This window comes from Humulus lupulus, chromosome 2 (assembly GCF_963169125.1).
Source record: "Humulus lupulus chromosome 2, drHumLupu1.1, whole genome shotgun sequence".
In the NCBI taxonomy this organism is placed as follows: domain Eukaryota; kingdom Viridiplantae; phylum Streptophyta; class Magnoliopsida; order Rosales; family Cannabaceae; genus Humulus; species Humulus lupulus.
In genome coordinates, this window is record NC_084794.1 from 140,288,409 (window position 1) to 140,360,497 (window position 72,089).

At 40.6% G+C, this 72,089-nt stretch overlaps 2 protein-coding genes across 4 annotated transcripts; one reads left to right on the forward strand and one right to left on the reverse strand.

Moving 5' to 3' along the window:
• Positions 1-23,292: 23,292 nt before the first annotated feature.
• On the forward strand, positions 23,293-49,128 carry LOC133818575 (senescence-associated protein AAF, chloroplastic). 3 transcript variants are annotated; one of them, XM_062251527.1, is made up of 13 exons: positions 23,293-23,405; positions 24,611-25,008; positions 26,547-26,690; positions 26,944-27,017; positions 27,121-27,197; positions 27,281-27,352; positions 42,539-42,607; positions 42,722-42,768; positions 42,863-42,992; positions 43,076-43,144; positions 43,244-43,347; positions 48,518-48,593; positions 48,680-49,128. In XM_062251527.1, exons 2-13 carry the CDS (start codon positions 24,674-24,676, stop codon positions 48,848-48,850), a joined length of 1,368 nt encoding a protein of 455 aa, XP_062107511.1. In that variant the 5' UTR covers positions 23,293-23,405; positions 24,611-24,673; the 3' UTR covers positions 48,851-49,128. The 3 variants fall into 3 exon arrangements, with proteins under 3 accessions (XP_062107511.1, XP_062107512.1, XP_062107513.1); XM_062251528.1 differs by having other exon boundaries at positions 23,392-23,599; XM_062251529.1 differs by lacking the exon at positions 23,293-23,405 and adding an exon at positions 24,196-24,213.
• Positions 49,129-66,046: 16,918 nt separating this feature from the next.
• Positions 66,047-66,727, reverse strand: LOC133814792 (secreted RxLR effector protein 161-like). Its single transcript, XM_062247708.1, has one exon. The coding sequence runs from the start codon at positions 66,725-66,727 to the stop codon at positions 66,047-66,049; it is 681 nt and encodes a 226-aa protein (XP_062103692.1).
• Between the last annotated feature and the right edge of the window lie 5,362 nt (positions 66,728-72,089).

A 72,089-nucleotide genomic window follows, 5' to 3' on the forward strand; every position in this document is an offset into this window, starting at 1 on the left:
CTTCTCCCCGATCAATTGTCTTAGGGATTCTCATTTTGACCCATCTTTCTTTGGGGAAAGGCGCTAACTGCTTGGCCTGTTGTTTCAGATGTCCAAGGAGCTCCACCAACTACACACACAAGGGTTCTACGCCTTCGACGCTGAAATCTTACAGATCGCCCGAGAAGTTGGGCAACACCCCGAGAAGGGGAAACAAATGGCTAGTAGTAGTCAAGCCATCGTAGTACGAGAGGACCCTGCCCAATGGCGACAAGACCCCTCTGAGTTGGCATCTCGAAGGAAGAAGCCAATGCAGGTCCGATGCCGACGGACAAACCCTGCACCACTACAGGGTTCGAGGTGGAGGCAATCCCCAATGAGCTCCGAAAGCGAGGTTCCTTGGAGAAGATTCTCACCCACTACGGGGTGGATACCCATGAGATGTTGGTGCACCTATCTCGAGTGGACGAGAGGGCGCACGAAAGCATCCATGGGCTCGGGCCCTGGAGTACCTCTCATCTCCAGGCTAGTGCAACCCTACCATTACACCAGTACTATGTCGACTTCCTCAAGTTCATCAGCATAGCCTTTTTCTAGCTGTCCCCGAATGGATATCGGGTGATGGCCGGGCTTTATGTTCTGATAGGAGATAGAACTAGCCCACACCTTCCCCAGCTGAGATATTGTATATCTACAGCTTTTGGCAGTGCCCGAAGAAGGGGGACCATGATGGGTACTACACCCTGATGAAGCACACAATCCCTGGGAAAGGTTACAAGGCTCCGAGCGAAAATGAGAACCACGCTTGGGATTACAAGGATCACTTCTTCTGGGCGAGTGGTTTCCTAATGAGGACTTATCCCACCTTACTCCTAGACTTTGCTAGAGTTGGTAAGCATTTTTGTCCTCGCATAGTTTCATCTAATAGTTTCCCACTCGTAATTGATCCTTAATCTTAAAATGTCTCATTTCAGGTCCCTATCATCGTACACCTTTCATTGACTCCTTCGATGAAAGGCTTAAGGTGATGAACACTATCAGTAACGAGGAGTTGGATCTCACCTTCCTCATTACGGATGCCCACCTTTGGCAGTATGGGCTACTGCGGGAGGGGCAAAGTATAAGCTCGGTGGTCCTCACCAGATTCTGGAACTCGAAGTAATTACGCCACGAGGCGAGGCTCCACACAGACTATATGGCGGCTAAGGCGCAATTTATACACATGAAACGCCTTCGTGAGGAGCATGCAGAGAGCATCCTCGCCATCAAGGTCATCGCAGAGGCAAAGGAAGATGAAGAGCTCGAGGCAAGGATCAGGTCATCTTCCATGCCCTAAGGTAAATCCCCAATTGTTCTTCATTATACTAGGCACGTATGGGAGGGAACTAGTCCCAACCATTCTTTATTTTTGCCATCACTCCATGAATATGGACAAATCTTGGGACGTCGCTGGTCTGAGGAGGAGTACCAAGACTATCAGGACCTCATTGACGTATTCCTCTGCCATCCGAGGAGGAAGAAACACCCCTAATTTTCTGTGCCTCTTGGCAATATGACGACTATGTATGCCACTTGGTTTTTTTAATACAAGGCCAATCTAATGCAGAAGATGGGTCTGCTCATCCATGAATTCCCCCATTCTGTCCTCCACTCAAAGAAGTCTGATCGCGGTGGGACCCTCGAGGAGATTTATACTGAGTCTCGCATGCATTTTACTTATTTTTGTTGTTTTCCTTCCCTTCCGAAGGTCTAACCAGTTTGTCTCCTTTGTGCAGAAAGTGTGGGCCTGTTCGAATTGGTCAGGTCAAAGCATTAGAGGGTGTTGGGACCCTCTCAGATAGATCTCCCGGCAGCATCAACCACGACGTCCACGCCCCCGACTGCTACAACCTCAACCCCGATGGTCCCAGTAGCCCCTGCAGCTACTCCACCGGTCCTCACCCTGAGGATGGTGACTCTAGATGAGGTCATTGACCTTGAGGTTTCCTCCTCTCAAGATAGGGAATCCTCTAGGATCGGTAAGGAAATCCCTTCTAAGGTGCCTAACTCCCATCCGATCAGGGTACCTCGATTGATAGTCTTCCCAGAACACTATGATGGGGAAGACTTTGAGAAGCATAAGTGGGTTGTTGAGTACTACAATGCCCATATCAATGAGGGTGGTGAGGACTTCAAACTCCTTGCTGAGTTTTTGCACCAGGGCCGGCCGGAGGGTCTTGTCGCTCCTCTTAGCCATGAGGAGTTGAAGCCTCTCCTCGTAGGGAGAGTAGGAAAGAAGGTTTCTCCACTCGCCGTGGAGCTTCTCCATGGGATAGAGGGGTCCCTGTGTGAGTTACCTTTTCATAGCATCGCCCATTATCGCAACGACAATGAGGTTTCACTGGTAGCCACCATTCTCTTGTAAAGGTAAGTCTTCAAATGTTTTTCTCAATTCATTGTCTATTTCTTCATCTTTTTATTGATCTGATATTCTAATTCAGCACAGACTATGGCTCTCAATCAATGGCTCAGTGACATCATACTGATGTGGTCCTATGAGCTGTAAGAGGCTTGAGCAGAGCTGGTCAGACTCAGGAAGAGCTGGAACGGTTATGGGATACCGCAGTCCCTTTGGAGGAGCACTCGCAACTCCAGAAGGAAGTGGAGGACACGAGGGGCCGTGTCCGCGAAGTGGAGAGTCTACTGGCCACCGAGCGATCGAAACTATCCATCCTGGAGGACAATTCCTCCATGTTGTTAGAGGACATTGCGAGTCGCACCCGGGTCATGGAGGAGGAGCTAACTAAGGCTCGTGAGAAGCTCCGGCTAAGCCAGGTAGAGTCTTTGGCCCGCGCTGAGGAGCTGATCAAGGCCAGGGAGGATGTTGCATGGGCTACTACTCATGTTGAGCTTGCCGCCAAAGAGGCTGAAGACCTCTGTCACTGAGTAGAAGAACTAGAGAAGGATCTCAACATGATTGCGGACGATACACTCTTTGTTGCGTGGCAAAGCAACAGAGATATGGATCTCTCATTCACCAAGGAACCCAGCATGTGGAAAATTCTTAAGGCATGCCTTGAGGCGGAGGAGGACAGGGCAGCCCAGGAGAGGGAAGTTTCAACGATGGGTCACATCCTTGAAGATGACCCTGTGATTGAGCTAGTGGCAGAGGTGCCTTTAGGCCAAGGGCCTCTGTAATTCTGACTTGTATAATACATTTTTAGCTAAGTCTGTCGTAATGACCCAACTACTCTAGACTTTTGGACCATTAACGAAAACTATACATAAACACTAATTTCTTAATAACACTTACAAGTGATAAGATCATAACTTTATTAAAACTTGAAAAAACAAAGGTCAAACTTACATAAAATTTAAGTTAGGATATGGGATCCCATTGTTTTAAAATCAAAACATGACATAATGATAATTAAAAAGAGATTACATAATAAAATGCGGAAAAATACATATGAAAACCATAAGAAACAAAAACTACATCCTCAAATCGAAACTCTTGACTCTTTGAATCCATTCCGCCTCAATACACATTCCCCAAGCTTCCAAGAACCTTTCCCGCCACTAAAACTATTTTCCTGCACATATAAACAAAAAGGAGTGAGCCTAATGCCCAGCAAGGAAAATCTAACACATAGTCCATATACATAAATTTCATACGAAACATAAAACATATCATAACACCTATGCCACATACATACTATAATGGCCATTATTACTTGGGGTCCCATAAACTAAGCAAGTCATATGCCCATTAGATTAGTGGGGTCTTGCTAGCTAAGCAAGTCATATGCCCATAATCTATTTGGGGCTTGTTAGTCATATAGGTCATATGCCCAAGTCTACAATCATACTTAACATAACATATTACATAACATAAAATCATAAGATAACATATAAAAGCATATAACACATAAATCATATCCTATTTTCCTTACCAAAATAACCGGGATATGAGAACTGATTTGGGACCTTGGAACACTCCTAAAAACCATTTATAATAAGGTGAGTATATTGAAGAAAAGGGATGAAAGTGAAGAAGGAACTATGCTATCAAAATATACTTACCAAAAACCTTGTGCTTAAGAACTTGGATTTCCTAACCAAGAATAAGAATAAGGTTAGAATGAGTAGAAGACTATGAGAATTTTTAAAGAACATAATACAGAAATGGACTAGAGTTTGGAAATACCTTGAAGACTTATATGACCAATCTAAACCTTGAACCGAAATGTGAATAAACCTTACTTCCCCAAGTGTTTGATAAGCTTATAATGATCAAGCTTATAATTCCCAACCCAAGTGTTTACACTCTCACACTCACCTAGCAACTTGCAGCCTCTGAACTTAGAGTAATAGATGAATAAATGGTTGGGTACTAGGTCCTATTTATAGAGTTTAGGAATGAAAAGATCTTCATTTAACTTGAATAAAAATAATGGCTTTTTAAGTGAAAATAATTTGAATTATCGTTCAGCAGAGGCTGAAGACTCGTTCAAAAAGATGCTGGACTCATCAAGAGGTTGAAGGTTTGAATGGAGAACGTTTTTGAAAACTTTCAAAATATGCTGAGAGGGGCGATATATCGCCCCCTGTAGGCGATATATCGCCTGGGCCAATATGCCCGAGGCAATCGTGCAACGTTTCGTGTTTTTTGTATCTTCGTGTTGCGATATATCGCCCCCTATAGCTGCGATATATCGGCATACGCTGATTATTTAAACACGAAATTACACATTTTTAGCTTAATTTGAATTGAGTAAACAGCCTTGACTAAGCCCTCGAACATTTTCAAAGCTGCTGACTGACCTTAGGGTATTCAAATTTTAACCTTAATAAATTTAATCCTCAAAATACTTAATCATTAATAAACCTATGCATGACATGTGCTATTATCTTATTGGTTCTTATCTAAACCTTATAGTATATTAAATATTATCCTCAATATCAGTCATATTAATCAAACCTTAGGTTAAAATTAATATTCCTAAACTATAGGTTAAACTTAGAAAATCTACAAGTACTACTATGAGTGTCCAAATAAATCCCGGTCTGAACCAAAAATCCACAGTCATAAAGATAATACTATTATTACTATAATACTACTATCTAATTAGCTAAGTAAAGTTCTTGGACTCTACATCTGCATGCCATAGTTTATTAGGGAATAGACAATCGCTTGAGCCCTCGAACACTATTGTAACTTTTTTCTCATGTAAACCTAGGCAGCTTGCACTACTTTATTGCCATGATTTCTTTATTGTTATCAAACTGACATTTAATAAATAGGAAACATGGACTTTATTAATACAACTCAATGTAACGTAACTCACGAGAGTCCTAAGTCGTGGACTTAGGTCCTGTGCTTGAGTCTTGAAGACTCGAGTCTTTATCGAATTCTCTTAGTACTTAGACAATTTTTAGGCCTTTAGGCTCATGGTCCTCAAGAGTAACTTTAATGCAAAGTCAAGTGACACTTGACACGGCCCTATGTCCCTGAGTTTCAACTGCTCAGGATGGGGTCAGCCTGTGGTACTTAGAGCTTGAGGATCTTCCTATCAGTGTCTAGACGCTTATGCATTTAGTGTTTCTTCTTAGGCTCGCGGTCCTAAGAGTAAATTTGATGTGGGGTCAAGTGAGGGCACTTGACTATCCTACGCCTTTGAGTTTCAACGACTCGGGCTTTGAGGAGGTCTGTTTCCACTATAGGGTTTTGCCTTAGTGCTCAATGCTTATGACATTTAGTGTTGTCTTCTAGGCTCGATGTCCTTGAAAGCAACTTTAATGTCTTCTTGTGTTACCAAGTCCCAATGACTCGGTCCCTAGGAGGTCATTCGCACTAAGCCACCTACCCCCCGGATACGTGGCCACCGGTGGGTTAGCTTGGGCCTTTTGATTTGCCCCCCGAGTACACATCTCAGGACATAATCATGTGGAAGTCATGAACTCATCATCCTAGTTTCAGGCAATCAAGTTCCCCGCCCTTAGACTTGGAATTTCTCGACACTCAAGTTTTAGCACTCAAGTTTTAGCTCCGAGATCCAATTACTCGAGCTTTCGTTTGCATTTCAAGATCATAGGACTAGGTTATTGCTCCCTGGGCACAATGTCCATGGGAGGTGACCAAAGTTTGTTCTCGCGCTCCTTGGGTTTTTTACTCTTTGTCGATTCTTGACTCTGAGTGGTAGTGACTCAGGCCCCCATTCACATATCGAGATTGAGGGACTTGGTTGTCGCTTTTCAGGCACGGAGTCCATGGAAGGTAACCCTAAGTCCACTCTTACACTATTTTGGGGAAATTATTACAAGGCTCTACATAGTATTCTGTTTAAGTCTTAGGCGACTTAGGCTTGTGCCTGAGTACTGACGACTCGAGCTTCCGGTCACATCTCGAGGATTAGGATTTGGTTATTACTCCTCGAGCTCGCGCTGTCCTCGGGATAATATGCTAAATCCAATCTCGCGTTACTTGGATCTTCTTGGCATTGGGTATTTCTCAGGCCAGTTAGCTATGAGGTCTCATGACATTAGGGATGCTTCACTTGTTGACTAGCTTAGCTTCCCAAGCCATCGACTTCCTAATGCTATTTTTTCTTGCGGCCTATTGGACTTGGTCAATGCTCCTTGGGCCCAATGTCCATGGGTAGTAACCTAATTCCATGCCTCAAGACCGAGTACAAATGGCTTGGTCTTCTGTTTGATTCTCGAGATTAAGGGATTTGGTCAGTGCTCCTCGGACGCAATGTCCACAGGAGGTGACCTAAGTTTGTTCTTGTGCTACTAGGATTCTTAGTATCCCCCTAGACACTAAGCTTACCCCGCTCTGAACAAGCTTGTTTTCTTAGGTTGCGGACTCAAGACTTTAGTCTCCTAGGTTATTCTATTTTCGAGACACTAACATTAGGTTTACTTCGCTTTTGACAAGCTTAGCTTCCTACGTCTAACTCTACGAGGCTTCCCTAACTCCATGCCCTCCCCCCCCCCCCAAGTGATCAGAGACTAGTCTGTGTTCACTTGTCCAGGCCAACAAGCAGGTGCTCTACGAGTAGTACATACAGAATACAGGAAACTAAAAAATATAAGCAGAATCTCTTGAAAAAATTTACCCTTTTTTGTCTACACGATTTCCATTATTATGCTTGGAGGCTACAAGGAGATTACAAAAATTAATAAATTTACTGCTCTTATCACTGGTAATACCAGTGTAGATGCTTGGCATTCCAGGCGTGGGGTATTAATTCTCCACTCAGTCGGGGTAATTTGTATGTCCCCGAACATACAACACTTTTGACTTGGTATGGGCCCTCCCAATTGGGTCCCAGCACTTCCATGCGGGGGTCTTAGGTGGCTAAGAAGAATTTTCGCAACACTAGATCTTCGACCCCAAACTTTCCATCCTTCACTTTAGAGTTGAAATACCTGGCCACTTTCTACTGGTAGGACACTACTCAAAGTTTAGAAGCTTCATGGAACTCCTCCACAAGGTTCAGGGACTCTTGGAGTAAAGTGTGGTTTGTGGTCGAATCATACGTATCTCGTCGGTGCGTGGAGATTGCTGCCTCAATTTGGAGCATGGCCTCATACCCATATTCCATTGAGAATGGCGAGTGGCCAGTGGAGGTCCGAGCAGTAGTGCGGTAGCTCCACAATGCCCTAGACAGCTCCTCGGGCCAAGCACCTTTTGTTTATTCAAGCCTTTTCTTCAAGGTGGCTTTGAGCGTCTTGTTGATTGCTTCCACCTGACTGTTTGCCTGCAGGTGGGCCACAGAGTAAATGCTCTTCATAACCATGTGTCGCTGACAGAAGTCTGTGAACACTTCGCTATCAAATTGCAAGTCGTTGTCGAAGATTATTTTCCTCGAAAGCCAGTAGCGGCAAACGATGTTCTTGATTGTGAAATCTAGTGCCTTCTTAGAAGTGATTATAACGAGTGGCTCGGTCTCAACCCACTTCGTGAAGTATTTGGCCGCCACTATTGCATACTTCACCCCTCCTTTACCTAATGACCCGATAAGTTCAATCTCCCAGACAGCAAAGGGCTAAGGGTTGGTCATCAAGGTGGGCTTATTTGGAGGAGCTCGAGGTATATTGCCAAAGTGTTGGAACTTGTCACACTTCTTAACATAGTCCATCGCGTCTCCATTCATGGTAAGCCAAAAATATCCTTGTCTCAAGATTTTCTTGGCGAGGCTCTACCCCTCGCCGTGGTCCCCGCAAAAATCCTTATGCACTTCTCAGAGTATTAGATTTGCCTCTTTCCTGGACACACATCGGAGCAAGGGAAACGAATATCCTCACCTCTACATCTTGTTGTCCATGACAACATATCGTGGCGCCTGGTAAAGCAGCTTCTGGGCTGCTTTCATATCCTGTGGTAATTCCCCGAAGACAAAATATTTCACTATAGGCTCCATCCACACGTGTGGGAGATGGACTGCTTTCACTTCCTCGGGGGCTGAAATGCTCGGAGAAGCTAAGTGGTCAATGGGGACTACATTGATGAGTTTAGCATCCTTAGTGGTTGCCAACTTGGCCAGTGCGTCAGCTTAGAGTTTTGTTCTCGTGGCACTTGTCGGATGGTGAATGTTTTGAAGTTGTGTAGCATTTCTTGGGTTTTTGCCAAGTAAGCGGCCATTCTTGTCCCCCTGGCTTGGTATTCCCCGAGTACCTGATTAACTACAAGCTGCGAGTCACTGAAAATTTTGAGGCTCTCGGCTTTGAGCTCTAGTGGTACTCGGAGACCAGCAATGAACGCCTCATGCTCTGCTTCATTGTTTGAGGTGTCAAACCCAAACCTCAGGGTGTTGTGGACCTTGTGCCTCTCGGGGGATACCAAAATGATGCCTACCCCAGCACCATTTCATTCGACGATCCATCAACATATAGCTTCCACACGGGCCCAACCTATGGAGCGTCCCTAGGTCTCTCGTGGTTTCTCGTGCACTCGGCGATGAAATCTGCCAATGCACGTCCCTTTATGGCAATCCTTAGATGATAGGTGAAGTCAAACTGACTAATTTCGATATACCACTTTAGGAGTCTTCCAGATGACTCCGGCTTTTGGAGGATCTGTCACAAGGGATGGTTCATGAGGACCTTTATGGGATGCGCCTGGAATTAGGGCCTTAGCTTCCGAGAAGCTACCATTAGGCAAAAGGTCAACTTCTCCATGAGTGGGTACCTAGACTCCGCTCTGAGGAGTCTCTTGCTTACATAGTATACAGGATGTTTGACGTGACCTTCCTTGCATACTAAGGCAGCACTGATGGCACTCTCTGAGATAGCCATGTAAAGCAGGAGGGGCTCTCCGTCTACGATCTTCGACAAGAAAGGTGTAACGCCTTGTGTTTCGAGTACCTTTAAACGACTCGGGTCAGGATTGTTTTCCCTGAGTTAAGAATATTATCTTAAATAATATTATATTTGTTTGGAATTTATTTCCAAGAGTTATTGCTAGCCAAATTATGAATTGTGTGATTAAAAGTCAAGATAAGACTTTTGATCTTGGATCGACACAAAAACCCTAATCGGGTAAAAAAAATCTCGAAAAATAAAATGAAAAACTATGGAAAAAATATTTTGGGCATAAAATACATTCATAAAAAAGTTTGGTCAAAAATAATAAACCTAAGAGGAAATGGAAATTTTAGAACATTTTGTGTTAAATGCTTAATTTTTGCCGAATTATGGAATTTTATTCTATAAATGGACCTTAGGTTAAATTGTATTGTGTAATTAATTAAATTAAATGTGAGAGATATTTAACTTAATTATTATGTGTTAAGTTTTTTTAAAATACTTTATAAGAGTGAAAAAGGTTATAGAAAAGTGATTTTAGCTTTAATCACATTAAAGTAATGTTAATGACACAAAGTGACATAAAGTAAAATCACTCAAGTGTTTTAGATATTTTTAGAGTTGTCTAAGCTCTTCCAACCTCCCAAAACCGACCTCCATTCTCTCCTCTCACTCTCATCTTGTTCAAAAAATTCTCTCAAGTTTTCTCATCATTTTCAACTACCAAAAACCCTAAGAAACCTTGGAAGCTTAAGCCTTGATCTTGGAAGAGTTTCCCTAAGGTAAAAGTTTCAAAATTTGACTTTTGTATAGTTTTTAACCATAGATCTTTCAATAACTAACTATATATGTTGTTGGAGGAGTTGGTTTAAGGTTTTGAAAGGGTTTTTGAAGGTGATAAAGCTAGTAGAAACATCAAAAATCCAAGCAAGAACAACAAGAGGTAAAAAGTTTACTTTTTATGGTTGTTTTTGTATAGTTTTATTTTTAAGCATTATTTTGTGTATTTAATGTTTATTATTGGTGATTTAATAAGGCTATGGTAGTTGCTTGATAATTTTTATGATGCTTGTATGTTGATTTTTGAAAATAAAGACCCAAAATCCCTAAGGGTTTTGTTGAAAACCCTAAAACAAAAATACAAGTTTTGAGCTGTGACTTCCAAGGGGTTAAGCTTCTACTATATACTGATTTTGTAAAAATAAATTGTACTGTGATATTTTTGAGATGGATTATATGAATTGGAGCTTTTGAAACACTCAAAAACGTTTAGAAATGAGTGAGTTATGCTATTTCAAAGTTTAGGTAAAAAACTGTTTTTTCGTATTCTAAATTTTGGGACCAAGTTTGGACAGCCACTGTATAGGGAAAATGACCCAGTTTTTACTAAACTTTGGTGGAGATGTTCTTGGTCTAGCCTAGTATGCCTCTGTAAAATTTGGTAACAAAATACTGAACAGTTTCAGAGTTATTAAGTGCCAATGATTGGAAAAAATAAGGACTTGAAAATAAAGTCATTTTTACCTCAATGTTTGAAAAATATTTTCACCAATCAAAAATGATAATTTTGACCTAATACTTTACAAAGACCTAAATGGCATATCAAAGATAGAATTGGAAAATTTTGATAACAATTGGGTAAGTAAATTTCAAGTTATGATCTAACAAAGTATGTAGTTAAAAATGTGAAAAATGAGGTTTTCACACTTAGTGAGAATTATTTTTATTCTTTCTAAAAATAAAAGACTTAATTTATTAATAAATTAAAAGAGGGTTTAAAACTCTATATTTTTATAAAATAATTAAGTAAATTATTTTAGTAAGTAAACTTGATTAATTGACTTCGGAGAATTAACTAGTCAAGATAAGCAATTATTAACGGTTTTCCTAATTAAGTTAAAATTAGGCTATTTTATTAAAACGATTTTTAGAGATTAAAACCTTAAGAAAAATAAAAGGAAAATTAAGAGATTATTTTCTTGAAAAATAATTGAGGAATTTAATTTGTATTTTCTGGATATAATACCGCTGAAATCTTTTATATATTTAACTGACTTGTTGAAAGTACGGATTAATAGCAGAACTTTTAAAGAATAAGATTTTAGTGGATTATGGTAAATACTATTGTGATACTCGAGCCTAGGTATCGAGACCATAGGATAGGTCTCCCCGAGACTTAGGGTTTAGTCTCAAATTTTTGCGTATGAATTTCTTGAATGGGTTTAAAACCAAATAAGGATCTTTAATCCTTACATATGATTTTGAAAATGACCAAACTGCCCAAAATAATAATAATGAATTATGAGTGCCATAATTAATCCGAGTATATTGTATGGATAATTACAATATTGGCTAAGCATAACTGGATTGTACGTTGAAGGGTGAAATCCCACTAAGAGCTAAGGACTCCAAGTAAGTCAACTTCTATTGTTTGGCTATAACATGATTGCTCATTTTAATACTCCATCTAAATAGCTAGTGAGAGTTTGGAAGTCAATTACCCTCTCTAATTCTTTTTCTTTTTCTTTTGCAGATCTAAAGACTTTAGATCGATGTTATCAAATCAATGGTTGGAGGTATAATTTATCGATCTCCTTTATTTTTGTAACGATCCTATACAGTTTTATTCTGCATATTAGGATTGTTAATGCATCTAGATTATATTAATCTTACATTTGGTATCAAGAGCCAAATTTACCTCTGTCTTGATTTTATTATATGCATAAATAAATATATATATTTGCATAATATGTATATATGTATATATAATGGCTGTGTACTCAAAAAAATTTGTTTGGATTGTTTTACTGCATATTGTTGTTAGGATTGTTTTAGTTTATCAATTTCTAACATATTTTTGTGCATTAAAACTATAGAATAAATATGTGTTAAAAGCTTTGAGTTTGGCCAATGGTTCAAAATTTGGTTCTTAAATTCAAATTCATTTTTAATGCTATTAGAAATCCTCTAGCTTATGTTTTCTAATGATATATGTGTTGGTTTTTATTGATCAAATCAGAGATTATGCGCAGTTGAACAACAATCAAATTTTTAGATTAATCCCATAAGATTTCTAGATCTACTTCTTCACACTCATATATATATTGAATCAAGGACAAGAATAGAAAAATTACCTCAAGTCCTTCCTTGCTGCTATCTTTTTGTATGGTTGAATCCTTGAGATCTCACACCAAGATCTTCCAAAATGTTCTCAGGCACACAAAGAACGAGTGTGGGCTCGCTATACAAATAATAGGCAATAACTATTTATCAGATGTTCTCAGCACATGAGATCTGATAAAGTTTGGACCTAGGTTTTGTGAAGAACAATGATTTTAGTTTTTGTCACTGTTCTCTTTCTCTGTGAGAGATTCCTAGATATTTTTCTATCCCTGAAAAATTACGTTCTGTGAAAACTGATATCCAATATTTAATAATATCCAATATATTAAAATATTTGCTATTTTAAACAAATTCAAAATAACTGATCAGTTATCAGATTTTTGTTTAAATAATAATATTTTAATCATATTAAAATATCTCATTATTTATTTAATATTTAAATAACTAAAATTGTGGAATCAAGAGACTAAGTCCATCTCTTATGCGTGTAGCACAGTGCCTGTGCACTGTGCCAAACGTGTACCACATGCCTGTGCAGGCATGTGATTTTTCCCAATTTTTATTATTATTTAAATACCAAAAATCCCAAAAATAAATTAATTCAAAATTAATTATATTTTTGTTAAATCAAATAATTAATTAATTACACATAATTAAACAATAATTATGTTTGATACATAGAAAAATATTTTACTTATCACATAAGTCCTTTTTTTGCCCATTTTTTTGTATTTGTCTTTGACAGTGATTGTTTGAGCCATTTCGGGGACCATGGACCTATAACATTAAGCTCCAATAAATTGAAACTTAATAATTAAACTCTTTAATTATAATAGTTAATTTATTAATTCTGATATTACTCCACTATAAATTCAGAATTACACTATTTATGTTATAGATATACTTTTACATAAATCTTTTTCTTAAGTCGTCCATTGATATAACCATCTTACAATAGTTCAACCCTCTAATTAATTAGTTCATAAATTAGAATGGGAGAATTGCCATTTAACCTTTCTAATTTACTTCTTATTCCTTAAGTACCATTAATTCACTAGTGAATAATTAATCTATAATCCAATTATATATTTGCGCTCAAAATCATTCAGTTCCAGAATTAACCCTTAAGGGAACTAATATACGATCCGTTAGGAAAGATTAGATTCCGTATTGTAGATACATGTTCCCAGCCATCCATGATATTAAATCTCCAAAACAAAAGTCGCTAGCCTCATTCTTTGAAGAGACCTTAACGAATGAATCAAAAGATTTAATAAACATGAACAAGAGTTCATGAACACTCAGGATTTAGGTTGATCTATAAATGATCATCAGTTATGATATGAATTACAAGTCTTTATTGTTAAATGGTTTTTGGATAAAGACTTTAATTCATATCGGTCCATGTCATATATAATCATATTATACAAAGCACATTTACCGAGATGTCTTACCACATCAATAATCCGAATCTAGATTATTTGTATCATTATGATACTCAGTAAAACGTACTTACAACTCCAATTAAAGAATTCTATAACTTTAATTTGTTGTTGTTGACTATTTTTATTCATTCATGTGATCTTAATTTTCTCGTACTAATACAATATCACATCCTCAATAATGAATATGGAATTTTTCTAATATTTACAAAATTATTCAAACAATAATTTAACAATCTAAATATGACAATAATAATAAAACATTGTATTTATTTATTCACAGAAAAAACAAATGTTTTTACATGCTTTTAGGACACACTCCTAACAATATGCATAAAAAGCGAGTTTTTGAAACCCTTGGAAGCATTCGAATATTCATTGAAAATTTTGGTTTTTTATTCAAATATGTTTTTTGATCTATTTGAGTACTAGGAATACTTTGGTTTATATTTTCTAGTTATATTGTGCATAAAAATCGAGTTTCAAACTCATGACAGTCGTTTAAACCTTGAAGAACCCGGTTATGGCCAAAAATAATTTTTGATATTAATATTCATTTTTTAGTTGTTTTTTATGCAAACAAATGCCATGGATCTCTTTATACATGTATTTCGGTTTGATCTGGGCTGAAAATTAAAGAATTTGACGTCAAAAATGGCTATTTCCGACTGGGTTACCATTTCGAGTGTAGCAACCCGAGTAGAGAAGAATCGGGTCATTTGACCCAGCTGAAGGTTGAATATGGGGGGGGGGGGGGGGGAACAACATGTCGTTTCCCCCCTGAAGCGCGTAAAATGACCTGTCGACAAGACAAACGACAACAAACAAAGGGAAACGACATGTTGTTTCCACAAGGCAGAATTTAAAAAAAATTAAGAAAAATCTAAAAAATTAAAGTTTTGTAAAATATTTTGGAATATTATTCTTTCTTGATTTCTACATTATTTTAGGCAATAAATTTAATTTTAATTATGCATATAATTTTGGTAATTTATATGTTATTTAGAAATTAATTAAAATGTGCAAATTTTGATTTGGTATATTTATTGCATGATTTATTCAATTTTCATTGTGCATGTAATTAGAATAATTGTGTTATTTTGGGTATGTAATTACATTTAATGTTTTACAATTGAGTTTTAGTACAATTATTTATTAACTTACCAAATATTGTGTAATTGATTTATTGCCTTATTAAGTATTAATTTTTTAAATTAATTCTGCCATTTATTTATTGATCGAATTATTGCATTTATATTTTATCATATATATAAATGTATATTATTATACTAATTTGTATGTATATTTATGTTTTAATTCATGCAATATTTATTATTAGTGCAATTAATTTTAAGATATTATATGTATAATTTTATGGTTTTAATGTATGATATATTTCATATTTGTGCTAGATATATTAAGCTTATAGTTAATATATGGATTAGTTAAATAATATTTAGCATATTAAGATTCATAAAATTATATAATTAATTAGATTAATTACTCAGATAGAATAATTAAGTTATGAATAATACATAAACAATTTTTGTGGTTAACATGAGAAAGCATGAAACTGAGATAATGCTCAATCTAGAACGGTTTTTAATGATCTTCGGACGACCACACTAGGAGTACTCTTAGTGATTGTCTATTATGTTGCTGCATAATTGTTTTTGGGAATTAAATAGAGCCTAAAACATAATCTCTAGTGAATCATATAATTTTAAATAGTTAGGGAGTAGCCACAACATATTTAATTATATAAAATTATATATTAAGCTTATTAGGATCACATAATGGACATAAATTGCGACTGGTTATGTAGATATAATAATTTTACCTCATGGTGATTTTATTATGTTTATATAATTAATTAAGATATTATATTAAATTAATTTTTTTTAATCTACCCACATGAATTATGATAATTAATTTAATAGTTTAATCATAAAGTTTATTTAGATAGAAATATCAAACCTTAAGTTTTTCCATTGTTTGATAAATCTATCATAATGTCATTCAATCTTATTAAATTAAAATTTTAGCCCACATGAAATTTTTGTTTGATTAGATTTCATATTCAACATGTTTATATATTGGTAGCAACATGGTTTCATCAAGCCTTAATTCTTTAAATTCTTAAGTTTGTAATCTTATTCATGTAGTTTCTTAATCCGCCTCTAGTTTTGCTACTATCCTAACCAGAGTTCCTGAGCTTAGGGGTGACAATTTCAAAATATGGAAGGAGAGAGTTCTTTTTCATTTATGATGCACAAACATGGACTACGCAATCACGAATGATGAACCTGCTGCAATCAAGAAGAACAACACTGATGATGAGATCGCGTTGCGTAACAAATGGGAGCGATCCAATCGTCTGAGTATCATGTTCATCATGACGAAGATACTTGTAGGAATGCATGGATCAGTGGAGCATCATGAAAAAGTCAAAGACTTGATTAAGGTCGTCGACGATCAGTACAACACCTTTGACAAGCCCCTTTGCAACACTTTCATCATCAAGGGTCACTGGAGTTAAAGGCGTACATGAGCACATCACCAGGATGAGAGACATCACTATACAACTAAAGAAGTTCGATGTGATGATAGGTACTCACTCCTGGTTCTTTACATTCTTAACAATCTTCCCTCCCAATACATGCCTTTCAAAATTTCCTACAACACACATAAGGACAAATGGAGTATCAATGAACTGATAAACATGTGTGTACAAGAAGAAGGAAGGTTGCTGATGGAGCAAGGAGAAAGCGCTCACATGGCAACTCAAGGATAGCCTAAAGGTCCATCCAAGAAGGACAAGGGGAAAAAGAAAATACCTCCCCAAGTTGACATAAAAAATGATTCCAACAAGTGTTTTTTTTTTCTGTAAAAAGAAAGGACATGCGAAGAAGGAATGCGCCAAGTTTAAGTAGTGGATGGAGAAGAAATGGTTTGTAAAACCTAAGGAAGTTAGTGGGAAGTGAGCAAAGCATCTTATCTGGAAACAAGATGGGCTCGCATGTGGAGGTTGTAGGAACATGCAGTTTAGTTTTAAGTAGTGGTTTTATTTTAAAGTTAGAAAAGACCTTTTATGCTCCAATTTTTTCTAGAAACTTGATTTTAGTTTCAAGGCTTGTACCTTTTAGTTATTCATTTACATTTTCAAACAATTATTTTTAATTTATTATATAAATATGAATGTGTTGGAAATGGTATTTTGTCCGATGGTCTTTACTGCATTAGTTTACAAAATGACACCACTCGTAATATTATGCATGTTTACGCTGGCAATAAAAGATGTGTTATTAATGAGGATTTTTCTACATTATGGCACCGGAGATTGGGACATATCTCCATTGATAGGATTAAGAGGTTAGTAAAGGATGAGGTACTTAATACCTTAGATTTTACTGACTTTGATACTTGGGTGGATTGTATTAAGGGAAAACATACTGACTAGTCTAAGAAAAGTGGTGTCCATATGAGTTCTAAATTATTAAAAATCATACATAAAGATATATGTAGTCCAGATATGGACACATGTGGTAAAAAATACTTCATCTCCTTTATAGATGATTACTCACGTTACATGTATCTCTACTCACTTCATAACAAAAGTGAAGCATGGATGTCTTTAAGAAATTTAAAGCTGAAATGGAGAAACAATGTGTTATCCCCAAAATTTTAGTTCGATGATGTGGCAATCAGAAGTGACAAATGGCAATGCATGGTCATCAAGCGACACATTAATGGTCAATATATGTGTTGAACAAGGAAAGTGCAAAGGTTAGAAAATGACCTACGGAGTTGTGATATCACTAGTCGGAAGATAGTTTTACCTGGTCAGGAAATAATTCACCCGACCAGATAGGAATTTAACTGGTCAGGAGGGAGTCTTATTGACCAGACACATTGGAAGGGGTGTTTGTCCGACCAGGAAAGGGTTTAACTAGTCAAGAAACGATTTACCCGACCGAATAGGAATTTTGTCTGGTCAGGAGGGAGTTTTACCCGACCAGACACATCAGAAGGGCAATTTATCCGACCAGGTAAGGATTTAACTGGTCAGGGAGTGTTTCACCCGACCAATTACATCATAAAGGGGTTTCACCCGACCAGTTACCTCAGAATGGGGTTTCACCTGACCAGTTTCCTTAGAAATGGGTTTCACCCGACCAGTTACCTCATAAAGGGGTTTCACCTAACCAGTTTCCTCAGAAAAGGGGTTTCACCCGACCAGTTACATCAAAAAGGGGTTTCACCTGACCGGTTTGCATCAGAAAGGGGTTTCACCCGACCAGCTATGTCAGATTGAGGAGTGTAGCCGACCAGATGTGTCAGAATCTCAGGAGTTAACTGCCTAATGACTTCTTTACAGAATCTCAGTAACAACTTCAACCTGAATTGCTCATACCTACCACGCGAATCTCTCAGATATCTCAAGTAATAGCTATATTGTTGTAATTTGAATTTGTTTATTACTTTATTAATTAAAGTTGGTTGAAACAACCAAGGACCCCGTCAAAATGAGATATTTTTCAAGTACGATCCATGAGCCTATAAATAAAGGGCTCATGACATCATTTTAGGGGATATGATCTTTTCAGAGACTTTTAGACTCTCTAATTTTGAGACTTTGGTACTGTGACTTGGGACATTCTTGGGGCATTTTCTGAGAAAGCTTAGAGAGAGAAAGCTTGTATACTCTAGAGAGAGAAACTCTGTATTTTTCTACTTACACTTAAGAAACTCAGTTGGCTTAGGTTCATCTGATCTTAAGTGTGGGCTACATATATCATAACTTCAAGTGGATTAGGCTATTACCAACAAATTGGGGCTGAACCACTATAAAATTGGCCGTGTCGTTTTTATTTTCTATTCAAGGCTATTGTCTTCACTGTCGTTTTTGCGTCTACTCGTCATTGGCCAAAATCGTGGTCAACACAATGCAATAAGCAAATTAAGATAGTGAGATTAGATAAAGGTGGAGAATATTATGGTAGAAATACTGAGGATGGACAAGCACTTGGTCTGTTTGTGAGGTTTCTTGAAGAAAATGGGAATGTTTCCTAATACACCATGTCGGGTACACCCCAGCAAAATGGTGTTGCAAAAAGAAGAAACCAAACATTATTGGACATGGTGTGGAGTATGCTTAACAGCAACTCCAAACTTCCTAAATCCTTGTGGACTGGAGCTCTAAAAACGGCTATGTACATATTAAACCGTGTTCCAACCAAGGCTGTCTTAAAAACGCCTTTTGAATTATGGAAAGGTTGGAAACTGAGTTTTCAACATGTATGCGTTGGGGATGTCTGTCTGAAGTTAGGGTGTATAATCCACAAGAAAAGAAAGTGGACCCTAGGACCATTAGTGGGTATTTCATTGGATATGATGAAAGGTCCAAAGGTTACAATTCTACTGTCCATCTCATTTCACTAGGATTGTGGAATCAAGAAATGCAAAATTTCTTGAAAATGACTTGATTAGTGGGAATGATCAATCAAAGGACTCAAATTTTGAGAAAGATCATTTAGAACCTTCTACCTCAGCATTAAGATTGTTCAAAACACCCCTCAAGTTCAAACGGATGTTGAACAACCACAACAAGTCAATGAAAATCCACAAGTCGATGATGAAGTTCAAATGGATTAAGTTGTTCATGAATTACCTACAGTTGATGAACAACCAGCTGAACCACCAACTCCCCAAGAGCCTGCTGGTGTAGCATTAAGAAGATCCACTAGAATGACAAAACCGACTATTCCTAGTTATTACATTGTGTATTTACAAGAATCTGACTACAATATTGGAGCCAAAAATGATCCAGGAATGTTTTCACAAGTCATGGATAGCCAAGAATCGAGACTGTGGTACAATGCCATGAATGAAGAAATGTATTCTATGAAGAGCAATGAAGTTTGGGATCTTGTTGAGTTTCCTAATGGGGCAAGGGTCATTGGGTGTAAATGGGTCTTCAAAACAAAGAAAGATTCATTAGGCAACATTGAGAGACACAAAGCAAGACTCGTTGCTAAGGGATTCACTCAAAAGGAAGGAATTGATTACACGGTGACCTTCTCTCCTATTTCCAAGAAAGATTCCCTTGGATTAATCTTAGCATTAGTTGCTCATTTCGATTTAGAGCTACAACAAATGGATGTGAAAACTGCTTTCCTAAATGGTGACCTAGAGGAGGAGGTATACATGAAACAACCAGAAGGATTCTCCAGTGATGGTGAGCACTTGGTATGCAAGCTTAAGAAGTCCATCTATGGATTAAAACAAGCATCCCGCCAATGGTATTTAAAATTCCATGATGTCATCTCTTCCTTTGGGTTTGAAGAGAATGACATGGATTAATGTATATACCAGAAGGTCAGTGGGAGTAAGATTTATTTTCTTGTTTTATATGTGGACGATATTCTACTTGCAATCAATAATAAATGTTTTCTCCATGAGGTGAAACATTTCCTCTCGAAGAACTTTAAGATGAAGGATATGGGTATGTCATTGTCATTAAGATCCATCAAGATAAACATCAATGTATCTTAGGTTTATCTCAAGAATCTTACATCAACAAAGTTTTAGAGAGATTTCAAATGAAGAATTGTTCACCAAGTGTTGCTCCTATTGTTAAGGGTGATAAATTAAATTTGAGCCAGAGTCCAAAGAATGATTTTGGAATGGAAGAAATGAATAAAATCCCCTATGCTTCTGTTGTTGGAAGCTTAATGTATGCTTAAGTTTGCACAAGATCTGACATTGCATTTGTTGTCGGAATGTTAGGAAGATACCAGAGTAACCCGAGATTAGACCACTGGAGAGCTGCAAAGAAAGTGATGAGGTACCTCCAAGGTACTAAGGAATACCAACTGATGTTCAGACGAACCGACAATCTGGAAGTAGTTGGCTACTCATATTCAGACTTTGCTGGCTATGTTGACTCACGTAAATCAACCTCTGGTTGCGTGTTTATGTTTGTCGGTGGAGCTGTGTCATGGAGGAGTACCAAACAGACATTGACCACTACTTCTACTATGGAGGCCGAGTTTGTTTCTTGTTTTGAGGCTACATCACATGGTGTATGGCTAAAGAGTTTCATTTCAGGCCTTAGAGTTGTAGATTCTATTTCTAGGCCGTTGAAAATGTTCCATGACAATTCAGCTGCTGTATTCATGGCTAAGAACAACAAAAGTGATAGTCGAAGCAAGCACATCGACATTAAATACTTAGTTGTTAGAGAACATGTTACAGAAAATAAAATGGTCATTCAACACATAAGCACTGAATTGATGATAGCTGATCCTTTCCCAAAAGGCTTGCCACCTCATAAATTCAAGGATCGTGTAGTGAACATGGGACTTGGTTCCCTTGTGTAGTTTTTATTGTACAACTAAGGTTATTATCAGTGAAACTCTTATTTTAATGTTTTATCATATTTTTGCGCATTTTTAATTTTATTTGAGAAAATTTTATCTTCATAGGACCTGAATAAACATAGGGTTTATTCATTAAGTTGCATCGCCGCATAAAGTTTATTGTTGAGTAATAAATACATTGTAATACATGGAAGATAATACTTGTCATAAAAGAAGACCTATCGCTATGATTCATGTGTTTGTTGCCTAACAAGGATAATCATTGGGCCTAAGTGATACTTTAGTTTAAATGCAGACCAAGAGGGAGAATATTAGAATATATTATTATATTAATTAGTATTATAAAAAACCATTAATTCTAAATAAACTCAATATTGTGATTAATTGACATATATTCTCAATATAGTCAGCATTTAAGATAGTTACTCAATATTGAGTTACCCAATATTTTATATCTTATTGATTGTCAAATATTATGACATTAATTATGGTAGAGACCTTAATGGAAGGTCTCACCTATATAAATATAGGGTTTTGGTCCCCAAGCTCATTGCTCTTTCTAATACTCCATCTAAAGAGCTAGTGGGAGCTTGGAAGTCCATTACCCTCTCTAATTATTTTTCATTTTCTTTTGCAGATCTAAAGACTTTAGATCGAGGTTATCAAATCAATGACTGGAGGTATAATTTATCAATCTCCTTTATTTTTGGAATGATCCTATACAGTTTTATTCCGCATATTAGGATTGTTAATGCATCTATATTATATTAAGCTTACAGTCTTGCGATTTTCAAGAGAGTTATTGTTGTCTTTGATTATAATCGTTGCTACACAATCAGATCGCCATTGTTGTTGTTGCTTTCAGATCAAAATGGTTGTAGTTGTGGTGTTGCTTTCAGATCGAGATCATCTATAGTTGTGGTGTTGTTTCAGATCGAGATCTAATGTAGTTGTGGTGTTGTTTCAGGTTGAGATTGGCTGTAATCGGTGCCATGGGCCGCCTGAGAATGAGGGATCTTGCCGTCTGCGAATGGGAGAGCAAACAATATTTTTGTAAATAAAACTTGTGTCGTACAAAAGTTTATTATTCCCCTGTGATAGTAAAAAAATGTTTTTTTAATAGTATTTGGTTATTAGATATAAAATCCCTTAATTTTATGGCAACAATTTTTTATTTCCTAATTTGCATTCTTCGTTTGGATGAAAAACATGAAGATAAAGCCAACTCAGCGTCAGCAGCTTCATGCCGCACTAGAGTGATCCAATATGTGGTTCCGCACGTTCCACCACTTCTTCGTTCATTTCCAATACTGATCGTGAAACACCATGAGTAGCAGGATGTTGAGGTCCAAAATTCAAAGTGAAATTTTTTATTTGCTCGTTCCTAGTCATCATGGGAAAGAAAGGTAGAAATAAGAAAGAGGTTATTCCTTACCAGTACTAGCAACAACATCTCCTTGCGTGCGAGAGACTTCTATGCTAGTCGTTATTCCCGACATTGTTATGAAAGAAAGTGTTAGACTCATCTTACAGGTGTTCCCTAATGAGGGATTTTAGGAGATTAGGGTTCTCCTTTATCTCCTCCCTCATCCGCGGAAGGTTTCAGTATCCATCTCCGCAAATATTTCCAGATCTTGAGATAGAAAGTTCTCTGCGACACTGGAATAGATTTTTGCCAATTCCGGAAAGTGAACAGACAACCGCCCTTTCCCCTTCTCACAATGTTCTTGAACTTGCTCAAGAATCAAAGTGTGAATGGATTTTTCGCTTGAGCTTATTCCCGAACTTGATGGGATCGACGTGGGGAACTTCCACCGGTTCTGGAGCCAGCGGGTTCTGAATGACCTTCCTCTCACGGTTAAAAGAGTGGTTAACCATCTCGAATAAATCCATATCGTCCATCCGAAAAACGTGTCTCAACTACAACATGGTTGAGTGATTTATCCATAGCGGATTGGATTTTTTGTCCTTTAGCAAAGAGAATGCATTTAGGGTGCATGTAGGACCATCCATTCCCATTCGAAATGTCAGCGAAAGTTAGTAGTAGCCATCCACTGATAAGAAATATAGGATGACGAAAATACCCCTTCCCATAATAAAATTCCTATAGTCCGGTAAGTGTTGGCCTCTCCGGGGCCACAGGAACTCTTTGTGGCTCGCATTTCACTTCTCTCTACTCATTGCCCAGGTCTCTCTCTCTTTCTCTCTTCTTCAAATTCTGTATGTTAGAGTCGTTAGACCCCCCTCTCTCACTTTTGAACGGGACCGTTCTAAAGCTTCGTTACTGGTTACCTTACCGAGTGGACTGGATTTTTTCTTGCTTTCATACCAAATTCTCAGCACACCTAAGCTGTTTATTCAACCACTGCACTATTTTCCTATGTGGGTTAATTTTCTTTTTCATGTTTAAGTTCTTTGTGACTGGAGATTTTTTCATTTCTCTTTGTTTTGACTATTGGTCACTACCGTTCTGATTTATATATGACTTCATTGGAAATTATGATGCCCTTTACCGTGGTGTGTGTGTGTATGTAAATTATATTATAGTTTATGATCCATCACATGTGTGAACTCTTTTAATTGTTCATGTTAACTTTACTCTATCAAATTAATATTGTTTCTTAATATATAACATGTATTTTCTTCAATTCTAATTGATTGAGAGATATTCCTTGAACCCTGATACTGACATAGCTTAGGAATAATGATGTCTAGTTGCTTTCAAGTTTCTAACAAGGGTTATATACATAGAGCCTTCATGTACACCGGTAGAGATGTAGTTTCTCAAGCACATGGGTGCCCTTGACATATGATTGTAAAGCCCTAACATGTTTTAGTGCATTGACCTCTTTTGGATGGAAGTAGCTATTTGGAATCTCACAGCCTATTTTGAAAACTCATAGACAGCTTCATTCCACACCTGATTTTGCAGTCCCTAATTCAGAGCCATATACCTCTATCTACCTGCAATTGGGTTGGCAGTGCTTCACATGCATGTAATTTAATATTGTCTTTCTATCAGTACAGTGAGTGTAAATTTTTTATTTCTTGGTTGATATTGAGACATTATAATTCCTTTAATTTTGTATGATGAACTATGTGAATTCGTCAGTCACAACTTTAGCACACTATTTTGGACTTATATAAGAGACATTTATGATTTCACTGCTGATTATGGAAGTTTAAATCTTTAATATGTATCCTGAAGCAAGGACATAATTTGAGTGATTACGTAATTGTAGTATATAGATTTTATTTAATTATGCTTTAAGTAAGTTTCTATGTGCTGTAAAGTTCATATTGAATATAGTATCCATGTCTCTAATTTTTTAAAATACTCACAACATATACATGATAAGTAAGATTGAATTCTTTATCGTTTTTTCTCTACAGATTAATGCTGTCTTGAGGTGAAGATTTCATTAGGCCCTCTTCAATCTCGTCATAATTTTTCCAATGGCACTTATTTCAAGCAAGGTCTCTAGCAACTCTGCATCAACTAAGATTGCAACTCTTCCTAAATCACATGGAATTCTAAAATCATTTTCTAAATCAATGCAACAAAGTAGATTACAATTTACAAGTCAATCAGGTGAACCAACACAACTAGGCCACCAATGTCTCTCGACAAAAATATTATGTTTTCCCAATGGTGCTTTGGGGCACAGAAATGGAAAACCATTGAGTTTCACTGTTTCGAAAAGGCCCTCCATGTTATGCAGGTCAAGAGGCACTCAAAACTCTAGAAGAAAAGGAGGTCTTCGAACTTGTGATGATCATGAAATAAATAGGTAAGATAAAATAGTCTTTACTGTCCATAAAGAAATGTTGATGTGCTTGAGAGTTTAATTATAAAAACCTAGTCATTGTTTCTTGAACTATAGTTATAGCTGGCATTTTGGTTTTTGATTTTTCATAAAACGGTTGCCAAATTGGATATTTCATTAGTTCTACAGAACATAAATACCAAGGGGCTCATTTTTGCTTTTGGGATGGGTAATTTCTAACTTGGTATTAAACTTAAAGGTCTTGAGTGCAAATGTCCACAACTGCACTCCCCAAGTCATGCCTGCATTGTCTTCTCAAAGTTTTCCCTACTTTCCAATTAGTGGACCTTCTAAAATGTATTTATTGCTTCTTTTTTAATATATTCTTGTGTTATACATTTCTAATTTACATTCGACCATACATGTAGTCACATGTGGAGTGTCGTACCTAATAGCTTTTGAGAAGGATGTCAAACTAGTATGACTTGAAGAGACACGCGGCAACATTTTTTCGGTTCAATACGCCATGGGCAACTAATTCCTATATCTGAAGTTCTGTCGATTAGCTTATCTTGTATTCTAAATGTGATTCTAATTATTTGTGATTTATTGTTCTTAATAAATATGCAAGAGCCTAGTTATGAGAAAATGAGGAAGAGAACAATAACCTTGTATTAGTTATGTTATTTGAAATGAGGATTTCAGATATTTATATACTATTCTGATAGCTTAGTTTATACGCGAAACTTACTTATTCATCTAGTTTTCTTTTCTTTTCATATTTTTTGTGTTTTTGCTTGTAATTTCTTGGTATTCAAAGGGTAAAGAACAAAATTTCAAAGCTGGAATTGGTATCATGTGATTGTCATGATTTGACTCAAAAGACTAATCTAGCTGTTACGGAAATTTTCTCCTGATCTCTCATCATATGATTTTGGTGATTGCTCATATCATAAAGTCCAATGCTGCTACTGCTTATAATGTTTGAAAGCTTAACTAATTGAAGTAGAATGAAGCAAATTCTTGTTGTTTTTTTTTTGGCAATAAAAAAAAAAGTGTTACTTAATTGGCCACAAGTAGTGCTTAACAAATTTATGACTGAGTAAAATGTTTAAAAAGGTTTTTAAGAGAAAAAAGGCTCTTGAAGACAAGGTGATATTTTTAAATTTTCTGCACATTTTGTGATAACTCATTATGTTTCTTCTTATTTGACAAATGTTTTCTTGCATGCATATTGCCTTTATTGTTATTATGATTATCATCCAGTAAATATAGTCTCTCTCTCTCTCTCTCTCTCTCTCTCTCTCTCTCTCTCTCTCTTTTACTTTTTCTTTTTGCACTTAATCAGCAAATTATTACTTAACAAGTTCTAGTAAAAGTTTCCATAATTGTTTGTTCACTTTAAATTTTCTTTATAGAACATTATTTAACTATTACATAAAAAACTGGCTTTTATAACCATGTTTGCATCTTTATGCTTCTAATTTAAAAGTATTGAGCTAGAAGATGTCACATTCAATTTTTATTCCAAATATCTTTTATTAACACTTCTACCATATCAGTGAACAAATTGAAGATGATCAAGCAGCTTTACCTGCGAGAAGTAGACACTCCACAAAGGGCTTAGCTGAAGCTTGTAAATTTGTATACAATGACGCCAAGTTTGTCAATGAAAGGGCTCGCAATGACATCATCTTGCTTTCACGGTAGAATTCAACATTTGTATTTATGTTTCCTATTAAAAGCTTTTAATATTGATTATCAAAACCTATCTCTGTACTTTTCTGAGAATTATCTTTTAAAAGAGTAAGGAACTAGGAAGTACATGAAATTTGCATTAAAGGGTCTTTGTCATTGGTTATGCTCAATGATGTTAGAATCAGTGTTTGGCATTAACATTCTTTTAATTCGCCATTAACTCACGATTATCAAATTTAAAGATTCAATTGTTATCATCAGTGGCATAATGAGATTGGATGCCCGTGCACGACAAGGCGTTGCTATTCTTGGGTCTGAGTTTCTTAAGCTTGATGGTAAACTCTTTAAACTGGGTCATAAAGTTTTCAACTGCACCTTTTAAACAATAATTTTTGCTAACAATGTATGATTTTCATAGTTTTCATCTTCTGTTGGTAGCTCGAGCAAGAGAGGACACTGAAAAACTTGACCGTAATGTGAAGAAGAAAGCAGAACGCCTTCATCATATTGCTACAGTATGTATAATTCTAGTTTACTTGGTGGAGAAGACATGCTCATTTATTTTTTGTTCATCTTTGGCTGTGCTAAAATTTTGTAGATCTTGAAGGACAAAGCAGAGTCAAGATTGAAAACTGCAGCTGATAAACATTGGAGTGATGGAGCCTTAGAGGTGCATGTTTTGTCTTTAAACTGCTATTTATCAATTGCATCTTAATCCATGTGATGTCACAGAACCACACTGAAGGAGAAAAAAATTTAAGTTTAAAATTTGTTTGATTGTCTATGCATAATGAGTCAATATTCATGTTTAGTTGGCTAGAAACGGATTTGTTTTGTGCAGTTTTTCTTTATGTTGTATTAGGTTTACCTTTTGCAACATTATCTTGATCTTGTAGCACATAGGTTCTTTTGTGTAGATGCATTGATAAGTGTTATCCAGATTTCCGGATAGCGTTTAGATTGATACCCTCGGGGAAGCAGAATTACCAATGTCGTTCACGGTAGGCGACCAGAGCTCGCGGATGGACAGAAAGGCTTCGCCTCTCCCGTTTAGTGTTCGGATTACTCTTCCAAGCAAACGCGACACGGAGGCTCATCAACCCTCACGGACTCCCGAAGGGGTATTCTTCGGGGAAGCTCCTTCCAGGAGAAGCTCTTCGAGTAGTCTTCGCGGAAACAGTTCCGTGCCTCGCACGGAACAAAACCAAACGGTCGAGTCATGGAGGAGGCATATTTGGAATGATATCCACCTGACACAGGATCCCGCCTGACACGCCCGACAGGTCAAAGCCGCACACATCCCAGCACGCCTAAGGGTACCTTTTCGCCTACTGTTCCGCTGACAACTTGGAAAAGACGGCTGACTTTGTGTGTTCCCCATACTTTCACGTAAATGTACCCACATAGAGTCTTGAAGCCATGCTACTACAGTAATTGTATCCCCTATTTATGGCTGGTGTAATTAAGACTCATGTATGTAGAGAAAAACCCTAATAAAAAACCCTAGCTATAAAGACCCCTTCATTTTACAAGAAGAGGGACGACCAACAAATCACATAGCAAGAACTCTACTAAAATCTCTCTAGCTTCATCTTCTTCAAAAGAACCTGAGAGAAACATTGTGAGTGTGTGAAGTTCTTGTACACCAGCCATCTTACTGTAATCCTTTCCAAGTATAATAACATCGACTCGTGACTAGGGCTTGTTAACGCCTGAACCACGTAAAAACATTGTTTGTTTAGTTACATTTTAGTACTTCTACAGTTCTTATCTTTTTATTATTCTGTTTGTATTCGTTTCCGAAAAACTCGGTAAACATTTTGGTGCTTTCATTGAGAGCTGTAGGAAGTTGTTAGTCAGCTCTTTTTCTGTGTACGTTTTTTGTATTCACTTCGTGCTAAAGAGATGGTGACTACGAGAAAATCCGCGGTTGACAAAAATGCTAGGGTCAACCCCGATACTGTGATGGAAGATGCGGTGCAAACCGAACCCTTGGACTACCAAGGTGAAGACCCGACATCCCGCCAAGATCGGGTCAGTACCGAAGATACGACATACTTAGAAGACGAAGAAGAGTATGTCCAAGACGGTTATTACAAGGACGGCTGCTACTATGAGAAGGACCCAGAACTGGTCCAAGTAGCCGAAGAACTGGAGGTCACCAAAGCCAAGCTTGCTGAACAGGAGCGCCTCTCCGAAAAAATGCAGCGCATGATGGAGCGCCTCCAAAGCAAGTTCGGAGACCTAGGCGACTCGGACGAGGACGCCTCTGTTTTAGGTGGTGCTGATGCCGCTATGCCGGATCCAGCCGCTGCTGGACCATCCAAAGCCGCCCCTAACAAGGGCAAAGAAAAAGTTGGAGAGCCTGTACGCGCTAACGCCCCTGCACCTCCTAAAGGCGTGAATCACCAGGCCGACTGCCCCCCCCGCGCGCAGAAGGTCTCTGGCGCTCCTAAGCCCAGACGTCCTTCAGCCCCAAGGGGGCACTCCGTGCCTAAAGGGCCCGGTGCTAAGGCACCCAGGCCTAGGGGAAGGAACAACCGCCCCAGTGATTCCGTCAACCAGGACGGTCGGGCTGCCAACTCGCTCTCCGAAGATAGCTGGTCCACGGTGGACCTAAGAAGAAGGTTGGAGGCCAAGTATGAAAAGGCCAAAGGAGAAAAGGCCTGGCCTCGCGGAGATGACCTCCGAAATCATATTAATGACAAGCTCCGGGGACGTGACCTCCCGGAGAGTGATACGAAGAGGCTCGAGGAACAGATTGCTGCCTTGACCAAGCTGGTCCGACAGCAAAGTGGGGCCCTGTCAGACTCTGAGGAGGAAGACCCGGAACCATGTATTCGGAGGATCGCGGAAACGTCCCTCCCGGATAACTTCAAAATGCATCACATAGAATTATATGATGGGAGGACAGACCCGCGTACCCACCTAGCTAAATACAACAAAATGATGCAAGTGGCGCGTGTCAGTGAGGACGCCAAATGCATGTGCTTCTCACTCACCCTTACCAAGTCCGCGGAGGACTGGTGGAAAAGATTAGCTCCCGGATCAATCCACAGTTGGAAGGAGCTACAGTCCGCATTCAGGAGGCAGTTCATTGCTGCCCGCGACCACGACATGGAGGTTGGTTCCTTAACCAACATCAAGCAGCAACCCAATGAGAACCTCAAAGCTTTCATTCAGAGAATGATGGAAGCTGCTGCAAAGACCAAGGTCAGCGATGACATGAAGCTGATCGCCCTTCAATCGGGCCTTACTGTCGGCTCCCTGCTATGGGGGGAAATGTAAAGGAGACGGGCAGAAACGCTGTCCGAATTCATGTCAAAAGCTCAGGGAATAATCAACCTTGAGGATGCCTACCAGCAGGCCTTTGGAGTTCCCCCGGCTCCAACGCCTTCCGTGACTGCGCCGAGCTTTGCTTCGCAAGCTCCCGCACCAGCCCTCACGCTTCCAGGAGCCCAATTCACTCCAAGTGTGTATGGGCCTTCTGCGTCTGCTCAGACGCCGAGTCAAACCCATTTCTCTGGGTACGGAGCTGTACAAACCGGATGTAGTATCGCTCCTGGCATGCCGCAGCCGCAAGCGGAAGGCCCAGAACGAAATTTGAGCCAATCGCGGAGCAAACGAAGCGGAAGAAACTCCAACCGGGGAGACCATTCAAAGAAACCCCGGAAGGACTATGAGCCCAAGTTCACGGAATATACCAGTTTGATAGACTCGCGAGAGAATGTCTATCGGGCGACCTGTAATATGGTCAACTACAGGAAGCCCCCGAAAGTGTCTCACGGAGGAAGGCGTCCGCGAGACTCCAATAAGAGGTGTGAGTTCCACGGAGACGTGGGGCACACCACGAACGAGTGCCTTCAGCTGAAGGATGAGATCGAGTCCCTGGCAAGAGCGGGACACCTCGGTCAGTGGGTGAGGATACCCATTATCTATCCCGGACAGGGGGTAGTTCACGGAGCTGCATGTTCCCCGGGACAGAGGGGGACCGCTAGCGCTCCTGGAGCCGGTCACCCCCAAGCTCCCGGGTCTCAGTTCCCAGCGCTTCCTGCTCCACCCGCTCCGGCACCCATTGCCTTGTTGGCTCCAGGACCGGGCAACCCATATCCGCCCGGCCTTGCTCCGCCACCCGTTGACGGACACGTAGCCACCATTTCCGGAGGACCGCACCTTGCCGGAAGCACCCGCAACTCCCAGAAGAGGTACTTGAGGGAGTTAGAACACACTGGGGAGATGTGCGCCTTGGTTCAATCACCCGCTCAACGTCCCCGAATGATGGACCTTCCCATCACCTTCACGGAGGACGATGCTCGACATGTGCACTTCCCCCACAACGATCCCCTCGTGGTGGAAGCCCAAATTGCCAATAAGAAGGTCTCACGGATCCTGGTCGACAACGGAAGTTCTGTAAACATCCTCTTCAAAGCGGCCTTCCACGCGATCGGATTAACCGAGACAGACTTGACCCCATGCCCCATCCAGCTTCAAGGGTTCAATGGGGATGCACTCATGCCATTAGGCAAAATTCAACTTCCAGTCACTCTCAGGGGAGAAAGCGACGCCTGTGCCTTCAAGCACAGCACATTCGTGGTGGTCGACTGCCCCACGGCGTATAATGCCATCCTAGGCCGACCGGTCCTAATAGATTGTGGGGCCATAACCTCGATACGCCACTTATGCTTGAAGTTTCCATGCGACGATGGGCGTATCGGCACCCTCCGAGGAGACCAGGGAAGTGCACGGAACTGTTATAACGTCTCCGTCCGATCCGTCTACACGGTCCAGGAGACGGTTGTTGCCATTCCTTTGGCGGAAGAATTACCAGAAACTGGGGGTGCTCAAGAGGCATACTTTGACGAACTCGACCCAAGAGTGGGAATCGAGAAAGCGATAGAGCCGATGGAGGAAGTCGAAGAGGTGATCCTCAACCCGGGAGATCCCACCAAAGTCATTCAGGTGGGGAAAAACCTGCCGTCGGCCATTCGAGATAAGATCGTGGCCACTGTGAAGAATAATCAGGATATCCTGGCGTGGTGCCACGCTGATATGACGGGGATTAATCCTAATGTTGCGTGCCACGCACTCAACATAGACCCATCTGCAACTCCGGTTCGCCAAAAGAGGAGGCCGTTAGACCCAGTGAGGGCCGAAGCCGTCAAAGCTGAAGTGGACAAGTTGATGTCCATAGGCTTTCTCCAGGAGTCACACTATCCCGTGTGGTTGGCCAACCCAGTTCTGGTCCCGAAACCCGATGGGTCCTGGAGAATGTGCATTGACTTCACGGACCTAAACAAAGCCTGCCCGAAAGATTGTTTCCCTCTTCCGCGAATCGATCAGATGGTAGACGCTACTTCCGGGTACGAACTCTTATCCTTCATGGATGCGTACTCCGGATACAACCAGATCAAGATGCATGTCGCGGACCAGGAACACACCAGCTTCCTCACGGACAAGGGTGTCTACTGTTACGTGGTTATGCCTTTCGGTTTGAAGAATGCTGGGGCGACGTACCAGCGTCTAGTAAACAGGATGTTCAAGGACCAACTGGGGAGGAACATGGAGGTGTACGTGGACGACATGTTGGTAAAGTCCAAGACCTCCGGGGACCACAGTGACGACCTTGAGGAAGCTTTCGCCGTGATCCGAAAGTACGGGATGAAACTGAATCCAAAGAAATGTACTTTCGGGGTCTCGTCTGGGAAGTTCCTCGGTTTCATTGTCAGCTCCCGCGGAGTGGAAGCCAACCCTGAGGAAATTAAGGCGTTCATAGATATGCCTTCCCCCCGGAAGCATAAGGATGTCCAGAGCGTTACCGGAAGGATAGCTGCTCTCAGCCGCTTCGTATCCAAGGCCACTGACAAGTGTATCCCCTTCTTCAATGTGTTGCGAGGAAACAAGAAGTTCGAGTTGACCCCCGAATGCGAAGCAGCCTTCCAACACCTAAAGGAACATTTAACCCGAGCTCCCATTCTGTCCAAACCTGTCGAAGGAGAGGCGTTGTTCTTATACTTAGCTGTGACTTAGCACGCAGTGAGTGCCGCTCTCGCCCGGGAAGATGGCCGTATCCAGCTCCCTGTGTATTACGTAAGCAAGAGGTTATTGGACGCCGAGTCCAGATATTCAATGATCGAAAAACTCTCCCTCTGCTTGCTAATTGCTTCGCGGAAGCTAAGGCCATATTTCCAGGCGCACACCATCAAAGTACTCACCAATCACCCTCTCCGACAAGTCTTGCAAAAACCCGAGTCTTTTGGCAGATTGCTTAAGTGGGCCATGGAACTGAGCCAGTTCGACGTCCACTACCAACCACGTGTTTCCATAAAAGGTCAAGCTCTCGCGGACTTTATTGTGGAATGCTCGGGAATGAATGACCTCCCGGAAGATCCTGTCCCGGAACTTCCCACCTGGAAGGTCTACGTAGACGGAGCCTCAAATGAAAAAGGAGCTGGAGCAGGGGTCATCCTAATATCCCCCCAAGGGCATCAGCTCCAGAGCGCCATCCGTTTCGCGTTCCCAGCATCCAACAACGAGGCAGAACACGAAGCCATGTTAGCTGGATTACGACTGGCCAGAGAAGTCGGAGCCCAAAAAATCGAAGTATACAGCAACTCCCTACTTGTGGTAAACCAAATATCCGGGGAATACCAGACAAAAGGCGAAAAAATGGCTGCCTATGTGTCTCTCTCCCGCGGCCTACTGCAGCATTTCAAAGGCTACCAAATCCGCCAGTTCCCCGGGACCAGAACTCACTCGCGGACACGCTGGCCAAGCTTGCAACAGACCCGGAGATCGAACAGTATGGCCTGGTGCCCATCGGGCACTTAGAAGCACCCACTACCGAGACACAGAGGGTAAATGCCATCATCGACCATTCCCACTCCTGGATAGGACCCATCCTCAGATTTCTCACCACCGGAGAGCTCCCCACTGATAAAGCTGACGCAAGGAAGCTCCAATATCAAGCTCCCCGATACGTGGTTATGGATGGAAAGCTTTACCGCAGGGGGTTGTCCATACCCTTCCTTAGGTGTGTTGCCGGAACCGAAGTCAGCACCATCATCCATGAGGTTCACGGAGGCTTCTGTGGCGATCATACCTCCGGGCTGAGCCTCTCCAAAAAGATCCTTTGACAAGGATACTTCTGGCCCACCATGAAGAAGGATTGTGTGGATTATGTCAGGAAATGTGAGCAGTGCCAGAGGTACCCCAAGGTTCCGCGAGCGCCGCCTACAGAAATTACCTTAATGACCAGCCCCTGGCCGTTCGCCGTTTGGGGCATTGACCTAGTAGGTTCCCTCCCAACTGGAAAGGGTGGAGTGAAGTATGCTATAGTCGCGGTAGACTACTTCACCAAATGGGCTGAAGCTGAACCTATGAACACGGTCACATCTAAAAAAGAACTGGACTTTGTCATCAGGAATATAGTGTGTCGTTTTGGGCTTCCACGAAAAATTGTGTCCGACAACGGAAAGCAATTTGACAGTGAACACTTCACGAACTTCTGTGCTTCGCATGGAATTATCAAAAGTTTTTCCGCAGTCGCCAGACCCCAGGCTAATGGGCAAGTGGAGGCTGTAAACAAAATATTAAAGACCACGTTGAAGAAAAAACTTCAAGCCTGCAAGGCTCACTGGCCGGAAGAACTTCCGCGAGTACTTTGGGCCTATCGCACAACAGAAAGAACTTCAACCGGACACACCTTATTCCATTACCTTCGGTTGCGAGGCCGTCATCCCAGTAGAGACTGTGATCCCCTCTCACAGGCAGGACACCTACGACCCTACCCGGAACCACGCCCTTCTCCAGGAGTCCCTGGACATGATCGAAGAGCTCCGGGAGCAGTCGCAGGTCCAACTAAAAATGTACCAAGGCAAGATAGCCCGACACTTTAACACAAGAGTCAAGAGCCGTACATTTGAAGTTGGGGATCTTGTCCTACGGAGAGTATTTCCTGCTACGCAGGATCCGGGAGTGGGAGTCCTCGGACCCAACTGGGAAGGCCCCTATGAAGTCCAAGAAAAAGTGGGCCATGGGACGTATCACTTAAAGAGACTCGACGGATCTAAAGTCCCGCGCGCCTGGAACGCGGAGCACCTCCGCCGTTACTACCAGTAGGCTCCGGACCATCTAGTCGGAAGTCCTTGGTGAAATTAGCAAAAGTGAAAAATGTAGAAATAATCCTCCTTGTTGTAAAACACGTGCCTAGCAGGCTAATTTAATGAAACACGGAGAGATTCACTCCACTTTTACTGCACTTTTTATCCCTGTGTTAAAAGCTGCGTTTTAACAAGTGACCACGCGGTCCGGAGACGTCCGGACCCCACGCTCACTTGGGGGGGTATACATGGCTAAGGCATAGCCATACGCCCCTTGAACAAAACATACACAGAACACCACTTATGTGCTAGCATTGTGTTTGAAATTTTTAAATTGTTTGAAATGTTTAAATTGTTAAGCTTAGGTTTATTTGTTGCCATGAACATGCTTGCATTATGTGTCATATGTGCATTATGTGCTTATGTGAAAATTGTCATTGAAATGCCTGCCAGTATGTATCATGAAAATCATCTCCTGTGTAGCCCAGTGATGGACAGGACTGGGGGTTGAGGCACGTATATAGAGCTACGCCGAAACACCCCCAACTCCCAGACAAGTCCTTTGCAGGATACTCCGCGATCGCTGTAGAGCTTTGCTTCGCAAGCTCCAGCTCCGGGTCCCGCAAGGCGAAAGATGGCAAGATCCGCGACCGTTGTAAGCCTTGCATCGCAGGCTCCAGCTCCGGATCTCACAAAATAATGCATGACGAGCTCCTCGACCATTGCAAGTTTCAGCTCCAGGAGCAGACATGGTCGATCCCCCACTCAAAGCAGGCCTTGCTTCGCAAAGCCCCTGCTCCGGGATCACACCTGGTGGGCGTGGCGATTTCCCCGACAGCAACGAGCCTTGCCTCGCAGGGCTCCATGCCAGGTCCCTGAAGTCAGCCACCATTAGGTTCGCAACAACAGTTAGTTTTGCTTCGCAAAGATCTAACCTTAAGTCTAGCGACGCTCACCAAAAGAACTCCCGTTCCAAGCCATGGAACGGCTCACCTTAAGCAATCCCAGCGAACAGTATAACTACAAGTCCCGGGATTGGTTATTTGCCTTAGGAAAGCTAAAGTACGGTGAAAGGAGCCTGGCCGTTGGAACCAGGAAACCTTCGTAACCTAGAAACTACGTGAGAAAAGACATCAGCCGTTAGAGCTTCAAGTGGGAGGTGCATAGGTTCTGGCCGTTGGAACCAAAACCTCATGCGCTCCTACAACAGTTTCTACCGTATAAAAGTCTACCCTAAACGCAAAGAAAAGTAAAGAACTCGGCAGAAAAGAAAGGAGAATGCTATCATTATGGCAAATATGTCTGCAATGAGAAAAAAGTACAAGGAGCATCGCCCCAAAGAAAAACTCAAATGAAAAGTAATTAAAGATAAAACCCCTTCAAGCATTGGGGGTGGTTGCAGCTTCCACGACCGCGGCCTCAGGGACATCGGCTTCAACTGAGGCTGGTGGAGTCGGCTCATTGGAAGGCGGAACTTCGTCACGAGAAGGTTCAGAAGTCCCCGCCTCTCCGGGATCTCCTGCCTCAGGGGCTTCAGCACGTTCGTCAATGTTGTAAGTTTGGACGTACACCTCTGGGCCTTGATCCCACACCTGTAGCTTCTCCCTCATGGCGTCGGCATCCTCCCCCAGATAGCCTAGTACCTCCGGGTTCACTTTCCAGAGTTGATGCATGAGGGCCACATGCGATATATTTATCGTTCTGTTCAGTATCACCTCGGCATCCTCCTTCTCCTTCAAGCGCTCCGCCTCGGAGGTTGCCAGCTGTGCCTCCGCGACAACTAATTGAGCCCTTAGTTTGTCCATCTCGGCCTTGGAGACATCCCGCTCTCCCTTAAGAGAATCAATCTCCTTGCGCTGCTCCCTATTTTGGCTCAGCACGGATTGCTTCTCGGTCACATGCCCCCTGGCAGTGAATTGCAAGGCCCCGATCTCCTTATCCTTCTCGGCAAGCCCCAACTCCAGCATAGACACGAGATCCTTGCTCCTCTTATGAAATTGCTCCTCCTCGTGCAGCTTACTCTGAAGAGTGGAATATTCCTCTTGCTGCTTAAGGAGGAGATCATTTTTTGATTGCAAGCGGGCTTCCAAGGTGTCCTTCTCCACCCTGGCTTGGGACAGCTCTTCCCGGAGCTTGGAGTTTTCGGCCTTCATCTCATCCGACCGCTGTTTGAACTCATTCTCTGCCTTGGCCCGGTACTCTTGATATTTGGCAAGATATTTCTTGTCCACCTCTCCCTCAGTCGTGCGCCGGACTTGATCAATCTTCTCCGAAGCCTCCAAGGCCTGTTGGGTCAGATTCTGCTTCTCCGCCTCCAAGGCCTGGCGAGCCAGTTGGCTCTCCTCCAGCTGAACCAGAACTGCACCAACCTCCCGGAACGAGCGTTCCGCGATCATAGAGGCTTGCAAAGAAAGACAACAGAATGAGTTAAACCGGACCAAAAGACAGATGATCCCGAAACACAACAACTGACGGCTTACCCCGGACAATTGCTGCTTCACGGCATGTGTCAGCAACAACGGATCCTTACTGCTACTGATGGCCAATTTCTCAGAATTGAGCTCGCACAAGCTCAGGGCCATGTCCTCCATCATCTCCGCTCCGAACGGCGCCAATGCACGTCCAAGCCTAGGCACCAGCCTCTTCTCCAAGGCTGGGCCATCCAAAACCGCTCCAGCCGGGTGAAGAGACCTCACCCCCTCGGCCAACTCGGCTCTCTTCACGGCAGACAAGTTGTCTGCCCTTCCCTGGGTAATGGCCTTCTCAGCCTCCAACTGTCTCTTCAAAAAATTGTCGGCCCGTCTTACACCCTCCAGGAGGGCAGCGGGAAAACGGGTTGGTTTCTGCGGGAAGTGGAACTTCAGGCCAGGTAGAGGAAGGTTTGTTGGCTGAGAAGAAGGAGACCCCGAAAGGGTGGACCCCTTGTGGGCTGGAGGAGGAGGCAGACGGGGTATTGAGGCCCCGGTCTGTTGCTTTTGCTGCTGCGGCAGCGGAAGTAATTGCCTTTGTTGCTGCTGCTGGTTTGGATGTTGTTGTTGCTGCTGCTGTGGCGTTGGTGATTGTCTCTGTTGTTCTTGTTGCTGCTGTTGTTGTAATTGTGGTTGCTGTCGTTGCTGTTGTTGTTGCCTTCGACCGGGAGAAGAGTGTCTAAGGCGTTTCTTGTTAGCGCCCTCAGCATCTTCTCCGGGACGCTTGCTCACCCCAGTTGTCTTCACGGGGAACACAAGCCCTTCCCCGTCGCTGCTGCTACTCGAGACCATCATAGTCTCGGAAGGCCCGTCAGCAGGAAACTTCTCTACCCCCGGAGACACTTGCGCTTCGCCACTTGTCTTCTTGGGGGTGGCAGCTTTACCTCCCCTACCAGCCTTGGTCTTCCGTCCTTTCCCCGTGGACGGGTCTTGGCTGGTGGCAGCCTTCTTAATGAGCAAAGTAACCCTCCCCAACATCTTGGCTTCTGGATACTCTGCAAGAAACATACAAAACAAGGTTAACGAACCAACAAGCAATGAGAAAGAGGATAAGCAGAAGACAAGACAATCAACAACATAAAATCACAAGCAAGCCCGCCAGCAGGGAACAAGAAACAAGAAAAAGAAAAGTTTGAAAGGGACGACCATGCACGAGAAACGTGGATGGCCTTCCCCGAGCAAAACAAAACACCGCTTCCTGCTCCAGGAAGCTCCCGTACTCCTTGAAGTCCGGGAATGACATGCTGAGGGAAGAAGGGTCAACCATGATGACACCTTCTGGCAGACTACCGTCACTCAGACACCCGAGGAGCTCATCTACCCTATCGCAATATCTGTCAAAGGGTATCCTACGCGGATCTAGCCTAAGGAAGCGGGGATCGAACCCGATCTGAGAGGTCCGGGAAACCTCAGACAGGCTGGGGGTGTGGATCAATCGAAAACTAGTCTTACCTCTCCCGGAGGTACTAGCCCCCGGAGCCCCTTCGTTAGGGTAAGCCGCGGCGTGGCGAGCCTCGATCTCCTCTTCCTCCGGCTGGGGGTCGGGGAACCTCTCCGCCCAACTAGGAGATAAAGTATTCTCGTCCCGGGCTGATTGGGTGATCACCTTGGACAGCTCCAGGGCAATCTGCTCCCGGATGTCAGCTGACACCTGACTTTGCCCCCTGCCACTCACTGGCTCGATGTTTTGAAAAGAGGCGAGTAGCCCATACTCCCTCAACGATTCGGAGGTCACAAGTCCCTCCACTTTCAACTCTTCCTCAGAAAGCCCTTCGTAGAACTTGGACCTCCTTATCATCTCCGCGCAGCGAGGTGTCCGCGGAACGACTTCTGCAAAATTCAAATACGAGCATTGGAGATCCTCCCAAAAGGCAAATCAAACGCCAAAAAAAAAAAAAAAGTTGAAAAGGAGAGGAAGGAGCACTTACCAGGGATTTTGAAGTCCAAAGATAGGGTTGGCACCCTCTTCAGCGGGAAGCCAGTCGTCAGGAACCAATACTCCCGAAGGTCTGGAACCCTCGCGGTATGACAGGTGGGGCACATCACGTCCGGGTGCCTTTCCAGCCTGTAAAACCCTACCTTGTCTGAATGACCCCTCATAGGCTGAGACTTCAACCCGTAGAAGTACAGCACCTCCTCCGGGGTAGGAGCTTCCAGTTTCCGGGACTTGCAAAAGATGAACCACCCCGCTAGGAGCTTGTAGCTAGGAGGAATCAACTGGAAGGGGGCAATCCCCGCCTTCACACAGAAATTGGCAAAGTAACTTCTTAGGGGCAAGTGCGCCCCACACACTATGTGTGCCCAGCTCCAGGCACCAAAGCCCTCGTGACTCTGGCTAGCCGACTCGCCCAGCACCGACAGACGGTGCCACATCAGACCTGGGATGTTCTTCAGGCCTGCCTCGGAGGAATACAGCTCCAGCATGCCATAATTCCTGAAAAGGTTCGGCTTCTGGTCCATCTCCCAGATTGAACTATTGGAAGTCGGTGGGCTAGCCGCGACCACTTTTGTCTTTCCTTTCCCCTTTGCGCCAGCGACAGGGGAACCCTTCTCCTGGGCAGAATCAGCCTCCACCACAGCGAGGAGTTGTTCCTTTGAGATGTTCGTCACTGAACAAAAGAAACAAAGAAGAAAACACTCTAAGCAGTCAGCACCCTTGTCATACCCTAGTGGTATCAAAGGCGTCGGGGAGACCCTCCCCGAAAACTGCTTGGAGAGGCTCCCACCGAGCTTGCCGAGGGGTTGGCACCAGGCCACCCGAAGGGCAGCAAGGAACCAGACTCAGACTCCGAGCCTAAGCCCACCAAAAGAAGTGTTTTTCCAGAGAAAGACACCCTAAAGGCGTTCATGCTTATGCCCTAAAACAGCAAAACAAGAAACGACTTTCCAAACGCAAATCGTCAAAGCATGCAAAAAAGGCTACTTATCGACTCACATCAATCACATGCCTACCAAAGCCCTATTCACGCATGCACATAGGCGATAATGGCAGAAACCTCTACTCTAACAACTACCAACAACCTAAGGTTTGGGAGGAAAGAGCAAGGTAGAAATACTTACTGATATTCGGGTAGTTGGGGGTTGAAGGAGTAACTGGATCACTGCACAGCACGATCGCGAGAAGTAAAAGCTGCAAAGACGAACAGCGATTCAAACCAGGAACTTCGGCGAATAAACCCACTGCCAAATCAAAAGAAAAGTTTCCAGATCCTTACCAAAAGAAGTGGCAAGTTCGAAGGAACGGAAGCTGGGAAGCCTGAGAGTTCGAAGGTTTGGAAATCTGAAAATCCGAAAGATAGAGAATTTGAAAGCGTAAAGAGGAAGAAAGGTCCTTTCACTCGTTTTTATAGCAGGGAAGAAGTCGCTTCGAATTCCTCAAACGGACGGTCCTGATCTTCCCATTCCGTGTGCATCGGATCCAACGGCTGGAGATGAAGCGACGATCCTATTTATGACTCCTCGGATGGGAATAAAGTATTTATTTCCCATCATTATACCACCTCGGGCCCGGAGTACCATTAAAAACCGTCAAATCATTACTCAGATGACTGACGCACGCATACTCAACCAGTCGCCTCACACACACGTCTTGGTCGCAGAACCATCCCCAGCATGACGCGTGGTCCTTGCCGCACTTGAGTACTTGAGTTCAAACAAAAGAAATTCCCTTTCTTTTTCATACTAATGTTCAGGCAGGAAAAAGGAACCCTTCCGGGAGCATAGAAGGTGGCCCCTCGCCTAATCTAAGAAACCGAAGTACCCGGAGGACTGTACAAGCTCCCGGACCTCTCAAAGCTCCGTGACCTTGGGGGGTAAATGTTATCCAGATTTCCGGATAGCGTTTAGATTGATACCCTCGGGGAAGCAGAATTACCAATGTCGTTCACGGTAGGCGACCAGAGCTCGCGGATGGACAGAAAGGCTTCGCCTCTCCCGTTTAGTGTCCGGATTACTCTTCCAAGCAAACGCGACACGGAGGCTCATCAACCCTCACGGACTCCCGAAGGGGTATTCTTCGGGGAAGCTCCTTCCAGGAGAAGCTCTTCGAGTAGTCTTCGCGGAAACAGTTCCGTGCCTCGCACGGAACAAAACCAAACGGTCGAGTCATGGAGGAGGCATATTTGGAATGATATCCACCTGACACAGGATCCCGCCTGACACGCCCGACAGGTCAAAGCCGCACACATCCCAGCACGCCTAAGGGTACCTTTTCGCCTACTGTTCCGCTGACAACTTGGAAAAGACGGCTGACTTTGTGTGTTCCCCATACTTTCACGTAAATGTACCCACATAGAGTTTTGAAGCCATGCTACTACAGTAATTGTATCCCCTATTTATGGCTGGTGTAATTAAGACTCATGTATGTAGAGAAAAACCCTAATAAAAAATCCTAGCTATAAAGACCCCTTCATTTTACAAGAAGAGGGACGACCAACAAATCACATAGCAAGAACTCTACTAAAATCTCTCTAGCTTCATCTTCTTCAAGAGAACCTTAGAGAAACATTGTGAGTGTGTGAAGTTCTTGTACACCAGCCATCTTACTGTAATCCTTTCCAAGTATAATAACATCGACTCGTGGACTAGGGCTTGTTAACGCCTGAACCACGTAAAAACACTGTTTGTTTAGTTGCATTTCAGTACTTCTACAGTTCTTATCTTTTTATTATTCTGTTTGTATTCGTTTCCGAAAAACTCGGTAAACAGTAAGGTTTGGTCTAATAATGTTAATCTAAATTTGTTCTTTACCTTTAGGAAGTTAGTGAGAATGCTAAATAAGAAGCTATGCATAATTATAAATACTTACATTAGGCCAAAGGTTCAACAAAATTAGAACAGGTTGTGAGTATTATTTCCAGTGGCAAATTTGATCAAATCTCTGGATCTCACAGTATGGAGCTTCTTCTAAAACATTATCCCATTCTGTAAAAGAGTAAGAAGCTTGACAATGTCAGAGACTAATTAATAACTAGAATGATAGCATGAAGTTGTAAAATTTTATTATGTGCCTCGGAACAGAAGAAACAGCAAATGGACAGAAGATGCAGTTTAAATTGGAAGATTAGTGTTGCATCTAAGGGGGAAGGGGAAGTGAAAGAAAAACTAAAAGAGGGGAAAATAAATTAAAATTCCTAGATCAAATTCAAAAGCAGTAGTGGTTATATTCAGCAAAACAATTTTATAATATATGCTTAACTGTTCCTCTTTCTGTTGTTAGTGTTTTTCGATAAGACTCTTGGTACATATTGTAACTGTAGAACGTTGATTCTAACATTGCCTTTCTTTTAGGCTGATTTGCGGCTCGCTGATTTCCGTGCTAAGCAGCGTGCAATGGAAGATGCTCTAATGGCTTTGGAGGTGATTTTGTTTATTTCTTTCGAATGAAATATCTTTGGCATGACTAATTATTTTGTAAGCAATTTACGTTTGTTATGGAAACAATATTTAAATGTTCATTGTGTAAATATGCAGCTTGTCAAAAATGTCCATGATATGATGGTTAACCAAATGTATAAATTGTAAGTCTTTATGCCATCCTTCCTTGCGACTTTCCACTTCAACATTGGCATAAAACATATTATGAAGCCTAATGTCTGACATGTTAGCACCCAGTCCTCTTGGTAGGGAAAGTGGATCTCTTTCAGCAACTGACATGATGAATCGTATAATGCTTGAAAAGAACGGTAAAACCAGTGAGTACTTCCCTGGAGAAGTATCTACTGATCGGATAACTGCAATTCAGGTTCATAATGGCTACCCTTTCCTTATTTGCTAAATTTCTCTGCAAATTTGGAAATTCATTCTTGTAAATTGGCACATGTGCAGGAAGCTTATTGGAGTATGGCATCTGCTCTTTCTGAAGCTGATGGAATTGATTACACTGATCCTGAAGAGGTCCAATTTACTTTCATGCTACTGATCCCTTACTGAGCCCTGAAATATCGATTTGGTAATTGTTTTGTTTTACTTACCTATTCTTTGTACTTGGAGTAGCTCGAGTTGTTGATCACAACTCTCATAGATCTAGATGCAATGGATGGAAAAAGTAGTGTTTCATTATTGGCAGAATGCTCAAGCTCTCCTGATGTCAATACTAGGTAAGCTATTCAAGTTCCATATAATTGTATTTCCAGAATAATTTGATAGAATAATTTGATATCTTCGACTAGTTAAATAGAAACCATTAATTTGAATCAACATAGAGCTTTGTGTAAGTGTAATAGTTGAGAAACAAATGTCTGACGACCATTAATTCTAAGATGCTGCTATAGATTGCATTATCAAAAATAGAATTTAAATATTCATATAATATGAAAATGATCTACATTTTTGAAGTGTCTCACTATTACAAATCGTTTATGACAAAAATCATGAGATCCATTTAAAAACTAATTGGTGATTAGTGGAGTTTCTCATGTTCTTATAAATGACTCAATATTCTTATACTTGTTTTATGTGGAATACCATTCTCCAATATCCCTCTCAAAATGGTGGCTATTTTTTGCTCACTAATCTTGAATCACCAGATCATAAGTGGTCATTTCTTAGTTTTTATTGACTTAGCTATTTGGATCTCAAATGTCTTGTTGCACTATGCGGATTTCATGTGACTTTTTAAAAAAAAAACAGATAGGCTCACTATTTGGATCGGTGTGGATCAAATGCATGCTAGGGATATAGCTCATGATACCATGACAGGAATTATGGTGATTCATCTAAAAACCAAAACTAATTGATTAGTGAAGTTACCCATATTTTTATAAATGACTCGATATTCCTATATTTGCTTGATGTGAGACACCATTCTCTAATAGTTAATTGATATACACAACAATTGAGATGAAAAGAAATTTGCCTCAAGTCACTTGTATTGAATTTGGAAAAATCAAGTCTAGCATTCGAGAGGCTAGAAACTCTCCTAGAGCAAGGCTCAATTACAAAACATCAGAATAGGTTCCCGATTCTATGCACTACACTAAAAAAGCAACATTCTCTTCAATCCGAATGTCTAACCGAAAATAGGAATTATCCCCAAACTACCCTTGCTGAAACACATAAAGGAAATACATATAAAAAACAATTACATGTAAAATATGTAAATAAAGCAAAACGCTATTATTGCCTATGTGGTCTTTCTCCTAGCATATGTAAATCAAATATGTGGCTTATCAATACTTTCCCCCCAAACCTTCACCTTGTCCTCAAGGTGAAATTCTGAAAATAGAGTTTGAAGCAGCTGGTAATCTTCCCAAATAGCTTCAAAGGAAGGCAGATTCTTCCATTGGATGAGGACTTCCGAAGCACCTTGAGGGCCTCAGGATTGTGGGAGAACGCCTAAAAGAGCAGCAAGCTCCACCAAAAATCGGAACTCATTAGTGAGCTGTGGTGGGAGGAGAGTGGAAGAATGGGATTGGCCCTTTGCTCTATGGAGTTGGGAAATCACCACAAATCCATGGTGATTTCATCCCAAACACAAACTAGCAGTGGGATAGGCTATAACAATCCAACAGGTGTAGTTGACAAGTGCTTGTTACGCTGACAAACCTCACATTCCACCGCTAGGTGCGAAATATTAGAGCGCATTCCCACCCAATATAGCTCAGAAGCAATGTGCTGATAAGTGCGGATCTCCCCAAAGTGTTCCCGAATTGGAGAAGCATGAAACTCCTTGAAAATGAGGGGCAAAAGAAGAACGGGGCAGCACCAACCTATCTTAATAATAGAGCAACTTGTCACGAATTGAAAAGCCTTTGTGTTCTACCTGACCTGTAGAAATATCCTGAAGGATGCGAGCGAGGAATCATCAGTCAACAATTCAGATTGGAGTGCATCCCAATCCTGTCATTGTGGGAGGGTCGGCTTCCTGGAAAGGGCATTCGCTGCCTTGTTGAGCAGGCTAACCTCATACTGAACGATGAAGTCATAGCCCAATAATTTGCGCACCCAATGCTGGTATTCAGCTCCGATAACTCGCTGCTCCAAGAGGAACTTTAGACTTTTCTGGTCGGTTTGCACTACAAACTTTCGACCCATTAAATAAGGGCGCCACATAGTAACGACAAAGACGATGGCCATGAGTTCCTTTTCATAAGTGGATTTCTGGCGAGCATGTTGGCTCAATATCTAATTGTGATAAGCAATTGGTCTATCCTTCTGCATGAACACCGCTCCCACCGCAAAGCCCGAGGCATCCGTGTCAATAAAGAAGAGTTTGGAAAAGTTAGGCATAGCCAGACAGGTACCCGTGTCATGGCATCCTTCAGTTGTTGGAAAGCGGCAACTTCAGTCCAATGAAAACCATCTTTTTGGAGTTCGGTGAGAGGCCAAGCAATTTGTCCATAGCCTTGCACAAATTTGCGATAGTAGTCGGTCAGCCCCAAATATCCTCATAACTGAGTAAGATTCTTGGGCGTTGGTCACTTGGTCACTTGGTCATTGCCTGAATTTTGGATTGATTCACGGCCACCCCTTGAGCAGAAATAACATGACCCCAATAAGCCAATTGTGATTGGCCAAACTCGCATTTTTTCTGATTGACAAATAGATGATGTTGTTGAAGGACATCAAACACTTGCTGTAAATGAGTAACGTGAGTAGACGGATTGGAGCTATAGACCAAGATATCATCCAAGAAAACCAAAACAAATTTTCGCAAAAATGTCAGGAAAATATTGCTCATGAGGGACTGGAATGTCGAAGGAGAATTGTAGAGGCCAAATGGCATGACAAAGAATTCATAGTTGCCGTCGTGAGTGCGAAAAGCCGTCTTGTGTTCATCACCGGCAGTCATGCGTATCTGATGATAACAAGACTTCAGGTCTAACTTAGTAATAATGGCTGCACCGTGGAGCTCATCGATGACGGGAATAGGGAATCGATTAGGAACAATCTTTATTCAAGGCCCGGTAGTCTACACAAAAATGCCAATTACCATCGCACTTCTTCACCAAAAGAATGGGACTCAAAAAAGGACTTGAGCTAGGACTTATAAGTCCGGCAGTGAGCATGTTGCGAATCAACCTCTTAATTTCATCTTTCTGGAATTGAGGGTATCGGTAGGGACCAACGTTGATGGGTTCAGTGCCATCTTTCACAACAGTGGAATGCTCATTGCCACGGATGGGTGGAAGACCCGCTGGGAATTGAAACAAATGGGAATAGTGAGAACTGGGGATAGCTCGACTGGATTGTAGGAGCAATCTTTGAGTTGAGGGTGTCGTTTACATCAGCCTCCAAGTGACTAAGCTCAACATTCACTCCATGCCCTTCATGCTGAATTGTTCGCAACATAGCCTTGAGAGAGATGAGGGTCTTGCGAGGGAGGGATCTCCTCTGAGCATGATTGTGTGAGTGCCGAGAGTGAACTTCATGACCTGAGTTTTCCAATTAATATAGGTGCCACTGATGGTCACCAACCATTGAATACTCAGAATCACATTTGTGCTGCTCAAAACCAAAGAAATAAAATCTTCCACAATCTCAAAATCTAGAAAATGCAACCGGACACCATGACAGATTCCTGTCGTAGGGACATGCTTGCCATTTTCGAGTTGAACCCCATACCCAGCCGTAGGAGAAACAGGTAGTTGTAGACTCTCAATCAAAGCATGAGAAATGAAATAATGGGTCACTCCTAGGTCAATCAACACCACCACCTCTTGATCACCTACACAACCTTGTACATGCAGGGTCTTTGGGTTTGTCAACCCAGCCACAGAATTCAAAGAAACCTCCACCGTCGGGGTGGGCTTGACCAAATCCAGGTCAGCCTCCAGTACCTCGTTGAAAGGCTCCTCCTCCTGAATAGCACACTCAACTCACGTTTCTTACACCAATTGCTTGGGGAAAATTTCTCATTGCACAAATAACAGTCCTTTCTCATGCTTTTGCTGAAGCTCGTCGGCAGCCAATCAGCGGAAATCACCTCGAGAAACAGTCGCCGATGATACTGAGGCAGACGAGGTCAATGAACGATGGCTGCCCAAGTCGATAGATTTGTTCGTCCAACAGAATTGGCTCCCAGCAAAACTTGATTCATGCGTGCCCAAGCCCCAAGATGGTGGGTCGATCTTATCCTAAATCATTTGGGCCAAGTCCGTGGCTTGCCTAAGTCCAACGGGCCTTAGTGGGCGAAGTTCCTCTTTGATGGCTGGATGAAGGCCACAAAACAAACTTTAGAAAAATCATTTAGCGAAGTAGCTTTGGTAATGAATTGCCGTCGGTATTCCGCCATTGTACCCTCCTGTCGAAGATCTATCCACTACCATGCAAACTGCCATCCATCGTGGCGCGAAACTACTTGAGCAACAACCCATGCATCTACGTCCAAGACAAAATAGCTCGACGTTTATGCTCCCATTGATTCAAGAGGAGGGCATCATCCTCAAAAGAGATGACAGCTACCTCTAATTTCTCCATCTCATAATAATGTTGCAGGTCAAAGAAACGCTAGACCTGCAATAACCATCCAAACGAATTATCGCCAAAAAAAATGGGCATCTCCAGTTTCCGATACTTGTGTCCAGGGAGACTGGAAGTGAGCATCAAGTCGGAATCCACCATGGGCGAGGAATGAGTCACAGGGCTGGCTGTTGTGGCTGCTGCCAGTGCCGTTATTGATGAAGAAACGCCCTTCAACGCCTCCTGCTGTTTCAAAAGCTGCGCCAAACAGTCCTTGACGGTGGCCATATCTCCCTGCAAGCCACCTACAGCCTCCTCCATAGTGTCCATCCCCCAGTCCTTTTCTTGGTCATCGTTACTGCGCTGATACCACTTTGATATACACAGCAATTGAGATGAAAAGAAATTAGCCTCAAGTCACTTGTATTGGATCTGGAAAAATCAAGTCTAACATTTGAGAGGCTAGAAACTCTCCTAGAGCAAGGCTCAATTACAAAAATACCAGAATAGGTCCCCCGATTCTACGCACTACACCAATAAAGCAACATTCTCTCCAATCCCAAGGTCTAACCGAAAATAGGAATCATCCCCAAACTACCCATGCTGAAACACATAAAGGAAATACATATAAAAAACAATTACAGGGAAAATACGTAAATAAAGCAAAACGCAATTGCTGCCCATGTGACCTTTCTCCTAGCATATGTGAATCGAATACGTGGCTTATCATTAACATGTATAAAAGGCTGATGGTACGGTCTCCCTATGCATATAATCTTTAGTAATAAAATCATGTGTATGTTAAGATCTTGTTGAACATTTCCTTTTGTTATAAATGTAAATTGTTCTTTGTTTTCTGCAAAATAGGAAAGCATTGGCTAATGCATTGTCTGTAGCTCCATCCATGTGGACTCTTGGTAATGCAGGCATGGGAGCATTACAGGTGATTATGATGGTAGTAGACAACAATTAATGTTCTTGGTCTCATGATTCCCAAATCAAATTATATTTGTTTGTTTCGTTTTGCAGAGACTCGCTGAAGATAGCAACCCGGCAATAGCTGCTGCTGCATCCAAGGCTATCTATGAGCTGAAGAAACAGTGGGAAATAGAGGAAGGTGACAGCTGGAGGTTTATGGTGAACCAAAACATTATGAAACAAGGAAGTGAAGAAGCTGACAATGATACAGATATAATTTGAGAAAGTGTTCAGAAATTTCTGCTGTAAATATCCAAGTGAAGCTCTAATTAATCATAGGAGAAGTCCACTAATCAAAAAAATAAAAATAAATAAGTAGTGCTGTGCTGATATATGAAGAAAGTGCTGTCATGTGTTTCAAAAGTTCTTTCTTTTGATTATTTTATTCCCTAAACTTTACACAACTGGACAACTTTTTTTCCCTTGGTTACTTACCAAGAAACTTGGGCTTCATATATAAAGCGCACCTTATTTATATAATAGAAATGATTATTTATTTATTTTGTAATTTTTCTTTATAGTTAATGATCTTGTACTATGCTAAAGCTTGTATAGTTAATATTCCCAAATTGGGGATTTGACAAACATAAAAAATTTAATTGGAAGCTTCTTTAATATGCTAAGTGATAGGAGAGATGCTGACTACATGGATTCAACTCAACTTCTTTTTTCCAAATTTTAGTTATAATCTCAAGTGTCTTGTGATAGAGCTTCCCTCACTTATGTGTGCACAAGGAGAGGTAAGGGTGGGAAGAATGTAAGTCAGTAGTTGATTGTAGTTGATGGGGCACGACAGAGAGTTAGTTAGAGTGGAGTTAATTGAGTGTGTGAGGGGATGGACTTTATGATGTGCTACTGAGAGAAAGAATAAGTTAGTGGAAAGTTAGCTATTGTGGTGTGGAGAAATTGGTAGGTTGTAAACCTTGAGAGAGAATTCAGGCTCTCGAATTCCTGATTATCCAATACAAACGTTCAGATCACTTTTGTTTTATATTTTCTAGCTATCTGTTCTTGGTACCATAGCCAATCTGTTCCTACATGGGTCCAAAGAAGGATGCTCAAATGGAAATTTTGGAGGAAAGATTTCTAACTATCTGTTCTTGGTACCATAGCCAATCTGTTCCTACATGGGTCCAAAGAAGGATGCTCAAATGGAAATTTTGGAGAAAAGATTTGAATCGATACAGTCTAAATTTCATCGTGAGACGGCGGAGGTTCGCTCGGACTTTCAGAAGTTTCCGACATTGATGTTCAATGTATTCTGACATTGGAGAATAAGATTGACTTTGTGGTGGGTCATCGTGCGCAGCTGCTTCAGGCCACAGGACGTCGAACCACCGAGACCACAGTTGTCAGAGAGGACCATCAACGTCGCGCGGTTGAAGGGGACGGGTCATCAACTCGTGCTAAGTCTTCTAGGGACCAATCGAATCCACCACAGCAAACCTAGTAAGAACTCTTTGGGTTTGCAAATTGTTTTGGTCGTGATTATCGACCCTCTCAGATGGATTTACTGTTGTTCTCCAGCGACAATCTAGAGGGATGGATCTAGAGCGAAACGATACTTTTTACTGAATCGATTGTTGGAAGCTTATATGTTGGAGGCGACAATAATTGGGTTGGAGGGAGATGCTCTAACTTGGTTTGTAACGCTCTGGATAACCAAGACCGTTACACTGTGTGTTTAAAACAGTGCAAGGTTTGCTAATCAAGTCATTTAAATAAAAATATGAATCTAAAGTTATAAACAGGTTAGGATTAAAAGATTTTGGTCATAAACAGATCGTTTTCATTAAAATGAAAGTTTAGTACATGAGATCCCAAAATAGGGTTTAGAGGATATATGTACAAAATTTCCAAAAGTTATAAATAATCAAGGCCACTCTAATGACAAAATACACATTTTAGGTTTCCGTCCCTATACAATACCTCGATTGTGACGGCCGAGCAGCTGACAATGTACACCTCGCCCCTAGAGCTCTCCACCCCATGGTTGAACCATCTTATCCTTGCCTTTACCTGCACCACGCAGCACCCGTGAGCTGAGGCCCAGCAAGAAAACCATAATATCATAGCATAATCAAATAATTCACAAGACATTAATCAATTATCCAGCAGGCCATAGCATTCACTTAATAAGTGATAATAATCGATAAATCAACAATCTAACATCCGGTATTCAACATATCATATTCATCAAATTAACAACAGTAGACATATCATACAATAACTAGGGTCGACGCCCTTAGGCCGCACCCTCTGTGTTAACCCACTATCTTCGGCTCACTTAGGTCGAGCCCAGTGCTTAACCCACTGACTCTGGCTCGCTTAGGCCAAGCTCAGTGATTATTTAATTAACCTTAGCTACCAGTGACCGAGCCATGTCTTGTGCGCAAATATTAATTCTGGCACTCTTAGGCCGTTTATTTCATGCGTACATGGCATAATACCATCATACAACATTGCATACAAGTATAGGGAACTCTTAGTCCCAACATAGCCACACAACAAGGTGCAGTTTTCTTACCTTTGATTCTGAGTGGGGAAGGTGAACTGGTTCCGAGCATGGTCCCAAGCCTCGAGCCTTGGCGATAAACCTAGTCACAAGGGCCATTGATATCTATTAACTTCCAATCAGAAATAAAATACCCAGGGAACAAAAATTAGCCTTCGGGACCTCAATTTCTACTAAACCAGGAAGTAGAAATTGTCCCGAGCACCTAGGTTCAAACTCTCGAGTCCTAACAATACTTGAAATACTTCCAAGACTAAACTTCCCAGGCGGGTCGCGACTTGCCCCAAGTTAGAGAGCAAGCTTTCAAGCCAAAGGGGAGGCGGGTCGCGACTTGGCCAGGCAAATCGCGGTGCGCCCCCAAGTCAGAGAGCATCCCAGGCCAGAAGGGCCACACGCGCCGCGGTGCCCCATGCCTAGGTCGCGACGCACCCCCTTTGACCTAGAAAATTCTAGGTTTTCCTCCTCCTTCTTCCTGCCAAGAATACCCAAGACAAGCCCATAATTTTCCTCTCAATTCAACACTAACCATCTATGAATTTCAAGCTTAAATTCCATATTTCTAATCACCAAAGCTTTAACAATTATACAACAATCATTATCCCAATTCAGTAGTAAATCACACTCTCATTAGCACCTCAAATCCAACTCACAACTAAATAACAAAACCATACTTAAACAAGCTTAATCGTCAACATAATTTCAGCAAAAATTCAAAGGTTCTAACTAGAATCCTTACCTTAAGTGGCCCCCAAATTCTTCACAAATTCTTAAAGTATTTCCAGCTTGTTCACCCAAATTCCCTCCTGTTTTCAGCTTCAACTCCAGCTTGATTTCCCCTCTAATCCATCAAAGCTCACCACCCCAAAGACAAGTCTAGGCCCCTTTGTTCCTTAGCTTCAAGTTCCCTCAAGCTCCCACTTCCTTCTTCAACTCAAGAATTCAGTCACCAAGTGAGATAGAGAGTAGCCATGAGGGAGAAGGAGAAAGAATGAGTTGAGTGTTTCCTTTGAATTTTCTACCACTTTCCACTATATTCCAATAAATATGAATATATCCCCTTATTAGCCAAAATACCCATTTATTCCTCCATATACTAATTGACCCCTTAATCCATTAATCACTCTAAGGTATCATGGTCATTGCTCCCATTCCCTCGAATTCCTCAAGTGTTCCTAAAATCCACCAATTAATCCTATCACCCAATTAATTACCGACTATTTACCCAATGTCTAATAATCCCCGATATATTTTCTAAATTCCAAAAAATACCCCTAGGCTCCCCCAAGCCAGGTACTAATCCCCACTGTGACTATTTTGTCAATCCGCTCACTAAGACCGTCTCGAGCCATATACTGCAATTATATCCACATAATAATGTGGTCTTAACAATTTATCACATATAATTACATTCATGCCCTCAACAGGCCAAAATTACAAATATGCCCTTATAAACTAAACAGGGCCCACATGCATATTAATTCCGCATTTAATCATTTATTCACATAAATATCAATTATGCCCTCCCGGCACACTAATTAAGGCTCTTAAGCCTTATTAGTAATTTTGGGTCGTTACAAATATCCCCTCCTTATGACAATTTCTTCCTCGAAATTTATTCGAACACATCAGGTAATAAACCTCATACCTTTGATCATAATTCCAAAGTCTAATTTCTTTACTTTTAATCCTTTAATAACACTCTTACTAGAGTGACAATCTTGCCCTACAAGATTTTATCTTATAACTATAATTTCATTAACCCTTCCTTGCACAAAAAATCTGCTGAAACCCCAGGGTCTGCTTATCTCATCAGTTGTAACGCCCTGGATAGCCAAGACCGTTACACTGTGTGTTTATAAAGTGTCAGACTTGCTAACCAAGTCAGTTAAACAAAATCGTGTTACTGAGACTATAAAGGTACTAGGGTTTAAAATGTTTTGGCCTCAAAAGCCACATTTTCATTAAGAAACATTATTTGTTTACACGGGATCCCAAATATACAAGTTTAAAGATCGTTTACAAAATTTATAAGATTCAGATACAATAACTAGCCATACTAAGGCAAAACAAGCGGTTAGGTAATCCCTGTCCTGATCCACTCCTCGACCATGATGATCGAACGGCTGGCTATGTACATTCCACCTCGGAGCTCTCCATCTCAGGCTTGGTCCAGCTTGCCTTTGCCTTTACCTGCACCACGCAGCACCCGTGAGCCAAGGCCCAGCAAGAAAACACAACAACAGAGCATAAGCAATCAACAGACAAATCCATATCCCACATCGCATCACAAGTTCTCAAACATGTAATCATTCAGCATGACCAAGTATTCAACATACTAAGCATATCAATTCATATCACATATCACTGCACAAATGATAACCAGGGCTAGCGCTCTCAAGCTGCTCCCTCTGTTATCCCACTGGCTCCGGCCCGCTTAAGCCGAGCTCAGTGAACATTCTTTGCTACCAGTGGCCAAGCCGCGCCCTGTGCGCAAATACTATGTACGACACTCTTAGGCCGCTTTACATGTCCCATGGCGTAATACCATCATTGACATGATACAATTCTCGGGAGCACTTAGTCCCATCATAAACATATAATCGGGTGCGGTTTTCTTACCTTTCAATTCACTAGCTTTGATCCCTTGTCTCCTTAAGCACGATCCCCCTCGAGCCCTAGCGCTCACCTAAACACAATCATGGCCAAAGTCATTATCAAACCTCAAGTCCAAAACCTAGCCCCGGGGTCAATCCCAAGCCCCCGGGAAGTCCTAGTTCCACCAAACAAGGTGGTGGAATCAAACCCCAAACCCTTGGTCAAAAACCCTTGCAAATAACCCTAAAATCCCTTTCTGAAAACAGGGTAGCGCTACAACGCTCATGGGAGGGCGCTACAGCGCTACAAATAGAAGCCAAAGTCCCCTCAGCATTATGGCCTAGCGCTACAGCGCTCTAAGGCTAGCGCTGTAGCGCTAGTCACAGACAGACCAGCACCAATTTTTCTCTTCTGCGATTTTCTCGAACCAACCTCAACCAAAACTCTTCCAACTCCTTCCCAAACTCAAAAACAACCTTATGACCATACTCCACTCATCCCAAGCACCCCAAATACCTAGAACTCAAACACATGCATCCACAAACACAGAATTCACCATAGTCACTCCTAAACTCTAAAACCCAACAGAAACCAGCTAAACATCAAAGTTAGAGCTTAGAATTCATACCTTTGATAGGATTTCGACCACAAGCTGTCTCTAGATCTCCTTGGCTTACTTTTCCTTAATCTTTGCCCTGAATTTCCCCGAAGTTCCCCATCAAACTCAACTTATACACCATAATTCAGAAACCAAACCAGCAACAGAAGAATTTACAGAACCTTACCTCAAGTGATGGCCTAACCTTGCTAAACCCTTGTCAAATCCTCAACCTTAGCTCAGTAACCTTGTGGCTTAATTGGACTAGCTCCCCTCTGAGTTCTACTCCAGAAATCCTCACGAAATTGGTGAAGGAAGCTTGAACCGATTCAGAAAACTCCCTCTGTTTTCTCTCTTTCTTTTCCTTCCTTTTTCTTCTTTTTCAGACTTCTACACCTTTCTACACTTCCCACTAACATAAAGCCTTGGTAATACTTAACTCCTGTAAAGCAAATGACCATTATGCCCTCCCTATTAATTCTAATCCTTTAGTCCACTTAAGGGCATTTTAGTCATTTTACCCAATTCCCGCTAACTCCTCGAGTGTCTCTAATATTTCCCGCTTAACTCCCGATACCTAATTAATCACCAAGAATATTCCTCAATGTCAAGATAGACCCAACATATTTAATAAATTCCCACTTATACCCCCGAACCGGGTATCGATCCCTGCTATGACTTTTTCGCTACTTTGCTCACTAGGATCGTCTCGAGTCACAGATCACAGATATATCCACATAATAATGTGGTCTCGACAATTATCACATATAACAAAGCAGTTATGCCCATAATGACCAAAATTACGATTATGCCCTTCTAACCTAATCAGGGCCTATATACATACTAATACACATAGTCATGCATCTCAAATAGTCAAATAGTCACATAACATGCTTTAAATCATAATCATGCATCTTAATCATTAAAACCACACATAATTCCCATTATGCCCTCCAGGCACACTAATCAAGGCCCTTAAGCCTTATTAGCAAATTTGGGTCTTTACATCAGCGGTCATTTTCCCCGTCTTGTCATTGACGCCAGTAATACTCATAAGCCACCACCCATACTAGGGTAGGGCTAGCTTGTAGGCCCTCGGCCTAAACCTTGGTACGATTACAGAATTCTTATCAAATCGGGAGCTGAAACTCCCCTTTCTTCCTCAGAATATCATACTCTTTCTTGTATACACTACTTGGAGAAATACAAATCTCCCGTCCTAGAACTTCGTGTTCCAAAGTTTACAACTTGCGAACTCTTATGTCCTTTCAAATAGGCAGATACTTCTGCCTTAAGAATTCCAACAACTTCATTGGTTTTCCCCCTGAACCAATACTGAACCATAATACCCAATGCCTTTCATTTCTTTACTTAGAACCAGTGCTTCTTGCTTTCTATCTCACCATATCTTATGCCGTGTCATCTTGGCTGTAATCCAACATTCATGACTATGACTATTTCATCAAGGGACTAAACTTTCCTTAATATCCCAAGCATTTGCACATTCAATGCATAATTCCTTAGAACAACCATTAATTCTTCAGATTGCCATTCTCTTTGTAGATAACTACTAATTTTAGGTTCTAACCTTATTCCCCTCGTTCTCTAAATTCTTTCTAGAACTTAGAAAATTAAAGGGTCTCAACCCAGCACTATCAATTACCATGCCACATCACCCATTCACACGAACTAAAATGTGTTAACTCAATATGCTGAGTTGCAACCTTCCCTGTCCAATCATCTCACTTGTAGTCTAATGTGGCCCACTCCTACAACCCACCACTATACCATTTTACCTTTCAATACGCAAATTTTAAACCTTATCATCCATTTAAACTTCTTGACCAACATATAATTAAAAAGGTAATACAATGTTCATTTAGGACTTTCATATCCACACCAAATTCCATCGAATCTTAACTCATATTATACTGGTAGGGTTCTTCACCATTTCCACAAGATCCTCACTCTGGATTCCATTGTCCAAAAGATATATCTGTCCATAACCAATCACAGGTACTATACCAATCTCAATCGTTACCTTGTCTAACCTTACTATAATCCGTGGTGTCCTATCCAATCGGCTTAGACTCTCCCAAGTAAGGGGTCAACTTCCAAATTAAATTTTCCTCCTTGTACAATCAAGGGTTCCTAACATAAATCACCTATTAAGTCTCACTGAATCTTGGTCTCATGATTATCTTTCTTACAAATGACCTAACGCTCAAACCCCTTGCGTTATGCATTCACCATTAACTTAATGTTCCATGTATACTGGCCATGTTCCCATTCTTTCACCTCCCACGAGGCACAAACCATCATCCCTTCAGTTTATAACTGGGCGTGTCTCAGCCTTTGATGCACTGCTTACAATTTCATGTCTTAACAAAAATAAGGCCCTTCATGTTACCCCTCCGTATCCACCCATTACATGCAGATTCCTATATCACAGAGTGCTAACCAATCATCATTCTGTCTTATGAAAATCTGATACAAAATCACCCATTCAGTCTAACCTTAGGTTCTTCTGTCATTCCAATTTTTGGTGTAGCTGTCTTCAAAGATACTTCAGGTAGTAGATGACATGTTCACCGGTCCCACTGTGCTTCTTATTCCTCCGATGTTCTTCAGTAACTTCTTTGTGGCTTCTGACTGAATCTCTTCATACCGGATCCCTTCTCTTCCTGTAGCGTGACCTTGAATACCCTTGGCGAGATTGAAACTGACACCTTCTAGAGCCTTACCTGTGATCCTGCTTCTTCAGTCTTGGTATCATCAATGTAGTATTCGTTCACATTTTGCTTCTAACTGGGGAATAGTCCAACATATCGCCAATGAACCTGGATGTGACTAGTCCATACTGTTCCTATACTTTCTGCTTGTCGAACTTACTTGCGTTGCTGAAGCTTAAATCAGTTAAGAACCTTTACTAATAATCCATCACACCCCATTGGGTACAAGTAATAATTCCTGAAATGTCTCTTTCCTTGATCCTCAGCTGGTAATAACAAGATCGAAGATCAATTCCTAAAGGCATTGTCCTGTCTTGTAACCGGGCATTTGAACTCTTCATCCTTAACAGGCGATGTCAACGAATCCCATGATACGATGCTCCGTCTAATCCATCCCTAAGTCAAATATTTCTTCAACTGAACCAGTAATTCTTTCTGCCAAACCAATACCATTCTTCATAATATCCCTGATACCGAATCTATCCATAGCCCAATTCTGAAGCATACCCAACAACACCTTACATACCCATCTGAATCCCTACTGACCAACTCAGTTTTCATTTAGTTCAACTAATATACTTCAAGTGATATCCCTACAATCCATGGTTGTCTCTTAACAAATTAGTTCCCACTACGGCTCATATCAAGGCTCCCATGTGACGAGCTCAATTACTTTCACTACGAACCTCTTTTTCATTTGCATTCCAACTATTCTCTTAGAAGTTTCTAATTCATCCTCAACAACACACTAATATCTCAAACCCCTCGTACAATAACCCTGAGACATAAACTTTATATCTAAATTTCTCATGGGAGATACGCAATATCAAACTCTTTTAAGCTCGTTATATAACCAAGAACGAGAACTATCATGTCAACTGGTCACCTCCGACGAACTAGCCTCGGGCTTCGAATGTAACAAGGCATTCCAGTCTCCCATTCTATAATCCTGGGCAATCCGTCCTAACACACTGAACCATTCCATGTAGAAAACATGCCCTTACCTGACGTCTTTCCAGATGGCGTCTCCTGCTTCTGATGCATACTAAATAACTTCACTAGGTCTCAATAATGTCCTGACGACTATCCTGTAAACTAGACCCCTTCCTGCAAAAACCAGGAGCCATAGAACTATCAGGGGTCCTTCTATTCCGATTACTGAGCAATCGCCCTTACTAAATCCCACAAATGGGAATACTGTCATCTTCATTACTTGCTCTTCGGCATTCACACTCCATACCTCATTCCATACATCTTAAATAACATGGCCCTCCCTGCTGCCCAAGCACAGATGAAAATCTCATGCACTGGAGCGACCCTGATGCTCTGGGCCATCCCAGAGTTTAATCCTTAAATGAATCATCATTTCCAGCTACATCAGCTTGTATCAACTTCCAAAGCGGATTAACCAACCTACCAACTTATTGCCATATTTTGTTGTTGTCTTATCATTCTAAACCAAGTTCATAAACTCATTAGTCTCCGCAGCTCCAACTACTTCATAGTAATCTATTTGATCAAATCCATGTCTGAGTTCCTCCCAACCCATAGTGCCGACATTTCAGGTCTGGGGTACCAATTCCGAGCATCCTTCTGCCACAACTACTTAGTGCAACCACTCTCTCACGACCTATCATCTTCATATAATCAAGGATGCGATTAGCTATGCCCATCCACTGATTAATTCTTAGGGTAAATCCAAACCTCCCTCAAAACTAGAGGATAATGCCTTCTAAGCCTTCCATACAGTAATTCTTATCTATTTCCACCCTCTCAGGTTAAACCAACGCTGGTACTATTACTGTCAAAATATACAAAGCAGCTTCCTCCCAGCAAAACCCACTATTTCACCCCTCTAATCTTTTCTATCAAACCTCACAGCCTTACTAACCTACCAGCGAATGTCTGCTGCGACTTTCAGAGGCAGATGGAGGGTTCCAACCCTAGCTATCATCTGCTACCCTCGCTATGACAATATCAGGTCCACTTAACCATTCTGAACGCAAACAATCTGAATTCATCCGCCATCACTGACTAAACCCCCTAGCCCTGATGTTCATACCCAGAACCATCCCACGGCCAGGTCCAAACAACCACAATAATCATGCACACATAAAGCATAATAAACACCAATCTACAATACTATGCATTTAGTTATCAAATTTCATTGCTACTAGGTACATTCACAATTACCATGCTTTCCATATTCCAATAAACAGGTATAACATATAAGTTCAATTTAAACAATTCACCACATACAATCAGTATACAAACCATTATCCAAATATTCATCCACATGCAATAGCAATGCTAATCAGCATGCCTCAATTTCATCACACAATAGTCAAGGGCCAGGCCCTATCAGTATCTCATGCTCCCTATTAATCAGACAACTTAATACATTCATATTTTCATTCAAACACTTAAGCATATAATCTCATGTATTCAATTACAAAACCCTGAGTCGAGCTTGTCTTTAGCAGCAAGTGTACATGTCCAGCCAGTCTTTAGGAACCCTTAAACCTAGACCGCTCTGATACCAAGTTGTAACGCCCTGGATAACCAAGACCGTTACACTATGTGTTTAAAATAGTGCAAGACTTGCTAATCAAGTTATTTAAATAAAAATGTGAATCTAAAGTTATAAACCGGTTAGGATTAAAAGATTTTGGTCATAAACAGATCGTTTTCATTAAAGTGAAAGTTTAGTACATGGGATCCCAAAACAGGGTTTAGAGGACATATTTACAAAATTTCCAAAAGTTATAAATAACAAGGCCACTCTAATGGCAAAATACACATTTTAGGTTTCCATCCCTGTACAATTCCTCGATCGTGGCGGCTGAGTAGCTGACAATGTACACCTCGCCCCCAGAGCTCTCTAACCCATGGTTGAACCATCTTGCCCTTGCCTTTACCTGCACCACGCAGCACCCGTGAGTCAAGGCCCAGCAAGAAAACCATAATATCATAGCATAATCAAATAATTTACAAAACCTAGTCACAAGGGCCATTGATATCTATTAACTTCCAATCAGAAATAAAATACATAGGGAATATAAATTAGCCTTCGGGACCTCAATTTCTACTAAACCGAGTAGCAGAAATTGTCCCAAGCACCTAGGTTCAAACTCTCGAGTCCTAACAATACTTGAAATACTTCCAAGACTAAACTTCCCAGGCGGGTCGCGACTTGGCTCAGCAAGTCGCGACTTGCCCCAAGTTAGAGAGCAAGCTCCCAAGCCAAAGGGGAGGCAAGTCGCGACTTGGCCAGGCAAGTCGCGGTGCACCCCCAAGTCAGAGAGCATCCCAGGCCAGAAGGGCCACACGCGCCGCGGCGCCCCCTGCCTAGGTCGCGGTGCACCCCCTTTGACCCAGAAAATTCTAGGTTTTCCTCCTCCTTCTTCCTGCCAAGAACACCCAAGATAAGCCCAGAATTTTCCCCTCAATTCAACACTAACCATCTATGAATTTCAAGCTTAAATTCCATATTTCTAATCACCAAAGCTTTAACAATTATACAACAATCATTATCCTAATTCAGTCGTAAATCACACTCTCATTAGCACCCCAAATCCAACTCAAAACTAAATAACAAAACCATACTTAAACAAGCTTAATCGTCAACATAATTTCAGCAAAAATTCAAAGGTTCTAACTAGTATCCTTACCTTAAGTGCCCCCCAAATTCTTCACGAATTCTCATAGTATTTCTAGCTTGTTCTCCCAAATTCCCTCCTGTTTTCAGCTTCAACTCCAACTTGATTTCCCCTCCAATCCATCAAAGCTCACCACCCCAAAGACAAGTCTAGGCCCCTTTGTTCCTTAGCTTCAAGTTCCCTCAAGCTCTCACTTCCTTCTTCAACTCAAGAATTTAGTCACCAAGTGAGATAGAGAGTAGCTGTGAGGGAGAAGGAGAAAGAATGAGCTGAGTGTTTCCTTTGAATTTTCTACCACTTTCCACTATATTCCAATAAATCTGAATATATCCCCTTATTAGCCAACATACCCATTTATCCCTCCATATACTAATTGACCCCTTAATGGTCATTGCTCCCAATCCCTCTAATTCCTCAAGTGTTCCTAAAATCCACCAATTAATCCTATCACCCAATTAATTACCGACTATTTACCCAATGTCTAATAATCCCCGATATATTTTCTAAATTCCCAAAAATATCCCTAGGCTCCCCCAAGCCAGGTACTAATCCCCACCGTGACTATTTTGTCAATCCGCTCACTAGGATCGTCTCGAGCCATATACTGCAATTATATCCACATAATAATGTGGTCTCAACAATTTATCACATATAATTACATTCATGCCCTCAATTGGCCAAAATTACAAATATGCACTTATAAACTTAATAGGGCCCACATGCATATTAATTCTCATAACCATGCATTTAATCATTTATTCACATAAATACCAATTATGCCCTCCCGACACACTAATCAAGGCCCTTAAGCCTTATTAGTAATTTTGGGTCGTTACATGGTTTCAATGGGAGAACGAGCGGTGCCCAATTTCTTCTTGGGAAACTCTGAAAAACTTGTTTTTGTTGCGATTCCGAGCAGTTCCGGTAGGCTCCTTGTCGGAAGAGTTGTTGTCTATGCATTAGGACACCACTGTGAAAGATTATCAGATTAAATGGGAGGCCTTAGCGTCTCGTGTTCCAGATGTTTCAGAGCATATACACGAGGGCAGTTTCATGAAGGGGTTGAAGGAGGAGATTAAGGATGCCTTGCACATATTACAGCTCATGGGGCTTGGCCCAAATCATGGAGACAACCCAACAAATTGAGGAGAGCCATCAATTGGGTTCAATGGGCCAGCCTACACGAGTAGTAGGATTGAAATTTAACATTAGCCCTATCCTTCCTTTTTGTCCAAATTTTAGTCCATTCTTAGCCAAATCGACACCGACTACGACATCATCAACACCGGTATAGCCCCTTCCAGTTCAGCAAAACCTGCTGTAGCTCCGCCTACGAAGTGATTGACAGAGGTTGAGTACTAAGACAAAAGAGCTCGTGGGGTGTGTTTCAAGTGCGACAAGAAATTCCATAGAGGCCATGAATGTGAACAAAAAGCTTTACAAGTCATTTTGATGATGGAAGAGGATGAATTTCCATCTCCTATGAACTCTCTCCACCACGTACTCCAGAGTCCTCTACCGAAAGTATAACAAAAGAAACATTGGCCACTCTTTTTCTAAATTCTTTGGTAGGAATCACGTCAGCCCATACCATGAAATTGGATGACCACATTGGACAACAACTAGTCATGGTGTTGATCGATAGTAGAGCTACTCATAATTTCATGTCCATGTGCATCGTCTCGGCAGCGGGGCATACCAGTCACGACTACCTCTTGTTATGGGGTTCTCTTGGGCACAAGTGGAAAAGTAAGAACAGAGGCTTTTGTAGCCAAATTGAATTGGATTTGTGAGCGTTGATAGTGGTTACTCATTTTTTACCTCTAGAATTAGGCGGGGTAGATGTCATATTGAGAATCAAATGGCTGTAAACATTGGGCAACATGCAGGTCAATTGGTGTTCAATGGTGATGAAATTTAAGATGGGAGGCACTTGGGTTACTTTGCAAAGTGATCCCGGCCTTTGCAAGTCTCAGATATCCTTGAAAGCTATGATTCATACAATGCAACATGAGGGTCAAGGATTTTGGGTTCAATTGGGAACTTTGGCAGTGGGACAGAATGAGGATAGAGGCTTCATACCACATGTGGTTACTTCCTTGTTGCAGAGATTCGACGATGTATTTCAGATGCCTCCAGTCTTCCGCCAATCAAAGCTAGAGAACATACCCTTACTCTACGTGAAGGTCTCAGGTCTGTGTCAGTTTGACCTTATCGTTATGCTCAAACGTAGAAGGATGAAATAACATGTTTGATGACTGAGATGTTGAAGGAAGGTATCGTCCAACCCAATACCAGCCCATTTTCGAGTCCCGTTTTATTGGTCAAGAAAAAAAATGGGAGTTGACGTTTTTGTGTTGATTATAGAGCCCTCAATCGAGAGATAGTGGTAGATAAGTTTCCCATTCCGATCATCGATGAGTTGTTGGATGAGCTACGTGGAGCCACTGTTTTTTTCCAAACTTAATCTGAAGTCAGGGAACCATCAGATTTGGATAGTTGTTGCCGATGTTGAGAAGACAGCCTTTCGTACACACGAGGGACACTATGAGTTTTTGGTCATGTGTTTTGGCCTTACTAATGCACCAGCCACATTTCAAGCTCTCATGAATGAGGTATTTCGCGATTTTTTACACAAATTTGTGTTGGTATTTTTCGACGACATTTTGGTGTTTAGTCCATCTCAGGAAGCTCACATTAGACACTTGGAATTGGTGTTGGAACAATTACAACAACATCAATTGTATGCCAATAGAAAAAAGTGCATGTTTACTCAGCCTAGTGTGGAATATTTGGGCCATCTTACATTAGAAAAAGGCGTAGCATCTGACCCTACTAAACTTCTTGCAATGGTGGATTGGCCAGTTCCAAAGACTATTAGGCAACTAAGGGGATTCCTTGGACTTATAGGGTATTATCAAAAATTTGTTCGTGGATATGGCAGCATCGCACGCCCACTCACTGATCAGCTGCGAAAAAACACTTTCAGTCGGAGGCCTAAGAAGCTTTTATCAACCTCAAGCAAGCAATGTGTTCTGTTCCAGTTTTGGCTCTACCAGATTTTCAACTCCATTTATCATTGACGCGGATGCTTCCGGGTCTGGTTTAGGGGCTGTATTAATGCAAAACCAGCGCCCTATAGCCTTCTTTAGTCAAGTTTTATCATCCTGAGCTTGCAGGAAGTCATTCTATATGAACGAGAACTAATGGCCATTGTGTTGACTATTAAAAAATGGAGGCCTTACTTGTTGGGTCAAAAGTTCCTAGTGTGCACAGATTAGCGGAGCTTGAAGTACCTTTTGCAGCAGAGACTAGTCGTTACTGAACATCAAAAGTGGCTTACAAAGCTATTGGGGTATGACTTTTATATTCAATATAGATCAGGCCTTGAAAACAAATCCGCAGAGGCTTTGTCTCGCATTCACTAGGAGATGTCTTTTGTTGCCATTTCAACTCCTACTATCTTATCTATATCGGATTTACAAGCTCATGTTGCGGCTGATCCACATATGTCCAAGATTATTCATGATCTGAGTTTGGGCTGAGATGGGAAGGGATATTCTATGCAGCAAGGTTGTTTGAAGTTTCGAAGGCATTTGGTGCTGCCGTCTTCTTCTTAGGGGTGTACACGGTTTGGTTTGGTGCGGTTTAGAAGAATTTTGAAACCAAACCGCTCATACGGTTTTTTCAAAATGAAAAACCAAACCAAACCATTAAAATTAAAAAACCAAACCAAACCATAAATAAACGGTTTGGTGCGGTTTGGTTTGGTTTTAACCATATAACTAAATTATTAAAATTTTAAACTTTTTTTATTATAAAATAATTAACTAAATAATTGTATTTAAATAATAATAATTTTAGCTTTACTTTTAAGACCATAAAAGTCTACAAGAAGCTTATTTTCTTTGTTGTTGTAAGTGTAAGTATTTTGAATCATTTTATAGAAGTGGGAAAAAGAAATGTTTACTTTCTAAACAATGTGGGACTTTACATTTCTCTTTTTTTAGTTTTGGAAATTTGTGCATGTATTAAATACTACTAAAAACATATCATAAACAATTAAATTGTGTTGGCTTGGATGGTTTGGTAGATTTTATATTAACTTAAGTGTAGGGGTTCAAATCTTTGAACCATCATTTCTAAAAACTATTTTTTTTAGAAAAAATCACGGTCCGGTCCGGTTTAATTGGTTTTAAAAAATTAGAAACTGTGACCAAACCATTAAAGTTGAGCGGTCCGGTTAAAACCGAACCATCAAAAACGGTTTCACCGGTTATGGTTTTTGGCGGTTTGGTGCGGTGCGGTTTGGTTCCAAACCACGGTTTACGGTTTATATGAACACCCCTACTTCTTCTCCTTTCATTCCTACGTTGCTGTAAGAGTATCATGGTAGTCATGCAAGGGGCCATTCTGGAGTGTTTAAGACATTTCAATGACTTGTAACTGATTTGTATTGGCAAGGAATGCGAAAGGATGTTAAAAAATGTGGCTAAATGCGCCACATGCCAACAAAATAAGTATTTGGCTCAGTCACCAATAGAATTATTACAATCCCTTCCGATTCCCGAGCATATTTGAGACGATGTGTCCATGGATTTTATAGAGGCGCTGCCTATGTCTAATGGATTTGATAGTATCTTAGTGGTAGTGGATCGTTTAAGAGAGTACAACCATTTCATTTTACTTAGACATCCTGTCTCCGCCATCACTGTGGCTACAATATTTGTTAAGGAAGTCGTTAAACTCCACGACATTCCACGCTCCATAGTGTCGGATCGTGACAAGATCCTTATGAGTTGCTTTTGGAAGAAGTTGTTATGTCTCTAAGGCACGGTACTCAAGCACAACATGACGTACCACCCACAACCAGACGATCAAACAGAGGTCATAAATCATTTCCTTGAGACCTATTTGCATTGCTTTGTGAGTTCCAAATCGAGCCAGTGGGAAAAATGGATACCTTGGGCCGAGTATTGGTACAATATGTCATATCACTCCTCCGCCGGCATGACACCTTTCTTGGTTGTATATCGCAGAGAGCCACCACCCTTGATTCGATTTGAGAAATCTGGCATTACTACCAAGTGAGATTTTGAATATTTTTTCTGTGTGTTATTATCTCAAAGATAGGGAATATATATACAACCTAGAATCTAACCTAATACATACAAATAGCTAATTCTAGAAAGTACACTATTAAAATCCCCTAATTTTAGAAAGAATAAATATACAAAATATTTGGTATTAATACCGAATTGATTCCTATATACAGCTGTGGTCAACTTCCTAATTACTGAAATAAATCTACACTCCCCCTCAAGCTGGGTTGTGTATATCAAACATCCCAAGCTTGCACATTAAATCTTCAAAACTGGTTCTTGGGAGAGCTTTAGTGATGATGTCGGCTGTTTGAAATCTTGATGGAGTATAAATAGCTTGAACAATGGCATTCTCAATCTTCTCAGTGATGAAGTTTCTATCTATCTCAATATGTTTAGTCCTGTCATGATGAACATGATTTTTTATAATACTGATGGCAGCTTGATTGTCACAAAATATTTGGATAGACTCTTCTGTAAATACTCCCAGTTCACCAAGTAACTTTTTCAGCCAAATTCCCTCACAAATGCCGAGAGCTAGAGCTCTAAAATCGGCTTCAACTGAGCTTCTGGAAACAACTGTCTGTTTCTTACTTCTCCATGTTACTAGATTACCCCAAACATAAGAACAGTAACCTGAAGTACTCCTTTTGTTTGTTATATCTCCTGCCCAGTCTGCATCAGTGTACACTCTGATTTCCTTATTTTCATTCTTCCTGAATAGCAGACCTTTTCCTAGAGTCATCTTGAGGTATCTTAGGATTCTTGTAACCGCTTCCACGTGTTCCTCTGTTGGATTATTCATGTATTGACTCACCACACTAACAGGAAAACCAATGTCAGGTCTAGTGTGAGATAAATAAATAAGGCGTCCAACTAGCCTTTGATATCTCCCCATGTCCACAGGGGTCTGATCTGTCCCCGAGCCAATTTTCTTGTTCGAATCCATTGGACTTGAGGCTGGTTTACACCCAAGCATTCTTGTTTCTTTGAGTAAGTCTAGAACATACTTACGTTGAGAAACAAAAATGCCATGTCTTGATCGTTGATGGACCCAAAACGGGTATGTTTTAAATATTTATAAATCGCAAGCGCACGAATCGTATATGGAATATAGTGTTCGTGTAAGCACGAGATCGAACCCAAAGGAGTTGTCTAAAATCGAAAAGAAAACTATTTTAAACCAAAATTAATAAATTCTAACCTAGCCCCAAAGATTGATGAGATTTTTGTAGAATGAAAATAAAATAAAAGATAATAATAAAGAAATTAAAGACAATATATAAACATAAATTAATAATAGAAATCAAGATGGTAAAGAAAGATTATTAAGATAATAGAATCTACAAAATATAAGTTCAATAATATTTAAAAGTACATTGATTCCCAAGTTTTAGTGATAGTTAAAATAAGTCAAACTATCATTTTCCAAATAGATTTATAATTTTAAGCACAAATTACTTCTAAAAAGATAAGATTTTTCTTCACTTTTCAAAATTATAATTTCAAAACATTTAGTATAAATCAATCTAGGACAAGATTTAAGTTTTTTTTTTCTTTTCAAGTATTTTTTTTCATAATAATATGATAAAAGACAACGAAGAATAAGGTAAAATTAAATAAGACTAAAAAATTAGGCAAGAGTAGGGAGGCATAGCATGCCATCAACCATAACAAAAATAAGGTAAAAATTAGGAGGCACAAGTGCCATCAACTAAAACATAAAATAAAAGACTAGGAGACCAAATTGCCATCAACTAGTAGCTTGCAAAATAAAAAAATAAAAATAACAACAAGATAAATTACAATAAAATTATAACAAAATTAGGAGGCACAAGTGTCATCGACTAAAAAAATTAAAAAGATAGATAGGAGGCACAAGTGCCGTCAACTAAAAAAACAATAAATATAAATATATATAAGTAAGTTTTTTTTATGGCTGGTAGAACCGTCCCAAATTTTCTTTTTATCTTTTTTTTTTTTAGTTTTTTTTAAGTGCAAAAAATTAAAATAACTAGTAGAAGAATTTACTAACCTTGAGATAAATTTTGTTTCTTTTCTCTTGCAACTCCCCGGCAACGGTGCCAAAAACTTGATGTACCCAAAACAGGTATGTTTTAAATATTTATAAATCGCAAGCGCACGAATCGTATATGGAATATAGTGTTCGTGTAAGCACGAGATCGAACCCAAAAGAGTTGTCTAAAATTGAAAAGAAAACTATTTTAAACCAAAATTAATAAATTATAACCTAGCCCCAAAGATTGATGAGATTTTTGTAGAATGAAAATAAAATAAAAGATAATAATAAAGAAATTAAAGACAATATATAAACATAAATTAATAATAGAAATCAAGATGGTAAAAAAAGATTATTAAGATAATAGAATCCACAAAATATAAGTTCAATAATATTTAAAAATACATTGATTCCCAAGTTTTAGTGATAGTTAAAATAAGTCAAACTATCATTTTCCAAATAAATTTATAATTTTAAGCACAAATTACTTCTAAAAAGATAAGATTTTTCTTCACTTTTCAAAATTATAATTTCAAAGCATTTAGTGTAAATCAATCTAACGAAATTACAAATAAATCAATGAACATTATTGATAAGGCAAAACATAATATTTTTGTTCTAAGCATGGATGTGTACAATTTAATGACACATCTTACACAAAGAATATTATGTTTTTGCACTAATGAAGAACAAAGTGTAAATATGTGCTAACAATCCAAAATACATGATATTTAAGATGAAAGAAAATATTTGAAGAAGAAAGTCCATAAACTTTATTGCACAAAATGGAAAATCAACATACAAAATAAACACTATCTAGTTACATATTGTTTCATCATCACCGTAATAATCTTAAAAAGATTAGAAACTCATAACTAGAATAGCAAATACAAACTAAACATTACAAACATAAATAGGAAAATTTGGAGGAGAAACACCCAAATTTTTCCTCTAAAAACTCATAGAAAAACGACCAAAAAGAAGAAAAAGATGAAGAAAATTGAGAGGTTTTGAAAGTGTAGAACTTGTGGTATTGTAACCTCCTTCAAAATATGCACCACAAATCCCTTATTTATAGCAAAAAATGAATATTAAATTAATCAATTTAAATTGATTAAATTAATTGAATTAATTATAATATGGAAAATAGGGGTAAATTATAGGGTGTAATGATGATGTTTTGGGGTAAAATATGTAGAAAGTGGGGTAAAAAGTGACATTTTTGAACATAGGGGACAAGAGTACATTGTGTCATTTTTATGGGCTCAAGAAAAAAATTGCTTTGTGGCATGCTTTGCTGAGGGGCAGCTGTGAAGTGCTGGGCCTTGTGTGGTTGGGCCCAGATTGTGGAGATAAGCTGCTGGAGGTGTGTTGGCTGAAGCAATGGTTGATGGAGTGCATCAGGTGGAAGCTTCGGGTGGCAGGCAGCTGTTGGAGCTTGGCTAGGCAGGGGCGTTGGGAGTGAGCCAGACGGGTGAAGGAAGGCTGAAAGGAGAGGCTGAGGCGTGTGGGCCTGGTGAGAGATGGGCCGAATGGAGGCTTGTGAGGCAAACAGGCCGAATACTGCAGGAGAAATGGTGGGCCAGGCAGCTGGGAAGCAAGGGCTTCAAAAATGACATTTTTAGCTCTTTCTTTTCAGTTTTGCCAAATTCTTTTCTTTATTTTTCTTGGCTTTTCAAGCACCAACAATACAACAAATTCCCTACAAAATAAATATAAAATAAATCATAATAAAATATTTTCAATTATAAAATAAATCAATTTAATTCTTTGAAAATATTAATTATAACTTAATTTAATTCAACATTTAGTTTCAATAAAACACACATTTTTTTACTTCTAACTAAACACAAATAATTCAAATAATTAACTACAATATTTTACAACAAAATAACTATAAAAACACACAAAAATATATAAAATCCAAATAAACCAAAAAAATTCAAAATTACTTAAAAACTTAATAAATCAATTAAAAACTCAAGAATTAAGCAACAATTAGCACATAAAACGTGGTAAAATAACTCTATTTTGTAGAGTTATCAATCGTGCAATTTCCATGCCAAGAAAATATCTGAGATACCCTAGATCTTTAATCTCAAATTCCTTTGATAAGAAACTTTTCAACCTTACTAGTTCCTCCTTGTAATCGCCTGTTAATATTATATCATCAGCATAAACAATTAGGATAGCTATCCTTTCATCTGAGTCGAGTTTGACAAACAATGTGTGATCCGCCTGACATTGAGTATAGCCATTCTGAATGATTGACTTAGTGAATTTTCCAAACCATGCTCGTGGAGATTGATTAAGGCCATATAGAGATTTTTTGAGTCTACATACTTTATCCTGGTTGGATGAATTCTCAAAACCAGGTGGAATATCCATATAGACTTCTTCTTCAAGATCTCCATTTAAGAAAGCATTCTTAACATCTAGTTGCTGCAGTGGCCAGTCCTGGTTTGCAGCAAGAGAGAGAAGAACACGAATGGTGTTGAGTTTAGCAACAGGTGCAAAGGTCTCTATCCCATAAGACTGAGTAAAACCCTTGGCAACCAAGCGAGCTTTAAACCTCTCAATGCTACCATCTTCTTTATGCTTAATAGTGAATACCCACTTGCATCCCACGGGTCTCTTCCCAGTTGGAAATTTTGTGATTTCCAAAGTTCCATTCTTCACCAGGGCGTTGATCTCATCTTGTACAACCTTTTTCCAACTAGGATCAATCAGCGCCTCTTGAATTGTATGGGGAATCTGTACACTGTCAAGAGTAGAAACAAATGCCTGATAGGATGGAGATAAGATTTTGTAGGACACAAAGTTACCAATAGGATGTTGAGTACAAGCTCGAACACCTTTTCTTAAAGCAATAGGCAGATCGTCATTTATATGAATAACATTATCATGACTAGGATTACTCGAACCTGAATGTATTTCTGGAGGATGTGGATCCAGTTCCGATTCATGGTGGCACTCAAGATGTGTTTGATCTTTTAATTCTTTGTCAGATTTTTTCCTTCTTTGGTAGACACGGATCTCTTTAGGTTCTTGTTGTTGAGGCTCAATAGTCATAAGTGGATCTTGATTTTCTATGACGTGGGAAGAACTAGATGGACCTTGATTTTCCATGAATGAAGAAGTCGAAGAAGTGTCCTTGACTGGATTGGAAAATTGATCGAGAGGTGGAGTATGAGTATGAGTACCCAGAATAATGTCAGTATGGGTACCTGGAATACTCTCCCAAAGATGAGATTCATTTACATTCTCCCCCTGAATCTAAGATTTGTAGTAAGCATGTTTTTCAAAAAAGGTTACATCCATAGAGTTATAAGTTTTTCGAGTAGTAGGAGAATAACACTTATAACCCTTTTGATGGGAGGAATAACCAATAAAGATACATTTGATAGACTTAGGATCTAACTTACTATGATGTTGTGAATAGAGATGGACAAAAATAGTGCATCCAAAGATTTTAGGGTCAACAAAGCTAATGAACTGAGTATGAGGGAATAGTTGCAAAAGAGTTTGACAAGGAGTTTGAAATTTTAGCACCTTGGATGCATCCGATTGATGAGGTATGCAGTAGTAAGAATGGCATCACCCCAGAAGAATTTGGGAACATGAGTCCCAAACATGAGAGACCGAGAAACTTCAAGGAGATGTCAATTTTTGCGTTCAACAATTCCATTTTGCTGAGGAGTATCAACATAAGAACTTAAGTGAATGATGCCTTGTTGTATTAGATAAGGACCAATAACAGAATTAAAGAAGTCTTTGGCATTGTCAGTTTTGAGAATTTGAATCTTTGTGTGAAATTGTGTTTGAATCATAGAATGAAAGCGCTGAAATATTTCACTCACTTCTGTTTTATTTTTCATGAGAAACACCCAAGTTAATCTCGTGTGATCATCTATAAAAGATACAAACCATCTTTTTCCCAATATAGTGTTGACCCGTGAAGGCCCCCAAACATCACTATTAATTAATGAAAAAGGTTTGGATGGTTTATATGTTGATCTAGAATAACTATTGCAAGTGTGTTTTACAAACTGACAAATTTCACAGCAAAAAGAGTTTGGATTTTTATTAATAAATAAAGAGGGAAACATTTTGACAAATACAAAAAATTTGGATGACCAAGACGATAGTGCCATAACATAATATCACTATCTTTATTAGAACAAGAAATTGATTGATTATTCAAAGAAAGCAAACTAAACTTTTGGGCTGTGCTAGTAGA

Coding starts and splice junctions, on each gene's coding strand:
- LOC133814792 (XM_062247708.1), bottom strand. CDS start 66,727: ATGGGGAGATATCAAAGGCTAGTTGGACGCCTTATTTATTTATCTCAC.
- LOC133818575 (XM_062251527.1), top strand. CDS start 24,674: ATGGCACTTATTTCAAGCAAGGTCTCTAGCAACTCTGCATCAACTAAG. Junction 25,009..26,546: donor GATGATCATGAAATAAATAG/GTAAGATAAAAT, acceptor CTACCATATCAG/TGAACAAATTGAAGATGATC. Junction 26,691..26,943: donor GACATCATCTTGCTTTCACG/GTAGAATTCAAC, acceptor TGTTATCATCAG/TGGCATAATGAGATTGGATG.